At 41.0% G+C, this 72,089-nt stretch overlaps 3 long non-coding RNA genes across 5 annotated transcripts; 2 read left to right on the top strand and 1 right to left on the bottom strand.

Moving 5' to 3' along the window:
- Positions 1 to 38,337: 38,337 nt before the first annotated feature.
- LOC120737615 lies at positions 38,338 to 41,863 on the bottom strand. Of its 2 annotated transcripts, XR_005696781.1 has the most exons (4): positions 41,005 to 41,863; positions 39,501 to 39,659; positions 39,060 to 39,145; positions 38,338 to 38,677 (listed from the first exon to the last, which is right to left on the bottom strand). It is a non-coding gene; the product is annotated as an uncharacterized LOC120737615 (long non-coding RNA). The 2 variants fall into 2 exon arrangements; XR_005696780.1 differs by lacking the exon at positions 41,005 to 41,863 and having other exon boundaries at positions 38,340 to 38,677; positions 39,501 to 40,248.
- A 15,236-nt stretch (positions 41,864 to 57,099) lies between these two features.
- Positions 57,100 to 60,792, top strand: LOC120737637. 2 transcript variants are annotated; one of them, XR_005696789.1, is made up of 5 exons: positions 57,100 to 57,147; positions 57,600 to 57,678; positions 58,520 to 58,556; positions 59,178 to 59,273; positions 60,046 to 60,792. It is a non-coding gene; the product is annotated as an uncharacterized LOC120737637 (long non-coding RNA). The 2 variants fall into 2 exon arrangements; XR_005696788.1 differs by lacking the exon at positions 57,100 to 57,147 and having other exon boundaries at positions 57,451 to 57,678.
- A 7,486-nt stretch (positions 60,793 to 68,278) lies between these two features.
- On the top strand, positions 68,279 to 69,649 carry LOC120737627. The gene is made up of 2 exons (XR_005696785.1): positions 68,279 to 68,683; positions 68,760 to 69,649. It is a non-coding gene; the product is annotated as an uncharacterized LOC120737627 (long non-coding RNA).
- Positions 69,650 to 72,089: the final 2,440 nt, after the last annotated feature.

Here is a 72,089-nt window from a genome sequence, read left to right as displayed (position 1 = left end):
CTGTTCTAGGGGCCAGGTTTATGGCATGGATGAGGCACTTGCTCCCCCCAAGACCCAAGCAGCCACAGGAAACAATCACTGGTCATTAAGTGGCATTTATTTACAAGGTAGTGAGGAAAACACCAGAACAGGAGTGCCAACACTTCAGGGTGAGCCGAGGCCAAAATAATAAACAAAACAAAGCCCACACGCATAACCTCATGGGGAAAAAGAACCAAAACAAAGAGTCTGGCCTCCTTGTTCTATCCAAAAACAGGAGAAAACAATGGGTTAAAAGTAATGGCAGCTCACCCCTACCCACTCGCCTTCCTCAACTATTGCAGAGAACCTCAGCCAGCCACCGGACATACCTGTCCCTGTCCCACCCGTTTCCCCAAGTATTTGACTGTAGCTTTGCCAAATTCACATTTAGCAAGATTTAAAGTAAGCGATACTTCCTGAAACGGCTGAAAACAAGGGAGAGTGTTTCTAAATGTTCAGATTAGGTGGATGAATATATCGCATGCCATTGTTGCCAAGTCCTTGCTCAAAAAGGTCTGTTTTAATTGTTGGGGTTTGTCTGTGTTATTGTAAGGTCTTTGCCTTATTATATAAAGTGGCTTGAGGTGACTGTTATAGTATCAGTACCAAAGAAAAGCAAAAACAAAACGTTACAAATCAGACTAAGTATTTATAAGTTGAAATATATGAACTTTAAAGCCATTCAAGGATTCCAGCTTTTAACCTTACACCATGTTTGCATTTGTGTCACATTCAGCAAATAAGAATAGATAAATCTTGGTTATCGTAGCAAAAACTGTGTATCGCAAGAGACAACTGAGGCTGCACAGCAGAACGCCATCTGCTTTTTCTAAGACCACAAAGATGCACAGTGTTAAAACATTTGTTTTGACAAACACATGCAAGTGCATCTCATGTATTTTCCACATTTGTTCAGCCGTGTTAAGGGGGGACTGGGGCCCGGGTGCATCCAAAAGGTGTTACTATCACAGTTTCAGACGAGGGTTACATATTAATGCCAAATGTACTGAGAGAAATGTTTGAATATCTAAAATATGCTGATCTAGAGTTCTCGGATTCAGCCGAGGGAAGAACCTCATGCATAATTCAAAAGAACCGCCGCTACACTGACAATGAACGTTTATGTAAACCCAAAGTGAGATAATATGGCAAAAAAGCAGATGCTAATTCACCTCACTAACAATATGAAGATGATGATTTGCATACTGAACCGCTGTATCAAAGGTTAGAGCGGGAAAGAAGTGGAATTAAATGGAAATGCTCTCTTGATAGGAAGATAAACTTTGTGGAGAGAGCTGAGCTGTGTGTCATTACCCCTGTGAGTAAAGGTCACCAAAGAAAGAGTTTTGAATAGATGTAATTAACTCTGGAAGGATTTTCTCTCATTGTAGTTTTATGTCTTTTGTATAATTACTTGAACGTAAGCCGCCTCCGACAGCTGTCATGTTTACCAGCATGTTGAGCTGAAACAAATTGTTCTTTGTGCTGCTGAGGTCAGAGTTGTTGTCTAGCTGTTATAGAGAGGTTTCACTTGACATTTATACATAGCTGAACTTGAGTCCCTTTCTCCAGTTCAGTGCTGCAGTGTGCCCAAGTGGCAAGTTCTCTATGTTGGGCTACATTACTGGTCTATCCATCCATTCGCTTCCGCTTATCCTTTTCAGGGTCGCGGGGGGCGCTAGAGCCTATCCAGGGTACACCCTGGACAGGTCGCCAGTCTGTTGCAGGGCCAACACACAGGGACAGACAACCATTCGCACTCACATTCATTCGCACATTCACACCTAGTGACAATTTGGATTATCCAATTAACCTATCCCCACAAGCTGCATGTCTTTGGACGGTGGGAGGAAGCTACTGGTCTACTTTACTTAAATTTATTTAACCATTATAACTATCAGTTACTTTTAAACTTGGATTTAACTTAACATAAAACCATAAAAAAGATCCATGTGCTTCCAGTATCACTGCTCCTTATACAGTCACTCCTGTGGCAGAATGTTTGTACTGTAAATCCATTTCTATTGGACGTTTCTAGAACATAGAGAAGGTCTGGGCTAGCCTCAAACACCTGTGTAAAGTCCTGTAGTCATAGGACTTATCGAGCAACTGAAAATGTTGGATATCTAGAGGGCAGGTGGAAGAAGTCACACAAGATCTGTCAGAATACCCACACTTTGAGCACTTAAGTGTGTGTTCAAAGTCCAAGTAAGTTGGCAGACATCAAACACACTGTACACTTACACTATGTGAGAGCAGAGGTAAGCGTATCAAACAATTTAATACACTCTATAACAGTTTGGTGGTTAACAGTAACACCATAAAATCTTATACAAAAATAAATTCCATTGTGCTCATAATGTTCAGAAAATTCATTCAGTTATTAACAGTATTGAGAAATGCACTTCATCAATTCAAAATGTAAGTACAATCAAACATTAAAGCACACACTACAGACAGTAAGTTTGAAATAACTATTAAAAAGAATATTTTGATCATTGTAAAAGAGAAGTATTGAATAATAGAAAACAAACAAAGATAATAATCTGTGTAGTGTGTGAATTCACCCATTGAAGGTCAGCATCAAGGTCAACTTCATGGCTGTGGGAACATGCCTTAGTTGAGGGTCCTGAGGGAATGATGTAATGTGTGAAGATTTTGTGTAGCACTCATGTAAAGTAGATTTGTATAAATACTATATCCTGTAAAAATGACTTTTGTTGCAATTGTTTTATTATATAATTAGTTGTTAAAGTTGAATGTATTCATAAAAAATTCCTCATTAGACTCTAAAAGAATAATTAGCATAGAAAATACACACAGAATCATGCAGAATATTCTTTAGGCTACACACACACACACATGCAGAAATCTAGTTTGATTTATACAAGAAATTAAAATAAAGCATCATACCAAAGACAATTGTTTACAACATCATCAAACAAATTTTAACATTACACAAAGATAATCCAAGTAAATACAAAACATGTTTTTTTAATGATGATTTCATTTATTTAGAACCAGAAAGGTTTGAATAACTTTCACTATGTGTTAAAGTAATTGGCCTCATTCCCAATAACTAGTTGTATCACCCTCTGTAGTAAGAACTGCAATCAAGCACTGGCAATGAGGCTTTCACATTACTGTGGAGGAATTTTGGTCCACTCTTAAAGAAATGCTGTTATTCAACCATGTTGTTTTTTGAGCATGGATAGCCTGTTTAAAGTCATGTCAAAGCATTTTAACCCTTTAAGACCTACCATAGAACCAAGTCCGCCAGAGCTTACTTTATATTTTTACATGCTGTAGTGCCATTTTTGGGAGCATTTCAAGTTGCTATACATCAATACAACTGTTATAGCCCACATTTTAATAATATGTATGCATTAAGTGCATAGTAACTACATTAATTGCAAAAAAGTGCAATAAACTACAAAAAAATTGAAAATGTTTTTTTGTTTTTTTTTACATATTGTGGCGAGCTCAGACAAGGAGGAGACAGAGGTATCGTTTGGTCTTGCTTCCCGTGAGCTAGCCAGGGAGCACAGCCATTTATTAACATTTGCAGAAGAACACACTGCTGCTAGCTAACTGCTCAGCGCAGCAACAACAACAACAACACACAGGGCGCCCTCTGACCCTGGAAGGACACACCGTCGCAGCGAGAGGGCGTCACCCGTCACCATGGCAACATACACAAAACATAACTGTACAAACAGAACCCAGAACAGCCCTGACCCGCTACATAGCCCCCACCTAAGGGGTCAGTCGTCCCCGACGACCCCATTACCCCACACAAAGTCCTGCAAATGTCCAGGTGCCTTCTTTTGGCGCACCGGCCGGTCACGACCGGCAGGGGAAAAGTCACTCGGTTCAGAACATGGGGTGCCACCATCATCCCCTGCCCCGGCGTCTGCCGGAGCGAGCGGTCGGTACGGTGAGGGCCTGTCCCCTCCCTCAGCCTCCTGTAGTAGTCCATCTCTGGCCCACCATCAATCTCCGGCTCGGGGGGGGACCCGAACACCAGATCCACAGGCGTCCAGAGCTCCAGTCCAAACATCAGAGTGGCAGGTGTGCACTGGCTGGACTCCTGCACCGCAGTCCGATATGACCAAAGGACCAGGGGCAGATGTCGGTCCCAATCCCGCCGGTGGCGGCTGGTGAGAATGGCGAGCTGGGTGGCCAGCGTGCGGTTGAAGCGCTCAACCAAGCCATCGCTTTGTGGGTGGAGCGGTGTGGTTCTCGTCTTCTCCACCCCCAGTCGCCGGCAGATCTCCCCGAAGACCTTCGATTCGAAGTTACGCTCCTGGTCACTGTGGAGCTCAGCCGGAACCCCAAAACGGGTGAACATGTCCTCCACCAGCTTCTCGGCCGTCGTCGTTGCGCTCTGGTCCGGCACCGCGTAGGCCTCTGGCCACTTCGTGAAATAGTCCATAGCCACCAACACATACCGGTTCCCTGACTCTGTGACGGGGAAAGGCCCTAGGACGTCCACTCCCACTCTTTCCATTGGGGCCCCCACCAGGTACTGCTGAAGGGGGGCAGTGGAGCGTTGAGTTGGGCCCTTCTGTGCAGTGCAGGTGTCACAGCAGTGAACATGAAGTTCCACATCCCGTCGACAGCCAGGCCAGTAGAACCGTCCCCTGAGGCAGCGGAGAGTTTTGGCGTTCCCATAGTGTCCTGCCCCCACCGAGCCGTGGACCAGCTCAAGCACCTGCGACCGCAGCGACCGAGGCACCAACAGCTGCAGGAGATCTCTGCCCTGACCGGGGGCCCGCCATCTCCGGTACAGGAGGCCGTCGTGGGTCTCCAGATTGTTGTGCTGGGAGTAGTAGGCCTTCACCTCAGGCTCCTGTCCCAACACCCCCGTCCAGGCGGGGCGTTGCGCTGCCTCCAGCCAGGCCCCCACCTGAACCAACGTCGCGTCGGCCTCCTGCTCCCGCTTCAGCTGCTCCGCCGCTGTGGCCTGAGCAGTAGCCACCCCCAGCACCTCCTGGGCCTGCTCCTCCTGTCGCAGGCAGTAGCGGCACTCGACGGCTACGCAGGGCCATCTGGAGAGGGCATCAGCGTTGCCATGCTGTCAACCTGCCCAATGCTGGATCTCTAAGTCATAGGACCTCCAGCCAGCGGGCCACCTGCCCTTCTGGGTGTTTGAAGTTCAGGAGCCAAGTCAGAGATGCATGGTCAGTGCACAGGAGGAACCGGCAGCCGTGCAGATATGGCTGGAAGTGCCGCACCGCTAGCACTACGGCAAGCAGCTCCCGCCAGGTCACGCAGTAGTTCCTCTCGGCTCGCCCCAAGGCACGACTGAAGTACGCCACCACCCGTTCTCCAGCCTCGTCCTGCTGGGAAAGGACCGCCCCGACTCCTACATTGCTAGCATCAGTGTCCACAATGAAAGGTTGCCGGGCGTCGGGGTAGGCCAGGACTGGGGCTCTGGTGAGGGCCTCCTTCAGCTGTGCAAAAGCCGCAGCACAGGCATCCCCCCAGCCAAACAGCTGTCCCTTGTCAGTCAGGCGGTGGAGGGGGCTGGCCATTGTCGCGAACCCTTTGATGAACCGACGGTAGTAGGAGGCTAGGCCCAGGAAGCTCCGAAGTTCTTGGACGTTCGAGGGAGTCGGCCAGTCCCGGACCGCAGCCACTTTTGCGGGGTCAGTGGCGACACCTCGAGCGCTGATCACATGGCCCAAGAACGTGGTCTCTCTCGCCAACAGCCAGCATTTCGCGGGGTTGAGCCGCAGCCCAGCTCGTCGGATGGCACTCAAGACCTCGCTCAGGTGAGACAGTGCACTGTCGAAGTCGCCACCGTGCACCAACAGGTCATCCAGGTACACAACGCAGCGGCTACGAGGGATATCCACGAGCACCCTCTCCATCAGCCTCTCAAACGTCGCTGGCGCATTGCAGAGTCCAAATGGCATGACCCTGAACTGCCACAGCCCCTGTCCAATGGTGAATGCAGTCTTAGGCCTTGCGTCGGGGGCTAGCTCCACCTGCCAGTAACCGCTGCGTAGGTCGAGGGAGCTGAACCAACTGGAGCCGGTAACGTAATCTAGGGCCTCGTTGATCCGCGGCAGCGGGTACAAGTCCTTCTTGGTGACTGCATTGAGACGGCGAAAGTCCACGCAGAACCTTGGGCTGCCATCCTTCTTCCCCACCAGAACCACGGGTGCCGCCTATGGGCTATTGGACGGCTCGATCACCCCAGCCGCAGCAATCTCACGGATCTTCTCTTCCGCTACCTGCCGTTTCGAGAGGGGCAGCCGGTGTGGGCGCAGACGGATGGGCTGAGCAGAGCCCATCTTAGTGTCGATGGTGTGCTGGACCAGACTCGTCTGCCTACAGTCTTTGTCACTGGCGGCAAAGATGTCCACATTCTCGTCCAGGAGGCACCTCAACCGCTGGCGCTGGTCGACGTTGAGGCCTACGTTGCTGTGCTGCCAAAGGTCATCAACAACCTCGATGGTCTCGGTCGAAGGAGGTTTGTCAGACTGAGGCGAGTGGAGATGACCCGGAGCCACCGGCATCCGAAATCTGCTGAGCGGCAGCTGCCCGACGCCTGTCTCGTCTGGTCCCCGTTCCCTGCTTTTGGCCGCGCTGTAGAGCAAAAGTCTCTGCGCCAAGTGTGATAGCCAGTGTCGACGCAGGCCCCCCAGCGGCTCAGCAGATCCAGGCCAATGATGCACTGGTCTTGAATGTCGGCAAGCCAGAAGTCGTGCACCAGCTCTAGATCCTTCACTTGGATCCGCAACGGTTTCTTCCCCCGCATAACAGTTTTCTCCCCCGTCACTGTCATCAGCTGGGTGTCTGTGGGCAATCAACCCTTCACCAGTGGCCCTGATGTTTCAGGGAGCACGCCAGGTCGTATCAGGGAAATGGTAGACCCCGTGTCCACCAGGGCCTGGCATGGCTGGTCCTCAACACAGCAGCTCAGGTAGACTCCCTTGAGGTGCCCAACTCGGCCCACCACTGTGCATCGTCCTTGGAGGGGGGCAGGAAGCTGGAGCGGTGGTCCCCTCACTACACCGCTCCCTCCTCGTTTCCCTGAGGCTGCGTAGTTCTGGTCTTCGGGGATGGTGCTGGGCAGTCACGCGCCACGTGGCCAGGCTCATCGCACCGGTAGCAGCGGTCAGTCGGTCGACGAGGACGCCTCCGGGGCACCGAGGGTTGCAGCTGGGACATCTCGGCGACCTCCCCCTCCCCGTCGCAGTCTGCGGCTCTGATTTGGGGATAGTTTGGGGGGGGGCATCTGCTGGTTAGGTCGCGAGGTGAGCACCGGCTCGGCCCTTTCAGCCTCAAGGAGCGCCTCATGGAGGGTCCGAGGCATGGCCAGGCAGACGTGTTGGCGTAGTCGGTCTGGGAAAAGTCCTCGCAGACCATTATGGCAAGGCTGGGATGGTCAATTTGGTAAAGTAAATCCGTTGGGCATCTTTCTTTGCCTTTAGACAATAATTCTGATGGCAAAAGAGCCAAACGGGACAGGCAAAAAAAAAAAGAAAAGTCCTCGCAGAAAAGCATGCAGGCTAAGCTCCTCACCGGCTGCTGCTGGAAACTCCGGGTAGCCACGACGAGCATACAGCAACATGTCTGCTGCAAAGGTGCCCAGGCTCTCCCCCGGTCGACGGCTCCGGTTGGTTAGCTGCTCTCTGCTCTGATCAGTGGAGTGCCGCTGCCCGAATCGCCTCTCGAGTGCCGCGGTGAACGCCTGGAGCTCATGCATACATTGACACACACTAACTTGAGATGTAACGCAATGATCCCACGTTGGTGGGAGCTCCAACACTCTCCTAAATAGCTCCTCCGACGAGCCCTGATCAGCAGCAGGTGTGTGGCAGGGACTTCAGGTGTGGCCAGTCCTCCAGCAAGGGCCACACCCATCAGGCCTGCAGGTGCCTGATGGGTGTGGCCCTACACCCGTGGACACACACATATATACACACACACACACCATGCCTACACATAAAATAAGTGGAACACAGACATGACAGCAATGTGCAGAAGACACACACATCACAAAATAATACTAATAATTATAATAATTATAGTACACACTGCTCACGGACCCCGAGTCCCCGGAACCAGGTCCGTGACAAGTGTTAACATTGAATTATACAGGGGACCTATTAGTTCTCATTTCTGGGTCCATATTTATGTAACTGGACTTAATAGAATAGCTTTTTGGTACAACCCTTCACATCATCCACTGTTTGAAACAAGCCAACCTAGCAAACTGTCTTCTGATTGGCTGCCCCTTCAGTAGCCGCAATAAAGCCACAGAAACCCAGGTTTTGTTATTCCTTTTTTTAAATAGTTCTGAAAAACGCATTTAATCAAGAAACCAGTTGAAATAATGATGGAAGTCAGCCTCTTCTTTATTGGACTGCTTCATATAGATCACATGCATCTCCCCCAGCCTCTTCACTGCTCTTATATGGTTAATTTATAGAGCTCTGTTTGGCTGTTACTTTTTATGGAACATGAAAATGCCATGTGTTAAAAGCATCTGGATTTGAGCAAGTAAGAACCGTGTACAGTATTTGCACATGTGACAGTACGACCCCATTAACCGTGTTCCAGTTTCTTAAAAAAGGAAAGAAAATCACGCACACTCTTGCAGTCTTAACAGGCACTTGGACAGTGCTGCCAATTACCGGATCTACATCACACAAGCAGGCATCTGTCTTGCTGCAAATACCACAAGTGAGGTAATAGAAGAGGCCCAGAGAGTTGGAAGCAGAATAGGAGGGAGCAGATGTCACCAAGACTGCATGAGTTTCGCTTTCAATTACACCTAAGGAGGAAAAGCGGATTCGAAATACTAACATTCATTTGCTACAAGTGCTAAGATCTCTTACCTTATTATTTATGAGGCTATTAACTGTTAAGAACCAGCCAAGTAGCAACAGATCATCTGATACAAAATGCAAGCTGTGTGTGTTTCCTTCCAACTGTGCTTTTATGCTAACATATGACACGAGCATATCGCTGATACATTTCATTTCAAATGAATATGCAAATGTACGCCTCACAGTCCAAAAGCATGCACGTTTACGCCACCTCACATATACATCTGTCAAACAACTCTCATTTACCGCCTTTCAACTAATGCATTATCAGTCTACTTCTCAACTGTGTGATTTGCTGTTTCGTAAATTTCATAAATTCCCACACATGTGGCTTTTGTGAGTATATCCTTGTCTTTGGTTTGTTACTCTGCATTGTCTCATCTTACTAAATCATCATATAGTCTCTTATTTCTTCTGCTGGAGAAACCCCCAATCAATCCAACACCCTGCGTAGGAGCTCTGGCTAGCATGTGGCATAAAAAAAACATTGGGGATGAAAGTGTGCAGACTAAGCAAAGAAATGGGAAACCTGTGGGGTGGACGACCTGTGTTTGATATTGAAGGAATGCTGCTGAGACAGAGCTGTGTGTGAGAGAGGGTGAAGAAAGGGAAAGAAAGAGCACATAGGGCTGACATCTTCTCATGTGTCTCAATTAAGAACATACACCACTGCTAGGTAAAAGGCTAGGAGGCTTATTTCACATATATAAAAACACACCCACTGGAGCTATAGCATGAGTTCATTGCCCCGTATTGTGAATGTCAGTCAATGTCACCGCACGATCTGATATCGTCGTGTTGGTGTTGTTCCAGGATCATCATACTAAATGTTGTTCCAGAATCAACATTGCAAGTGACCAATCAGAATGTTGTGACGTCATACTTTTGCGACTTCGGGAAAAAACGCTGTAAAACAAAAAACTGTACTTAAGCTGCGAGAAACCGCCTCTGTCTGCCGATCAACGGACCCTGACCCTGACCCTAACCCTTTAATAAACAGTAAGCAGAATTGATATTGTCCTTGCAACATTGGAATTTCATAAATGCACGAATGGCTTGGCGCGCAAAAGAATAACATCACAACAATGTGATTGGTCACTTGCAATGTTGAACCTGGAACAACATTTTCATGATGATCTGGGAACAACACCAACACGACGATATCAGATCATCCCAATGTCACCGTGCTGGAGACATGAAGTAAGGCTTTACTTGGAGCTATAGTTTTCTGAGCTCATCAATGGAGAATGAGTTCCATTTTATCGACTTGAACTCGGCCATACAGTTTTGGCTGCAAATTGGGAGATACAAGCAAATGCACTGTAAGCCCTTTTGGAGAATACAGCAAAACAAATATTGGTGGGATGATTGAACCTGCTGGAGTTAATAGTAAAACAAGAGGTAGACTCATTTTTTAGGCTAATTTTTCTAATCAATTTTGGTACGATTACTGTTTAACTTGTTGTCACCATATCACCTTGGACCCATAGGCCTAGAGACTGAACAGTGACCATCTGTCAATCATCGGTTGCTAAGAAAAAAACAAGCATTACCCAGCAGTTTGGTGATTGGTAGCTGGAGGTTACTGACAGTCTCCTTATGATTATACTAGTCGCTAGCATCAGGTCACCTGTACTAACATGATACTTGCCAACTACTTAGCAGTGAAACAATTAAATGTGCAACATAAACCAGCAAAGGAAGAACATCCACTTTTAAAGTAAAAGCTGCCACCAATTTATTTTAAAAGGCACAGTTTTAGCATTGTAAGTGAACACTCCTTGAGTCCAGTTGCAGGCATCTTTGATGTAAACAGTTGGGGTAGATGACTGCCCCTCCCTGAGACTGGTTCTGCTAGGTTTCTTTCTGTTCCTCTTGCTTTCTTTCTTCCCACTGTTGCCAAAGTGCTTGCTCATGGGCAAGTGTGTGATTGTTGGGGTATTCTCTGTATTGTATATATTGCTGTACTATATCATTTTGTGTTGTATTATTATGAGGTCTTTACCTTACAATATATTATATATAAATTAACTGAACTGAATTGAAATTAATTAAAATCTGGTTTGTAAGCAATCATGAGCCAAGAGCTCAGGGATCAGACTGCTGTAAATGTTCTGTTTGTGCCTCTGTATGATGTCAGAGAGCCTAATGTTGTACCCACACAGCTTTGGCTGCGAGTACATGAGTACTACTCACCTGCTGTTGAAATCTTTTACTTACAAGGTGCAGCGAAGCAGAAGAAAGGGTACCTAACAATAAGAGAAATGGAGCCAAAACAGCTGGAACTGCACCAAGACCCAGAATAAGATAAATAAAGATTCTTTTAAACTCAGATAGATGGAAAGCTACTAGCTTTCACCTTTTTGACTCAACTTTTCACTCAACCGCTTGCACTTTTTCATGGGTTGTCTTCCACATTAAGTGGAATGGACTGGTATTTATATAGGCCTTTTTTAACTCTTGCTAGCTACTCAAAACACTTGCACAATGCAGATTTAACGTTTTCACACATATTTACGCAAATAATCTTACATGCATGTCTTTGACCTGTGGGAGAAAGGAGTTCTTCAAGTGAACTCACAAAGGGGAATGTGCAGATCTGTCAGCACTAACGTGCTATTCCACACCAAATAACTTAAAACAGAAGAACATTAATTACGTGTAAATTTCCCATCTTATTTTGTTACATAAATACGATGTAAAATGTTATATTTAATGGAATTTGGTCAAATGAAATTTAGCCGATTACTATCCAGTTAGCTTATTTCAAGCACATTTTCTTTAATGATTAATTATTTGAATGAACAAACATTGGATTTTTACATGTCAGCTGCATTTTACTCATAATCATTGGTTGAAGAAGTGGGTTACAAATCCCTCCAACACAATGTCTGGACTATTGCAGGCTTACTAACCACCCTCCATTGTGTATAATGCAGATGAAATTTCACACACTAAAAAAAAATAAGTGTGGTTACTTCATTATTGGCACAGAAAAGAACAAAATAGAACTGGTTTTTAAAGAACAGTTTATCCTTTTTATCTTTTAAATTTTTTTAGCTTCTACAAATGCCAATGTTAGAAACAGAAAATATTGATGAATTAGAGCGTTTTAAAATTGTTAAAAATATCAGAATGAAACTGAAACAAAAAAGGCAGGTTTTTCATAAAGTAACGGATGTGATTTTAAAATATCCATCTGATAGTGATGTAAAACCCTTAAAATGCTGATTATCAGTTCCAAATCTTGCCACTGGATTTCTACCATTTTATTAAGAAATCCTTCTGCCGTTGCAACTGTGATGCCACATGGAGTTACACTTGTCAGGGTGTGAGGGTGGAGGTGCTGGATTGGAATTGGGCTTCTCGTTCCAGTTCCTGGCCTCCAACAAATGAGGCCTAACAGACACATCTCTGGAGGTGCCTGCATACACAGCCCTACATCCATGCATGCACATGCAAAGGACAAACTTGCAAGCACACTGTCTATTTCTCACAAACGCATACCCCACACACACATATGTAGTCTGCCTCTCTCCATTGCCAACAGGAGGTAATCAAACCCTTGATATGCACTAACCAGATCCATTAAGGAGCTAATAAAGGCTCTGGATGAGTTAATTAATGACCCCCAAGAACATCATCTGCCTCCAGTGCTACTGCTCAGACTGCTGTCTCTGACTCTCACTGAGCACATCCCAAATCAAAACAAAAACAGCCACAGCAAGTGTGATTTAGGTGAAAATCCACTTGTGGTGTTAAGAGGACAGAAGAACAGGACAAATGACAGAAGCGCCATTGATTGGACGATGAGGCATGTGCACGTTGCCTTATTTGCAGGCACTTTATGATGTATTTGATATGCAGAAAAAGGCCATTTCTGCAGAATGCCTCACAGACACAAAAAAGTAATTCATGCTAATGTGGAAAAAAGGGACGAGGGGGGAGATTGAGCAAATCAATTTCATTCATTTGGTGAAGCCTTGTGGAAACTTCTTCATAAGACAAGCACTCTCCATTCTCTGCCTCAGTAGATAGTGCTGTCAGTCTGTTCCGATAGAAACATTTTAAATGTTGTTTCACACATGGCTAATTGTATTTTTTTGTTTTAACTCACTGATGGCTCTATAGTCTTTAACTTCTGTAATTAAAATAAAGATGGAAAAGAATGCATAATTTTAATGGTGATTTTGAAGGGGAATGTCAAGCTGTCTGGCTGAGGAAGTCTAATATGGACAGCAACATGAGGTGATTGAAATGGAATTCAGTAAATGGAAAGACTTAATCATCCCTTCCTATAAAGATGGAAATAAAATATGCATTCTGTGGGCTTACTTGCCACAGCTAAATGACTTTCAAATCCATTTTTATTGTTTTAAGATGAGCGCACACATTAAATATCTGGTAAGAAAAAACAACAACAACAACTTCTTTTGAATTATAAACAGTATTTTTGTACTTTGCATTAACCCTTTAAGACCTACCATAGAACCAAGTCCGCCAGAGCTTACTTTATATTTTTACATGCTGTAGTGCCATTTTTGGGAGCATTTCAAGTTGCTATACATCAATACAACTGTTATAGACCATATTTTAATAATATGTATGCATTAAGTCCATAGTAACTACATTAATTGCAAAAAAGTGCAATAAACTACAAACAAATTGAAAATGTTTTTTTTTTTTTTAACATATATTTCTACTTGGAGAAATTTAAGAGGCTTATCCCTCAAAACTTTAAATACAAAAAAGTTGCAAAAAATAGTTTACAACAACAGGAAATTTATTTTGAGTGTCTTCATAGTTTTATTTTTGAGATACACCAATTTTTATATACTGCAGGAAAAACGAAAAACAATCCTATGATCCAAATTTGCAAAGAAAACAGCATGTGCATCAAAATAAACTATTTCCAGCAGTGCAATTCGAGTTCTAAGTATCCCAGCAACTATTCAGAAAAGCATAAAGTCAAACATGACTTATAAAAACACCAGTATAGGCTCTTAAGGCCTAAAAGTAAAAAACTACATTTTCCGCGAAAATGACGTCAATTCCGGTTTCGGGCAGGAAATGGTGGACATGCGATCATTCGCGCTGACGTCTGTGGGAAGTGTTACGAACAGCTGATCAGATCGGCAAAGCGTGTTTCTGGAATATTATGTTTTTGTTCCTGCAAGGGCTTTTCATGCAATTTTTGCAAAGCTTTATGTGGAAGGAAACCGTGACTTAGGACAAGCTGGTGGCATAAGATGTAAGTACAACTCCTCCGGTTTCATATGCAAAAAAAATTATTGCGCTAGCTTATGCGGTTGCAGTGCTACCGGGATTTAAAAATAGTTACGCAAAAAAGAGCGTGCCCTCTCCCACCGGCTCTAAAGGGTTAAAATACAAAAAAATCAATAAAAATTTTTGTGTCATGTGTAATACATTGACACATATGGCAAAAAAGTTTTTATTGTTGAAATAAAAATATTATTCCTTTTCTTTTGCTACTTTTCCACAATTACGTATGTAAAGCTTCTTCAAAATAAGACTTCCCCTTTCACAGGAAGGAACCAAACATTTAGAATAAGAAATGAACACATTACAAAACCTATGAATCTTTACAGCATAGTGCACTGGGGGTCATCTATACAGACTTTCATGCCATTTTTAAAAGTGGTCTTGAGCAACAGTGCTCCAGTGTTTCTGAAGGTTTTTCAAAGTTCTCTTTACCTGAACAAAATGCTTTTTGTTGTTGGTTCCTTCAGCTATTTAACACTGACCCAGCTTAACACCAACCTCTGAATAATTCAAGCACAAAAAAGGTACAAAACAGAAAACTTCTCCATGTCATCTTTTGTTACTAATCTGGTGCTTCTGTGTCATATGATTACTAACCTGGCTGTTGAAGTTAAGAAGGAGTTGGAGAGCTTTGGGCTCCACCAGTAGGTGGACTCTCCGGTCTGGGCTTCAGCTGTTCTCACCTGTTCCCCATTGCTCATAATCTGCCTGTATTTCAGAACCAGCTCCTACCTCCACTTCTCGCCAAATTGCCATCAGCTAGTCAGTGGTAATCAAGCTCTTCATGGCTCTTTTGTTCCCCATGTATTACAGAACTCCTCCTGAATACTGTCCAGAAGCTTTGCTGAAGGTGGTCACACTAAATATTGACTTTCAAGCTTGTTGGAATAGTGTAAAACTCAATTTGTGATTCATATGCTGTTTTTTATGTATGCAAATTTCAATAAATTGCTGCACATACATTACATCCCATCTTCCCAGATAAAAATTTAAAGAGTGGCTCATGATTTTTGCATGGTACTGTATTTTTCAGACTATGCTGAGGAGATGAATCAAACACAAAACACATAGGCAGGTTGAAAAAGTGAAGCCAAGTCTATATGTATGAGGCAATAAAGCAAGTTACACACTGTCCAAAAGGAAACAAAAACACAACAAAAAATGTACCATGAAGATCAAAGGGCAGAAATAAGAGGAATCAAACCAACCGAAACAGACAAAGGAGATGACAGGACTACATACATATGCCCAGCCCTCATTAGCTCCACCCGCCTATCCTTCTCATCTGTGCTGAAAGATGGAAATAAAAGCAGAACAAGACACAAAAGAAAACTAACCTTCAAAGTACATCAAGAAGTACCCAAAGGACTTAACAAACACTGAGACGAGAAGACTAACTCAGGCAGCAACAGGCAAGCAAATAAGGCAGGAGAACTAGAACCAACACTGTGCGTTTGTGGTTCGAACCAGCTAGAGTGATTCCAGTTGGCTGTAGGTGCGAATGTCTGTCACACCTGTCCAAGGTGTGCCCTGCCTTTTGCCTGTTCGAACAGCTTGAACAGGCTCCTCCTACCACCCTGAACTTGACGAACGGTTGAGGAAATGGATAGATGGATGGACATATAGGATGTATTAAATTTATTAAATTAGAAACACAACGTAACCTTTTTTTGTTTTGTTTTGTTTTGTTTAAACCATATAAGTCATATATGAAAAAATAAGAAAAGGAAAAAAAGTGCAAAATAAAGAAAAATACACTGCAATAATGCTCTACCTGTTTCAGTTCACATATCTGAAAAAGAGTGGGAAGAAGTGCAAACTTATTGAATCCCACTCCTTCTTCATAAGTCATCAGTTATTATTTATCTAGTTTCCTTATTGTTACGAACATCAATAACAGCAATAAACATATTTTAATTACACAGAATATATACACTATGTAAAATACATAAATATTATCTTGTTTTTACAACTCCATAGCTTTACATCCACACATCAAAGCTAAGTGCGTCCAATTTTGGAATGTTAATTGCAAAATCTGAATATGGATGAAGTAACAACAAGAATAAACAGAGACATTCACAGAAATTCAACATCTTCCTCTTCTTCTAACAAATATATATCACATTGGAAAAAATACAGTAAATATTACAAAAAACTTGGAAGCCATGAAAAAAACTGAGGAATATTTTTGAATATTTTAATTAATTTAATATCCATGACTTTTTTTAAAGATGATGTTTTGAGCATCACATTTAAGTCAAACATTTTTACATCAAAGTTTTACGTCAAAGATTTGATTGAAAGCAGACATTTTTGGACAAGGCATTTAAAAGCTTTTTAAAGCTTGTTAAATTCCAGAGATATTCCACCAATGGACAGTCCAGTCTTTGAACCATGACAAGATGTTGCCCCGTTTTTAAGGTTGAAAAATGCTTCCTTGAAATCAATTAGCAGTAAAAACTTGCCTTATTAAAAGGTAGGTCACACAATAAAAAAATCCATAGGCGGAATACTGGCGCAGCACAACAGGGTTTCCATCACACTATTGTTCCCATTTAGTATAAGAAAAGCTCATAAATCACAGGGTTAATTCTTTTTTTTTTTTTTACATCTCTGTTGTATGACCCCTGTCCATTAATCTCTGTGCAGAGATGAAGAACAATTAACCCTGACCTTAACCCTCACCCTAACCTGCATGCTGTCATTATAATCAATTGACCTTAATGCTTTCCAGGATTAATCGTGCAACATTTCCACTTCATTGAATGTCGCACAAAAAACTTGTGTTTGAGTAGAAACAACACAATGGAATGACGTGCTGTTTGCTTTGTACAATCCCATGATATCACGTTGACAAATAAGTATGTGACAGTGATATTTTTGTTGTTGAATCGATATTGACAGTGATTCCAGTAACCACTCCCAATTAACTTACCCACAACGAGCTCCCTTATTGATTCTCCGAGTGCTGTTTTCAAACCTAAACGGCACATCAGTCAGAAGATAACCCCTTTGTTACAGGTTCTTCTGGTTGTTAATTGCGTAATTCACTGCAAATTGATTTACCTGTTTATGCACCGTGGGTCTCACAGTGTGGCTTTTGTTTGCAGATAACTCTGTGAATTAGGGCTCTCCAGTTCTTTGTGTTTTTTGGGCCTTTTAAAATATTTTTCTTGTATACCTGTCCTGCACACAATGAGAAATTATGTTCACACGTGTCCAGATGAGATAAAAGAGATGTTTTTTAATGAATTTTAATCTAAATAAATTGAACTTTTGATGCTCGGCCGATCAAATTTCTCCATGTCTGCTTACACCCTTTATTTGTTTAACCTCAACAGTAAGACACGGCAAATGAAGGGTTCAAAGCTGCTGACAGACACTGTCAAGCCTAATTACACGGCGAGAATATTTACATTTCCATCCTGATTCCTTTAATCAAATGCAAATAAAACGTCGCCTCCTTTTAAATGCATGAGTGCAGGTTGAATTATTTTATTGCTTTCATTTTATTGGCTAGTTTACTGAAGACCTTGGGGGCAGAACTAAATTGATTTAGTTATCAATGCATATTTCTGTGTACGCATAATTGACCCTTGACCCGCCCCTCCCCAGCTAAGTTATGGATTTGAATGGACCTCTCTCAACAACCCGACATCCCACCAAAATAAGAAAAAAAAAACCAACATCCTACCTTAATGCTAGCCCAGAGCTCTCTTTAACTATTTGCTTTTGCTTTGCTTCTCTCTCTCTCTTGACATTTAGCAATGTGCTAGCTATACAGGCACCTCTCACTTGTTTGCAAGGTCATTAACTGTTTCTCAGAGTCTCTACGTCCAGCAAATGTGATGATTATGGTCCACAGAGAGGCTCTGCTATGAGAGAGGCTATAAGAAGCCACCATCATCACAAAACACTGGTGGCATTATAAAACTAACTGGCTATCTTATTTCCTTATTCATTGCCCTTTTGTATGCAGACTCAGCCCTTACTCAAGGGTTCTAAGTCCCTATGAAAAAATAATGTTAATTAATTAAACTGGCATTGATGTGACGGGGTTAGGGAAACGATTTGCATTCATACGTACAGCTTTTGGGTTGGTCCTATTCAGCCATCTTTGACAAGGATTGCTGAAGTGTTAAAAGGTTCTACACTTGCATACAAGCACACAATGCACACACACAACCACAATGCACCATGGGGGAGATTTAAACAGGGATTTAGAGGAATAAATTATGAAGTGCAATCTTCACTGTTTGGAACGAAGGCCCTGTCTGCTGCGTTAAAGGACAAGCAAGGCTGGGCAATGTGTAAAATAATAGAGCTTTTCAGCTGTCTATCTTGCAGTTTAAAGCCGGCTGTCTACAAAAACAGTATCTAAATGAAAAGAATTGCCAGTAAGTAGTAAACAGTATTTTATGATAGTGCTTTCTAGAAGCCTTATGGTTTCATCAATACTCCACGGGCCGGTAAATTTGAAGGTCACTGACAAATTAAAACCCTCATCATTGCAGAATCTGTATTTACTGGTGTGGAATTTTTAAAAGCTCCCATTCATTTTTGTTGCATGGAACTGAAAAGTTACAAGAGCAAAATTAAATATATAGTCTGTAGTTAAAAATCCCTGGCAATAAGCCAGAGTACAGAGCTGTGAAATGCTGCTGCGACTGATTGAACGGTTTGTTTTGCCAAACGTCTTTATTATTTTCTCAATGAAAAAGTGGACAGATGGCATTTACTTTCTTCCCACTACGTTACTGCTTCATCCACCCCAGTGTTTGCTTGTTTTTAACATTTGCGTGTAAACATACCTCAGCCCGACAAGTTTTCAAGGTAAAGCACCATATGAAGAGGTATCATCTTAAATTCTGTGACTCACGCAAGACGGTAAAGGCAATGGTGGTAGAACTAAATGCAGGCGGACATCGAATTAATCAACTGCTCGAAGGTGAATGCTACCAGTTCAGATATTGTTGTCTTATGTCCCCACAAACTTTTGGGTCTTCGTGACTCTCTTCATCCTGTGATGCTTGACCTACTCAGAGGGACAGAGTTTATATCCAGATGTCTTTTTGTCCAGCACCACTGCATTTTACTGTTTCATTAACATTCAGGTCCCGTCTGAAAAGCATCAGTGCCGGGGCTATCATGATCATTGGGACTAAGGAAATGGAGCATAAACATAAATACAACCACAGGGGGTGAAGCCTAGCATGCAAGACCAACTTTTAGTGGCCTGTAATGTGACTCCCTCCAAGTAATCTTGAGCAGTCATAAGGTTTACATACAACCAGCAAACATTCGGAGGCTGAATGACCTTTTCCTAGGACACTTAGCCCAATGTCATAACAGAGCTGAAGAATTTTTCCAAAGGTGGAATGTCATTTTCAAAGGAGTATCACGATAACCATCACGTTTAAAAAACTTGAACATGCATTGTATGTTTTATAGTTTTAGACATTTGAGTTTAATGCATTTGTTTAGCATTTGCAGTCTTCGTTTAGATGAGTCTGACTAATAGCATTGTTGCGGTAGGAATAATAATATAACACTGTTAACCATTATTATTAAGGTATTAGCAAGTGCTTAATGCATTATTCAAATAGCATTACTCTTCCTTAGTATGCCATTTATGAATATACATATATTATAATCATTATGATTCTTACTAGCGGTGATGTAGTAGCAGTGATAGCTGTACATGGTGTTTAGACATGTCACAATGCTATCATGAAGGTTTTTTTTAATTTTACCATAAATATTGTGATTTGAAAATCTGAGATTATCTGAGAGTGTTCACAAGGCCCCAGAAGCCACAGAAAGTCACTGTGAAAAGCCATTCTTTTCAGCAGATTGCTGTATTGAAGCATATTAACCTCTTAAGCCCCGAGGGGGTTTCTGAGCTTCCTGCTCGAAAATGTAATGCCCAAATTTAATTGATTATTTCTCTGCAATTACAAACTCTGTCCTTACAATCTTGGTATCAAAATAAAGCTAACACTTGGGAAATTTCATCAGAGGTGTAAATGTTGAAGCAGATATTACTGTGTCAAAGTTACTGAGACTGGAACACAGAAAAAGTAAGTAGATATTATCCTCGCCTAATTTTTTTTTACTTTTTAGCATATAACCCTTTTAAAAATATACCTCAGATCACATTTCATTCCAGAAATTCAGTAACCAACATATAAACATTATCTGTGCAAAGATTTATGTTTCTAAAGTGAAACAGTGAAAAATTACAGCCCTGTCAATACATGAATATCCAGACGTTGTACAAAAATGTCCAATTTTGGCACACAATTGGACACCATGCCAGTTGATTTTTTTCAGAAATTAAAAGAGCAGACATTAATAAATTTTATTAACAGGCCTAAAAATGCTTTTTTTTTAAAAATATATTGTTGAAGAATTAACCATACATTTACATGATAATGGCCCTTTTCTGCAGTGTGCATAGAGCGTTTAATTGGTCTGGCCCTTTAAACTCCGAGGGGCTGTAACTTTGGTTTCTTTTGGTCAATTTGCGTGATTGACACCTCTTTTTGATCATTTGAGCCAATAGATTCACAGTAATGATGCCACGTTCACGTCACTTCAAACAATCAGACGTTGTAAGGCCAAAACCAACGTGGGCCCAGATTTACTGCATGTGGCGTCTGTCCAGTCACGTGTCTGTAGGTGGGTCTAAAATGGAGGTTGTTGACGGAAAAAGGCTCTGATGCGGCTAGGTAGGCATGGTAACTACTGATAATCACATGGCTACCGGCAAAAATAACAGAGGAAATCGGGATGGTAAGCCAATTTCTGTCTTAGCGCAATTATATTTCTCAACCGATTAAACGTGATCTCCTCCTTTTTGCCCCGGGGGGGCTTAAGTGGTTAAGGGGGGAAGTTGACTGGAAGAAAACAAAGTGTGGAGGGAAAAGACCCACAGGATGATTACAGTCTTGAGAGGATTGACAGGATAAGTTGTGAAGAACCCAGGAGAGCTTCTCAAAGTGTGGACTGAGCCTGGTGTCAGTGCATGCAGAGCCACCATGCACAAAAAAGTGGCTAAAACTGTCAGATCCCTAATATCAAGCTACTCCTGAACAGGAGACATCAGAGGTGTCCTATGCAGAGGTAAGATGCAAAACAAACTGGACTGAAAAACTGGAGATTTTGCATGTCTTTTAGGTCCTAGAATCTGCAGGGCACAGAATCCAAGGTGAACCTGAACGTGAAGCCCTTACAGAACCTTTGGGGTATTATTAGAGTAAGATGAATGTCCATACCCAAAATAGAGATGAACTGAAGTGCGGCTATCAAAGCAACCCAGGCTTCAGAAACACCTCAGCTGTGCCACAAGCTGATCGCCACTATCCCATTTCACACTGATGTAGTAATTCAGGGTGAAAGTTCTGCAAAACAAGCATCGATGAAATGAACTCATTTCTTTTAGAAGTTCTACATTTTGGCTTTGTAAACCCTTATTGGTCAATATAAGTATCTGATTTTAATGAGCTAAAAACAATGATCATTACAATTAAAACAAAAACAGGTTTAAAATATATGAAAAAAGACAATCATTTTGTTATGATATTCTAATTTTTTGACACATACTAGCACTAGTACTAGTACTGTACTTCTGATACATTGAATTTATTTCAATGCTTATGTGTTCAGGTTTAATGATACAATATTTTGGTAAAAAAGAAAAATTCTTTGTCACAAAGTATAATAAAGTCGGAGATGACTCACAAAAACAGTGGGCACTCAGAATTGCAAAAATATATCACTTCCAAAGGATGCACTTCTCTCTGCGTGAGTTAATACACTGATCATGGTGATTCAAGTCAAGTGAATTGTTTTTGCCTCAAAATATTACCTTTTGAAAATGGGAAATATACCTCATTTAGAGTAATGACAGTCAGATTTGTGGATTATCTGTCAAAATTCAAACATTTCCTGTGGGAACAATGTCACTGCTAAACATTTAACCCATTTTCTTCTTTAAATTTTTAGATTTTGTTCCACCTTCACTCTGCTTGGTGGTGTCAGATACCTTGAGATAGACGTCTGAGATTCTACAAAACATTAAGTAAGAAAAATGTATATTTTTAGGCATTATTGAGGCTCAAAAACACAATAATTTAGTGTGCGCAAGTATTCTAATGTGACAATTCCTGAATAGAATTGGAGACATTGAATTATTAATAATGACACTGATAATCCTTCACATATTGCAGTTATGGTATTGCCTGTATACCTCCCACAGTCTGCTATTTGCAGTGTGGCTCTCTCATAAATATTCAGCAGCTACTGTATCTGGTTAAACATCATTATTATCTTTGAATAAAGAGTATAATTTCAAAACAGGAAATTGAAAGAGGAAAAAAAAAGTCCAAACTACTGACAGCATTCTCATATTGATAAGCTTCACGCATCCTTTCTTCAACTTATGATGAGAACTGAGCATGTCGATACAAAGGCTCTTGTTACAGATGAGAGGACTCTGTGCAGCCTCTTCCACACATAACGCATGCAGGATTTCGTAGTCTTCCTCACACACATATACAGTGGGCATAGACTTGTTAACACACTACAAACCCTATATTTCATTGACCACTAGATATATCTTTCAGCCCCGTTTGCAAATTATTCTCGCGGTCCTCTGAGGAAGAAACAATGGGGCTGAATCTTTAATCTACATTAAATGCAGATTAAAGAGCCAGAACTTCCTACACTGTGCATGACTAAAAGTAAATTCAGCTGAGTATGTGCATAATAATATACAGGGAGTGCATAATTATTAGGCAAATGAGTATTTTGTCCACATCATCCTCTTCATGCATGTTGTCTTACTCCAAGCTGTATAGGCTCGAAAGCCTACTACCAATTAAGCATATTAGGTGATGTGCATCTCTGTAATGAGAAGGGGTGTGGTCTAATGACATCAACACCCTATATCAGGTGTGCATAATTATTAGGCAACATCCTTTCCTTTGGCAAAATGGGTCAAAAGAAGGACTTGACAGGCTCAGAAAAGTCAAAAATAGTGAGATATCTTGCAGAGGGATGCAGCAGTCTCAAAATTGCAAAGCTTCTGAAGCGTGATCATCGAACAATCAAGCGTTTCATTCAAAATAGTCAACAGGGTCGCAAGAAGCGTGTGGAAAAACCAAGGCGCAAAATAACTGCCCATGAACTGAGAAAAGTCAAGCGTGCAGCTGCCAAGATGCCACTTGCCACCAGTTTGGCCATATTTCAGAGCTGCAACATCACTGGAGTGCCCAAAAGCACAAGGTGTGCAATACTCAGAGACATGGCCAAGGTAAGAAAGGCTGAAAGACGACCACCACTGAACAAGACACACAAGCTGAAACGTCAAGGCTGGGCCAAGAAATATCTCAAGACTGGTTTTTCTAAGGTTTTATGGACTGATGAAATGAGAGTGAGTCTTGATGGGCCAGATGGATGGGCCCGTGGCTGGATTGGTAAAGGGCAGAGAGCTCCAGTCCGACTCAGACGCCAGCAAGGTGGAGGTGGAGTACTGGTTTGGGCTGGTATCATCAAAGATGAGCTTGTGGGGCCTTTTCGGGTTGAGGATGGAGTCAAGCTCAACTCCCAGTCCTACTGCCAGTTTCTGGAAGACACCTTCTTCAAGCAGTGGTACAGGAAGAAGTCTGCATCTTTCAAGAAAAACATGATTTTCATGCAGGACAATGCTCCATCACACGCGTCCAAGTACTCCACAGCGTGGCTGGCAAGAAAGGGTATAAAAGAAGAAGAACTAATGACATGGCCACCTTGTTCACCTGATCTGAACCCCATTGAGAACCTGTGGTCCATCATCAAATGTGAGATTTACAAGGAGGGAAAACAGTACACCTCTCTGAACAGTGTCTGGGAGGCTGTGGTTGCTGCTGCACGCAATGTTGATGGTGAACAGATCAAAACACTGACAGAATCCATGGATGGCAGGCTTTTGAGTGTCCTTGCAAAGAAAGGTGGCTATATTGGTCGCTGATTTGTTTTTGTTTTGTTTTTGAATGTCAGAAATGTATATTTGTGAATGTGGAGATGTTATATTGGTTTCACTGGTAAAAATAAATAATTGAAATGGGTATATATTTGTTTTTTGAAAGTTGCCTAATAATTATGCACAGTAATAGTCACCTGCACACACAGATAACCCCCTAAAATAGCTAAAACTAAAAACAAACTAAAAACTACTTCCAAAAACATTCAGCTTTGATATTAATGAGTTTTTTGGGTTCATTGAGAACATGGTTGTTGTTCAATAATAAAATTATTCCTCAAAAATACAATTTGCCTAATAATTCTGCACTCCCTGTAGTAAGGAAGAAGGATGTCATCCTTCAATGGTTATGTCTTGTATTTTGCATACATATAGCTGTGTGGTAGCCTGTAGGGACCACACCCACAACTTGTCAAACCAGCTATGGGACGGTTTTGGATGAAATTCTGAGCTCAGTAGGTTATTTGGAGGCATATTTTACAAGTGAGATGCTAACCAAATGAGTGCAAAGTGTTAACTTCTTCTCAACAGTTGACTTCAGAAATTTTGGAAGGAGAAAGTTCAAATTGGAGGGGTTGCACTTGGGTATGACATCATATAGTAGCAAATCTGTAAACACTAGAATGTGGTAGAGTTGGATGTCTCAAGACCGGTCTTGGTCTCGAGACCGGTCTCGAGACCACTTTTACGTGGTCTTGGTCTCGTCTTGGTCTCGACGGACTTTTGTCTTGGTCTTGTCTTGGTCTCGGTCTTGGTCTCGCTGTTTCGGTCTTGCGTTCTCAAATCGACATAGTGTTCGGGAGATTTGGAGTCAACCATCAGCGGAGTGGGAGGGGGGGTGGCTTACTGGGTTTAAGCCCAAAAACAACACACGAAGCACAGAGCGCACCGTCGTAAATTCCCCCTAATTTTGGTATGATCCGAGCTCAGGCACTAGGCGACTGAGCGCAGCACCCATGTGAGCGAGGGGGGAGAAGCTGCTGCCTGCGAATTTGCTGCAGACAGAGGAGAGCTTAAGTTTGACCAGGTACCAAAGCAAATCATTCGTACTGAACTAATAATGTAAATATGACGGTGTATCACAAAAGATTGATATCAAACTGATCACTTGGTTGCGTTACTTGCTCTTCGAGTGAATCAACAAATGGATAAATAAAAAGCCGAACAGCAATGCTGATTTTTTAGTCTTAGCTTACATTTCATATTTTCAGTTGTTACCCTCCACGGCTAAACAAACTCTCTAACTCGGTTTCAGTTGTGTACTGATGAACACAACAATGGACATAAGGAGCTTCTTTCAAAGAAAAAACTCAGGTAGATGTTATTTTATATATTATGCTTTGGATGTTGTTCAGTATATCTATGCAAAACAAGAGGAATTTCAATACACAGCAGTATATTCACAGTTGAAACCAGATATTTACATACACTTTATGGAGAAAACATAAAAACTTTTTTTTACTGTTAAACATCAATTTAGAGTAAACTTTTGTTTTAGATAAGTAAATGTTGAAATATCTTTTGAATTAGTTAAATGTCAGAATAAAAAGAGGGAGCTGTCTATTTTAATCACTTTCATCAAATTTAGGAGTACATATACACTAAGTTTATTGTTAATTAATAAGAAAACTCCAGACGATTCCATTCTCAGCTAAAGAAGCTTCTGATAGGTTAGTAGAGTCCATGTGATTTGATGTTACAATTAAAAAAGTGTTTGTGTTTTTATCTGAAGAGTACATAAATATCTGGTTTCAACTGTATATTTGATGATGTTGGTGTTTGGCTTGATTGTCAGCACAAAGAGGGAGAGAGAGGAGCAGAGAGGGAGAGAGAGAATGACGACAGAACAGAGATGGAACAAGAGCAGGTGAGACACACATGTTAGTCAAATGGTTGTTTGCCAAAACTCATCAGAACATGTATCTAGTACCTAGTGTTTCTTTTTAGATACCATTTGTTACTTTTCAAATTCTATATTTATTAAGTTATGCAGGCTTGTTTGCACAACGAGGCTAAATAATTATATAAACTTTTCTCAATCTAAATATTGTACTTTGGTAGAATTAAAAAACAAGTGTAGTGCAGGTCTATGATGATTTTTAGTGCTACTATCATCTAATTCTGATTCTGGTTCTGTCTTGGTTACTGTTGTAGTCCTGTTTTAATTCCAGATCAGTTTTGGGTCTGGTTGAATTGGGGTTTAGTCCCTGTGTCTTGATACAGGCCCGACTTTGTTCTGCCTTGCTGCTTAATTAAAAAACTAGTTTAAGGTGTCCTGAATATGTATATAGAATAGCATCTGGCTGCAGTTTAAAGACTTTTTTTGTCTCGGTCTCGGTCTTGGTCTTGGTCTCGTCTCGACTCGGTCTCGGTCTTGGTCTCGTCTCAACTTGGTCTTGGTCTTGTCTTGGTCTCGATACCCTCTGGTCTTGGTCTTGGTCTCGATACCCTCTGGTCTTGGTCTCGGATTAGGCGGTCTTGACTACAAGTCTAGAATGTAGCGCAGTGAAATCTGTAGCCTAAAGAAGCAAGATGGTTGAATGCTAGGAGTGTGTTAGTGTTAAGTCAATCTAAATTAAAACTATGAAACAATTACATTAAAACAAGGACAGAGGAACACAATGAAAAAGCTATGTTAGCTTGATGCTTTTCCCCAAAAAGGCTAACATTTATGTTGAAACCAATTCAGTATAAATATCCATTTAATATTTTAAACGTTATGCTGGCCAATATGTGAATTTATGAATTTGCTTGTTGCTTCTCTTCTTCTTTCAGCTGCTCCCTTTAGGGCAGGGGTAGTGGAAGGGGAACTCCAAACTTCAAGGGGTGGTGTCCTGCAGGTTTTTGATATCACCCTGGGTCAAAACACCTGAATCAAATAATTAGTTACCAGTTGAAATTCAAGAAATGTTGAGGATGTAATTTAGTCATTTAAATCAGCTGTGTTGGATCAAGGACACATGTAAAATATGCAGGACACCATTTCTTCCTTTGTTTCATACTGTCTGATAACTTTCATACAGTTAAGCACTACGTGATTGAAACACAAACTTCATCTCTCTTAATAATTTTTTTAGAATTATATGCAGAGCTGCTTATTGAACAACAACATCTCAGATCTTAGAATCATTTTGCTTTTTATTCTACCAGACTTACAGTAGGCAGCTGGTGTTTTGAGTTGAGTAAGTATTAAAAACATAATCTGAGTCTTTAGGATCTTCATGTACAGCATCAACATGCTGGTTCAGATGTTTCTGCTCTTTGTGATAGGTCTTGCACGTTCCTCCTGGATTAAAATATTTTTAATGTTAGTTTTAATCCAGAATAAACTGTATAAGAATAACACATTGGGAAATAAAGCGAAAGATTAATTTCTAAAGATAATTACAGATCTCCAATGAGACATTGAAGTTAAATAAGACTATCTTGTTAATATTTGAACTCAGGCGAAGCGATTTCCTCAGTAACAAATAAAACACTGAAATAAACAAAATATTGTATGCCAAAAATCATCTAAGTGAATTATATCTCGTGTTTCACTTTCACACAGTGGCAAAAGCCAAAGGGTGAGCTGAGACAAGGTGAGCTATCTGTTAGACGTGCAGGAACGAGCATCTCCAAAAACGTCGGAGTACTTTTGCAACAAGGCAATATCTTGATAAATTGGGCAGGTATTTGAAGTTTACAGATTCAGATTCTCCCCTAAAAACACAGTAACTATAATATTTCTCATCCACCATTCTCACTTTTGAGTTTCAGATGAAATGCATTCTGGGATACTTGGCTTCACCAAGTACACACAAGTCAACACCGATGCATCCTGTCACGGACCCGGCTCTGGGGACTCGGGTCCGTGGGGACTATGACTGTTATTGTTGTTGTTATTATTATTATTATTATTATTATTATTTGGTGTGTTGTCTGCACTGCCCCTTGGCACATCTGTATGTAGGCAGGTATGTGTGTGTGTGTATTGCCTTTCTGCTGTGGCCAAGTTACAGGTACCTTCAGCCCTGGGGGCGTGGCCTAACTTGAGGGCTGGCCACACCCGAAGTCCTGGCCGCACACCTGCTCCTCATCTGGGCTTGTCGGGGGAGCTATTTAGATGAGCGATGGAGCTTCCACTGACGCTGGATTATTGCGTTTGACTACACGTCAGTCTTCAAGCAAGTCAAGTGTGAGTGTATGCCTGCTGGGATAAGTTGTAACGGCTGCCTCTATTGTTTTCTCCTCAGGAGGAGTGTGGGACGAGAAGGAGCAGTGAGCATGGGGAGTGCAGGGACACTGGGGCAGAGAGCACTACACGGGGACTTTTGGGAAGAAGACACTACACGGGAGTCTGGGAAACTGGGGATTTATTGTTGTTTACTTCACCACCTTGTAAATAAACACTGTTGCACTGAAGAGTCCGGCGTTTGGGTCCTATTTCCCCATCTCCCCACGGTCTGCCAGCCAGACCGTGACACATCCTCTATAGAGCAAGAACTCATTTGGGCATTTTAACCATACTTGACATGATGTGTACTTCAAATTGGAACATTAAATGAGTTATGACTGATGGCATTTCACAAATATACAAGAACACAAGTACACACAAGGACAGTGAGAAAACACCAGGTTGTGAGGCTAACTGAGTCTATCTCACAAGATACTTTTATCAGTAGGTATAAGTGTAACACCGTAAGTTACTTTTACAGCATTATCCAACACTGAATCTACTAAGGCTGTGTGCGTATACTCTTTCAGATTAACATGCAGTACATAACAACCTCAACATTTCTTGTGATTTGCCTGCTGTTTAAAATATCCTGGAAAAAAAAAAGATTTAATTGAAATTGTTTGAATTGTTTCTGTCTGATTAGAACAGTAAAACAAGCTGGCTAAAGGTTACTCATAAGAAATCAGAAGTAAGTGTAGCCCAGCTAGGAAAAAAGAGCAGTGGAAAGTAGGTTTTTTTTGGTGTATGATGAAAAAAAATTTAGTAATTTCTTTCTTTCTTTCTTTATTTTTTTGTTTAAAGGAAGATTTGGACGAATAAGAATATCTGTTGTCGTTTAACTTGGCCAATCAGCAATGAGCTCCCAGCGACCCTTGCTGTTGACCTTGATCACATGACTTTCTGTAGTTGCCATTTCGTTCCTGTTCATACAATGCCATGTGTCAGAGAAACTAATGTTCCCGAAACGAATTTGCTGCAGTTTTTTTTGGTCGGTCAGAATTTCACCCTGTCATCAGTGAGTAAGAAAAGTGGGGAAAACCTAATTTGTTAAGGAGAAAAGGGCAGACTTAACGGGACAGAAAGTCCGCTAGCCACTAAGCTAACAGCTAGAGATCACGCTAGCAGAATTGAATGTGTTTCTGTGTGTGAAATGTGAGACTGCGACCGTATTACATTTAAGAAAAAAAAAAAAAAAAGAAACAAAAACAAAAGAAATGGTCCTAATCAGTTTTATGTGTAACAATTTAATTCAATTGTAAGCCGATTCTTGTATTTTCAGTTGTGTTCTTTGAGTTGTTTATAATGTACAAGTCTGGTGAGCTACTGTGAGTTGCCGTCTGCAGCTACAGAGTTAACTCTAGAAGCAGTGTTTTTGTGAACATTGTCAACCCTTCAGGTTGATAAAATTATAGCTCACCTAAGAGGATATGATGCTGCAGTGATATAATTTTGTTGTACAACAGAGCTAGCTGAATTAAGACAGAGTTACACTGATACTTATTGTTCATTCTGAATGTTCTAAGTAAGTGTGGCTGTTTCACAACGGTGTATGTGACTATATGGAGCTGTGACCTGTTTATAGGTCAGGTTTTTTTGTTATCTGGTAAAAGGATGACTTGACAGACAGACCCAGTCTGAAGCAAGCCCTCATTGAGGAGCAGTGATTCCACAGTTCCAGTTAACTGGATGGCGAGCCAACCCAAAAGTGAACAGGATTTGCTGAGGTTTTATTGAAGCCAAAGTTTCGTTCCCATTGAAGCTTCAGATACCTGTAGGACTACGAACTTTCTTCCTTCATCAGAGTGTGGTAGGACAAACGTTAAACAAACTGAACGGGCCCCAACGATCCATCAGTTACCAGACATTATTCACTCATACAATTGACTCAGAGAAAGCTGTATGCATGCACTTTTATTTAGTTTGTTATTTTGGGGGGAAATATTTTGTATTTTATTTTATTGCTTTCATTACATTTGTTGCAGCTGCTGTGTGTCAAATATAACAAATTTGTGAACAGTCTACTGTGGTGTGGTCTCTCCTTATTGGTGTTTATACCTTGGGCTCCTGCCGATCCTAGATTTTCTGATACTGGCTAGTGGGAGTTCGGTCATTCTTAATAATAATTTGTAAGTTGGGTTACATAAGCTTGGGTGAAAGTGGAGAATATATTTATTCACAAAGCAGTGCCAGACAACTGTTGATTGATTTTTTTGAACCTTTGTATATTTATATATATCTGTACACACACACACATGCCCACAAAAACATACAGTATATACATGCCTGGACAAAAAACACTTCCCTTGTTCTCAGGGTGATATGGCTAGCACTGACTGACAAATGGCGAGAGTGCTTGCTTTGGGATTTTCACCTCAGTCCTGGATGGTGATGATTGAAAAGACACTCAGACACCAAGAAACCCCTGAAAGCGTTGTTGTTTTCTTCCTGATTCATTATACGCGTATTCCCACAATGGGCTTGACGTGCTCTGCGCACAGCCATTCAATTGTAAAAAACCAAAGTTGAGTCCTAAACATGGAGCAAGTCGGCCCCAAGAGAGAACATAAATCTTGTAAATGTACTTGAACCCTGCTACAGGCATTGTTGAGCATTAAAAAACAGAGTGTGCTAGTGAGATTATGTGTGTTTGGGAATTCAGTGGTACATAAATGAACAGGACGAAGAGGGTTATACAGCAGAGAATCATTCTGAGATGATTTTAACTGTAAACATGAAATATTCTAAAAGTCCCCCGAGACCCTAGAATTGTTTATCTGCAGTTAAATCGCTTTCATTTATTCAACATTCAACTATGTGCGATATCATCGAGAATGCTATTTCTGCATCTAATCCTGATCTGGCTCGGGGAAGTGAATGAGTAATGCTTAACAACTGTGTTGGCGCCTGTCAGCAAAACACTGGAGCACCCCCTCATGCTCCATTAAAGATGAACAGTGGCCAGCAATGGAAAACTCTGGATTTACAGGGCAGTGCTGAGTCGTGTGTGCGCAAATAGAGGCCAAGCAGCAGGGTCAAAATGAATATGAATGATTTTGGAAATGGTTGTGAATGATCAAAAATATCTAGTCTGAATAATCTCTTCACTTCCCAATGACGTAGTAAAATGATTTAGAATTTGCAGTCAGTATGTGCCTTCAAGTCTGAGGCCTACCAGCTTTCGCTTATACTGTTTTTAAATTATAGCCCATGTATGCAAGATTTAAAAACAGCAATCAGGTCTGAAAAATGAGGCTTGTGCTTTAACAACAGAACTGCCAATTCAGTTCAATTTATTTAGATTTTATTTTTATAGTGCCAAATTCCAACAGCAGTCGGCTCAAAGGGTTTGCTGCCAGAATTTTAAACTTTCCTCGAATCGTTAACTGTCAACTTTGACCCCCATCTTGCAACAACAGCAATAATGGCAATGAGTTATTTCTTGAAGAAGTTATTTTTCAACTTTGCAAGTAAGATTCTTTATTATTGATCAATCACGTCACAGTTGCTGATTTAACAACAACCTTAATATCTAAATGGTTTTTTTTGTTTTACATTCACCTCTATGGGGGTCAAAATAAAGTCCTAGGATGTTCTACATATACGTTGTTGTATTTTTGTTTCTGTTTGTCCCACACACACCAAAGTTCACTATATGATGATTAATCTAATTTTAGGAGAAGACCTGAAATATGAGCTGGTTTAATTTAATTGTGTTGGGAGTTCTAGAGTTACAACTCTGTAGTTTCTAATGGTCAGCAGTGGGTGACTCCTCTGGCTGCAAAAAGTCCAGTTGTCTGGGAAAATTGCTGAATGCATCTATGGCCTGATGAGTTTACAGATTAAGTTGTTTCTCATCACCTCTTATTATAACATTTCCTTCCTTTCCGAAAGAATGGTTACCATTCTCACCCTTGCAAGTGTTGGAATCCTGAGCTTTGATGCCTTTGGCCCTGTGATTTTTGGAACCTGCTTCACTCAGCTGTTGTGGCCAGGTGGAGACACACATGTCCAAGTGGGGCAGTCATTTCATCTGATTAGGATGTCTCCTAAGTGAGGTGCTTTGGGCATGTCCTACACAGGAGTAGGCCCCCCGAGTAGATCCAGGACAAACCAGAGAGATCAGCTGGCTTAGAAACACTTAAGTTGTCCCCTTAGATAAGTTGAAAGACGTGGCAGAGAAGAGAGACAAAAGATGAGACCTTTAGGAGAAAACTCCCAAAAAGTCCCCTGTTACTACCCAAAAAGTTGATTCTGTTCTGGACGTAGCGTTTTCAGTGGGAGAAAAGTTTCGTCCCTCATCCAAGTGACTTTTTCAGTCTCAGCTGACTGCAGGTTTACCCAACCTTATAAACAGTACATTTGCACAATGACTGACCTCACAGCCAGTTGTTCATCAGTGGTTCTAGTTTCAGTTTCTTGATCATTAATACGCAAATTATATTCACCATTGATCAATGATGTGCAGTCGGCTGAGACTTAAGAAGTCAGTTGGATGAGTGACAAAAGGTTTCTCCCACTGAAAACGTTACGTCCAGATGAACAGAATCAACTTTTGGGGATTTACTTGCCTAGATGATTGAGCATGCATCAAGACCCCTGTTATTACTTTGTTTCCTGTACCTGTTATGACATGGTTAGTATGTCTTAACTGCAAAAGCTATTGTTTAGAGGAAAACTACAGCGAGTCCAGTGGTTGAAATGGTAATGAAGTCGTGGTGAGATCAGAGTTCATGGAAGCAGTTACCAAATTGCGACAATAAAGTCCCTCACAGTTTGTGTTTATGATGTCTGGTTTCTGAAACCTGAGTTGCCAATTGTTCCAAATGCTCAGTCAAACTGAAGCATGAAACATAGTTGTTATATTAAGGACACCAGACTCTGTGGTGTCTCATTGGTTTGCTGCTATGTCTGGAGAAACCATGGGTAGAAACAACATTCCAGACAGTCAGACGGTGAGTTATTTTCTGCAAATGTACTAACCATTAGGTCTGCGTAAGGATGGTCTCTGTACTGTCTGAGCTGCACTAAAAATTAATTACTGAGACAGTTTTGTCTCCACATGCACCCGCCTATTCCTGGCTGACAGCACAAAGTGAGCATGTCACTTCCTCATCCCATGTAGCAGCTGGCGACTTGCGACAAGTTAAACTACATTGGTTATCCATGTTGGTTATCAGAAAGAAGTGCAACATTTACATGACTGTTACATGACTTGGCAGAGTGTGTACAAGTTTTTTTTCTTTTTTTTTGAAGATCAGTGTGGGAGATGAGACTTTGTGTTCCCAAGAAATTCAATAATTCAGCTTTTTACAGTTGGAGCTGTTACACGGCCCAGCTCCAGACAAGCTGAGATCAGAGACGTTTATTACCTTGATTTGATCGCGTTCATCAAGCCATTCTTTGCCACTTGTACCTTCAGTCAGTGGGGTCATTGTTGTAGCGAGTGAAGCCGTCAGCATACCGATGATTAATGACCGAAGGTCTATTACAGCGAGTGGCTTTTTATTCGTCAGCTAGAAACCTGCTGTCTTATAACTTGAGTGAATTTAAAGCATATGAACAGCCTGGTAACCGTGTCAACAAAATTATGACACTCAGCTGCTTGGCGTGTAAAAAATGACAGGTTCTGGGCTCAATTCCCACTGGAACAACTTATGCTAAATACGCCTGCGTTCATGATACAGTACTTTGAGCGAAATTGTAACACAGACTTGCGTGCTTTTCTATTAAACCCAACTTACATTTTCCTCTAGAGCACGCATTGACAAAAATGTCATTTACCACATGTTGGGGCTTGAGGCGCTGAAACTGAAATCGCTTCTACTCATTTATAGGTTGGTTTGAATTAAAGAGAAATGCAGATGGGTTTCTTAAGATTGTAGCATTCAGAAATGTGTTTTCTAACACTTATAAGCAGCAGAAGCAGCATCCGCTGACTTACTTAAGAGGCTTTCCCCCCTACAAAGCCTAGAATTACCATATTTGCCTTAATATATTTCCTGTCATATTCCAGTGTCATTAGTTGAAGCCTCGGTAATAAGCCATCTGATATATCCCCCTTAGTTGCAGACCTTGGCATGCAAATGAGAAGTGGCACTGAGGGTGGGGGTATTGTGCCTCTGAATTTATCTGAACTGATCAGAAACACAATTATGCCTTGCTCGCTCATAATAAACCACAGTTAAGTGGGTTGGAGAATTCATTTATTTACATTAACTCTGTCGCTGTTTGACAGTAATAGATGCCTTTCATTAATGAATGAAGGATTTTCCTTGGCCCCGGCTCACTTGTTCTGAGGCCTTTTGAAGAAGAACGAGGGGTGGTAGACCAAAACAAAAAAAAAAGAGAAAACAATTGATAAATGAAAACTTTTAGAGAGATTGTATTGAGCGATTCGGAGAATACTGCCAAGAAAGAAATTGCCAGAAGAAATCTAAAGCCTTTTACCTTTCTTTTTCTTTTGCTCTTTCTCTTTCTTTCTCTCTCTCTATCTTTCTAACACACACACACAAACACGCAAAGCTATTCGTGTTCTAACCCTTTTGTAGTTCGTCTAATTGAGGAAAATAAAAAGGTTTTCCAATTGATTTTTTTTTTTCTTTGCTGATTTTACGACATAAAAAATGGATCTCTCCCAGATGAATATAAAACGAATTTCTTCGGTAATGGGCAGCCATTTATAAAAGCATGTATGTTTGTGCCAAAATGTGTGTATATGTGCGCACACGTACATACAGATCTCTTTGTTTCTGTGCATTGTGGCCAGTCAGCCATCACTCTCTCTTTTGGCTTGGTGTTACAGACAGATGTTGCCTTATCTTTGTGCCTGCCAACCACTCGCCCACACCACAGCCACCACACTCACTGCCCCTTGCTAGACACTAATCTCTGATTTAAATGAAAACATAATTGGGATTCATGAATCATTATTATTATGGTTCCCCCCCTGCATAGACAGCACAGGCAATACCCTGTTACTGTGATGCTCTGCCTCCCTTGTAGCACATCTCAAAACTGGATGCAGACTGCGATGTACATATGGTTCAGACAGAGTGGGTGGGCCTGGACGCCGCGTGCAAAGTGTTAGTTAATGGTGAGTCACATGCCACAGGCTAGAAGCCACCTCATAAAAAAAATGCATGGCTGTCTGAGCTCATGTCTCAAACATGTATTATATATGGATAATCCAGGGTGAATGCCTATTACATGCTTGCTGTAATGCTCTTAGTTAACTGATGAAAGTTGGTAGTAAAACAGGCCACGACTTTGAATTGGTTTAATTCTAGCTCAGCTGTTTTTTGAGTGCGGTAAAAGTAAAGTTGCCATCAATATCAATATTATTCTATAATATATATGAGAAATCGATGGACATCAATTACAAGGACCAGGATTGGGTTTCGCTCCAGATGATGTAAGAGCGGGTGACTCTTTGAAATCAATTCCTTGTAAATGGCTGCAGATGAAAGCGTTTGTCTGCACTGAACGTCTTCCAAAATCCCCACACCCCACCCGAACATAAAATATTACAACCTCCAGCAGTATGGATTTCGTGATTTCAAGGTTCACAAATTATTTTTAACAGCAAGTTTTCTGTGTGTCGTCAGGAGACTTTAAAGTGAAAATTAATGATGTGGTAAATGAGTGGAAAGGCACACCAGTGTCACACACTGAACTTTAATGTCAAGTTGTATCATTTCCTTAATGTTACAGATACAGTACACTGCCATGGTCCTCTAACCACTGATCTGTGTCACTGATGAAGTTGGTCTTTCATGTCTCTAAGTTGACTGACACAATTGTGCAGTTCTAGGAGAATGTCATGGCTGCACTTTTAAGATGTTTTCAGGCATAAAAAATGATATATTTCATTCTATTATGCAGACTTTCATGTGCAAGACATCATTTGGAATTTGCCTTTATAGACGGGTATATCTGGCAAAAGGTCAACGTCCTGACTGATAAACTGATAAAAACTAAAAGTAGTACACCATTTTTTTCTTGAGTTAAAACCAACCATGTTCTGTATTGGGACATACAGTACACAAAAAATGTTAGCTTAATATGTAGGGGTAGGGTTAGGGTTGCATTTTAGCCAAATACTAAGTAAACAGGTACAGAAACTAGGAAATGTTACCTACAGATTAAATGCCTTACATGTATTTGACTGTACTGTACATAAGTCTTGAGCTACACCTCATTTCTTTAGATTTTCCTTTCAAAGAACCAGACTTGAAGCGGTCTTAAATAATAGTCTTCCAGACCAATGTTCTTTACTTTCTGACATTGGCTACTTTTCCCACACATTTTTAGTCCAGTTGTACCAGAGGAATACATTTTTTATTTCATTTTATTTTATTTTATTTATTTATTTATTTATTTTTTTTGGGGGGGGGGCTGTTTGTTAAGACACTTTACACTGATCTATGAATCATTCAAACATAAGAGACGCCTAACTCGAAGGATGAACCAGTGTTGTGTATACATAAGAACATTTTTCTTTTGTATCTTTAGGCAATTTGTTACTAACAGCCTGTTTATATTTTTCCCCATTTCTTTAGTTTCCATCCATGCTTTGTCTTTCTACCCTGTATAAAATTGCCAGAGAGAACACATTTTGCCAAGCATTTAGTCGAAAACTTGGCATGCCTCAGCATGATGTGCAGTCTGTCATTAAAAGATTTGAGGGCACTAGAAAAATGGAAGACAAAAGAAGTGTCATAGAAACAATTTGGTGTCTTAAAGAGTATGAAGATGATGTCAAAGTTATGATGATTTAAATTAATGGTGCTCTTTACAAAGCTTCGTTGTGGCTTCTATCTGCCTACGATCTAGAATCATTTTCCTGATTCCTGCTGCTCATGACCATCAAAATAATAGTTACAACAACATCAGTCTTATGTTGGTAGTGCGACGAATCATCTGTAAGCAGAATGCCTCGCCTGGGAGCCATGCATGTCTTTAATTTATTTTCACATACCAAGTTACCAAATTTGACAGCATTGTTTTCAATATTTTAAATGCAACTTCTTTCTTATATTTCAATAAACTCCTTAACTTCATGTTGAATATATATACATATGGGGTACACTGTAAAAAAGAAAAAGTTGAGAAAACGTAAAATTTCAAGGCAACATGATGCAAGAGATTTTTGAGTTTTCTCAACTTTTGCAACCGTTGTTGACTTAACTAAGATTTACAAGTTCTGCCAACTTGGTTCTTCTTGTTCACCTAATTAGGATAATCCTGGAAGTCTAACGAAGAAATTCTGGTTTCAATGCCATGTTTTTCTGCCTTCACCAAACAAGGATATTCTTCTTGAGTAATCATACAATTCTTACTCCAATGAGTTGAAAATGTACCTATATAAACAAAGGATGAAATGGTATGCTGTGATTATACTTGAAAGAACACTCAATAAATAGATACAGAATAAAACAAAGCACAATTCAATGTTATCTAAAAGCTTATTTATTTTGTTCAACGGTGCTTTCAGTACATTTCAGAATGTCATGGGCAGTAGGGTGAATTTCTGTTAAAAAAAAAGAAAAAGAAAGAAAGAACGAAAAAGAAATAACAAACAAAAACGTGTTGCCAGTTTCTTTTGGGTGCTTTGAGCACCCCAGCAGAGACGTTAAAATTCCAGAGTCCAAAACCAAAAAAGAAAAGTGTCCAGCAACTTAATAATTCACGCACACACCCTGACCATCTTGTAAAAGCTGAACATAACTATTGCACCTTAAATAGGGTAATTCCACAAACGATTGCCTATGTACCCAGACACTTACATTTTACATGGGCTTACTATGATGAACTATGGAAGTTAAAAGTTATTAGAAATGGTACCATCAATGAAACTAACAGGTAAAACACCAGTTCTATGCTTCATGTGAAGTGGAAAACACTATAATAAATCTTTTAAAATAGTACAAGACAAATTTTCACCATACATTCTCAACAATACAGATTCATCTGACTAAAATTTACATTTCGAATAATGATTTATCCACTTCACCTTCATATTGTCCGACCAGGTCAAAATAAGATGGCCTCAATTGCTTCAAAGGTGTAACTCATCTGCTTTGGATAATCAATGTTGAGGGCATACAGAAGGCCAAAGAGGTATGCCAAGGCAGTAGAGAGATCTGGAATGTTATGTAGCACGATGTCCCCTTCCAACACAACTGCATGTTCTCGCACAGACGTATTGGCATCGTCATCTTGTAGGATGGTGAGGATGGCAACTGATACACCGTTCAACACTGGTTCCAAAATGTCAGTGTCCTGAAGAAAAGTAAAATATGAATTATTGAAAGCTAAGAAAAACTAAAGACAAAATACATTTCTAAAGATTTTAACTTTAACCTCTATACCATGATGGTCATTTGACTCATGGAGGTTTTAAGAAGAAAAAGCTTATTTTCCTTTAATTAATGCCACCTTGTGAGTTTTGTACAAAAATATTTTCTACTATGGAACACCCACTAACAATGCCCAGCTGCTCCTCAGCAGAAAAAAAAGGAGTGAGAGTTATGACAACTGCAATCCTCACCATAAAATTATCTGGACTGCACTGAGGAGGTGTACATTTCCATTTTGGGTTAACTCATCCTTTAAAAACATCTCATAGCAATTAGTTTTACTTGCATTACTTTTTTGTACTTACTAAGCACTTCAGGAAAACCTGTGTTGCATCCTCTCTGAGGAAAATGGGCAGGCCTCTCAGTGCCGGTGGGACACAATGTCAGATGTCTAAAGAGTATTCAGTGGAAAACAAGAATTTCAATTAGTGTAGTAACATGGTGTACTATACACAATGCAAAATCAGAACTCTCATAGTAATGAAAATAAAGCACAGGTCAGACCCAGCAACACGCAAAACTTACAAAAAAAACCAACAATAACATCATGCTAACAATTTTACTTTCTATTTACAAATTAAATACAAAATACTGCCAAATAAGAACAAAGCAATGACTGATGACATTAATTTTTACTGACATGTCCACTGATGTGTTTTGTTTGAAGCCAACATCTTTTTCAGTTTCTGTTATGACAAAGGTATACTCTCTTCTAAAAATGTCAGGTAAAGGAGCACTTCACTCACCTGTTCATCAAGTTTATCCAAGAGGTCTTCCATGTCCTCACCAAGAGCTCCCTTCTTAGACCAGTACAGTTTCAGCAGGCCAGGCACAAATTTGTCAAGGGATGCATTGAACGTCCCCAGGAGGTCTTTGCTTGTGATCCGATGAAATTCTTCAGATATCTAAACAAGACAATAACCAAAATATTGTCATTTATTCAGCACAGAAAATTTCTGGGTAGCTGCCTTGTACAGTCTGCACCATGTTATATGCCTGACTGTGTTATCAACCGCAAAACCTACTTCAAAAATCTCTCATGAATACACATTTTGCACAGGAATAGAAACACCCTCCACAAAAAACAGTATCAATATGCAAATACATATTATGTTCTAAGTTGCACCAAAATCTGTGACCAATCAGATTCTGTGACGTGCCTTAGTATTATTTCCCTAACCATCTCAGTCTATAGAAGTCCTATTTCTAGCACTAAAAGAAAAAAAAAAAAAAAAAACATGCTAAGTCAAAATTATGAGATTGCCTTTCTGTTTCACAATTTTGATTTAGCATGGGGACTCTTTTCTTGAAAGAAATTTCAGGGTAAGGATTCCAATGTAACACTGGCAAGGGTCTTGACTGGAATAGTAGCACAATATAATAAAGTTGGCCAATGCATTACCCCAGCAAATACTGTACTACTTCAATATAGTCAATCTAGTATAAATCATGCCCAATTTGAATAATAATTAAATTATAAATAAATTAGGACAGTCTTACCTCAGAGTAAAACAGCGCAGGTCATCTCTACTGGACACACACACTGGACACCATAGGCTGACACTCCACGACTTCTCTCCGCCTGAGAGAAAATGTTTGCAATAATGAAACATTTCAATATAATGTAGAAAAAAAACGAGTTACGGATCGGACTCCCTGATCCTTACTGCGCATGTGCAAAGTCGGTCAGTACAGATCGCGTCTACCCGTGGAATTGTACATAAAATCAATACTCCACCAACAAAAAGGCTCTCAAAACAAAACAATACTTTCCACAGCTTTGAAGGATGGGTCAGGTGTATCCTTCGTGGCCCACCCTATGCCAGAATTCATAGCGCGGCCCAGCCGATTCTAGTTTCCAACAATGGCGGCAGCCACTCAGTTTTAATATTACTCTTATTACCCTTTTCGGGTCACAAAGTAAACTTTTAAGATATTTTCAGGCAAGAATGTAGCTGTATAAATTTCCAATATCTGCTCAGTTTATTAAGACAACACATATTTGCAAACATGCTTCTACGTTTTCGGACACGTCTGTCACCACCGGCTTCGATAGCTAGCTGGCATATCATTTTCAACCCCCCCCCCCCCCCGCACGGTCCTTCGCTAGCTTAAACATGATATATAAGTCACTTAGGTAACTTAAATATGTTATTGTTTGGCTTTTTTTCAGTGTTTTACTCATTTCACCCTCCTGGGTCCTGAGGAGGCGCTTGTAGAAAATCCTAATAATAGATCTCGTTAGCTTACCTGCTAGGGCAAATAGTCGGCAGCTTCTCCTGTCCAAAAAATGGTCAAAAAATACACTCCAACTTCAGACCAGGTAAAATCCGTAATGGTCCAAAAATTATAATTTTCATCCAACTTTGGCCACGTTTCTTCAAATTTTCTTAGCAGGTTTTCAGTCCAGAACACATTGACAAACCACTATCTATCACACAGCTCAGGTCTGCTCAGGCTCGTTTGGTCTAGTTCAAACTTGGCACAGACCACGTGTGCCAGTCATCTACGGGGTTTCCCACTGGTTCCCAACTTGACTCAAAAAATCTACTCAAAAGTTGATAATCTTTGTTATGCTCTCTAGAAAATCTTAGTTAGGACAACAATGGAAGAAATTTGTTGGGCAGCCAAGCTTTTTTAGGTTGTAAATGGAAAGTTTTATTTCTAAGTCAGTTTAATTTAAAAACTTTAATCAAATCAACAATTACTAGTTATCGTTTTTACAGTGTATAGGGAAAAACTCAACAAAAAATCAACAAATCTTACTAAAAGGCTGCTAAAGCTACTGTTGTTAAATGCTACATTTAATTAATGCAACCAGTTAACCCTTGTCTACATTCATGATAAGCTACTAAAGTGGTCACGGTCTTCCCCTGAATATTACAGCAGCTAATAGTGATTCACTTACCCTCAAGTAAATGTTACTCTTTGTCCTGTGAAGTAGGCCACAGCTGCCTTACTTAATTTGTGGGAAACAAGGTAAAATGCTTGTGTATTCTGAAAGCTGTCAAATGATACTTCCCTAGTGACAGCAAAATAAGAAAATTCATTGATTTCTCCATCACCACTTTCACATTTATGTTGCCATTTTTAATGCTTTTTGAAGGACTGTCCAGAGGTCTAGAACACTGCCAGCTGTCAGCTTTAATATACCTGTATCTTTCAAATTAATATAAAAGTGAAAATCTAATAATGTTTTTTACAATGTTAGACAGCACGGGTGTGATTATTGGCTTACAGAGTGTAGGTGGGCCGAAAAGAATACCATATCTTAGTCAGTACTGACTCACTTGCCCTGAAGTGGAAGCGGCCCTGACTTTACTTTAAGTAGGGCACAGTCGTCTTGATTCGTGCAAAGCAAATGATGTATTGGATATGCAATGACAACATGTGCTGTGCAGATAACAGGGTTCCTTCAAGGTGGCTGTGTCTGTGCGAGAGAGGGACAGAGAAGGTGAGTGTGTGTCTGTGTGTGTCTCTTTCTGATGTATTGGAGATGCAAATTAACACATGGTCGGTTCAGGTAAGCAGATGTTAACGAAAAAAGGGAAAGAACTGGCAAAAACAATATCTCAGTAATCAAAGAATGTTTTGTTCAAATGTTTTCTACCATTTATCTTCATAGTTCTCTGTCAGCATCAGTGTCTAATAATTATATTTCAAACTATATATGTGTATATATATACACACACGTACATATAACATAGTTGAGGAACACTGTAGAAGAGACTGAAAGCAAAGACTCAGAACATGACATCACTGCCTGTATTATTTGAGAAAAGTCTTTGGTTTAGAAAAGAACAAAACTCTGTTTAGATTCTGAATCCAGTGGCCCAAACATACTGTTTTCTGTCTGATCTCCCTAATCTCTGGATTATCATAAACTAAATGGCATATCCAATGAAAGGAACAGCAGTATCTTCGGGCTGGCAGGCTGCTCGCGTCACTGTGTCAGATTTCCTATTCAAAATTTTAAAATGAACTTTAATGAGCCAATCATTTCGTTTTCAGATTCGATTATTTTCTCTACCAAGGGGTCACTTTTTACAACAGTTCTTTCAGTCATACATCACAGATCCCACCTGGCCATTTCAGGGGCCATTTTGTCAAAAGAAAGTATCTGGCTTAATTGGTTCAGGGAGGTATAGCTGGTGTATGTTCAACTGAAAATCCCCCCACAGTGCAATTCATGTGGGGGGAAGCTCTTTCCTGTATTTCGCCCATTATCCATATCAAGGGTAGCTGTATAAGCAGGGCCACCCAGACCTCCGTCATAAAGGCTTTACTTTCCTTGTATATATACCAATATTTCTGTTGAGTGTATTGTAAATAGAGTTAAGCATTCCCTAGACTTTGCTTGAACTTGTTCCAAAGGTTTCATGTCTAAAAAGTTGTCATACTTCAGTAATCAAAGTCTAAAATCAGGTCCAAATCTGTTCATTTTTCTCAAAGGTTATGCTGTAAATTTAGAGTAATTTGTTTGATCTGTTGGGGATCAGGTGAGTTTATGAAAGTTTATAACTTTTTTCTGACATTTTATGACACTAATAATTAAAAAAGAAATTTTCTCTGCATTATTGTTTCTCATATCTACAGTTATGCAATTGAGAAACATGAAAAAGTGATGGCCTGTGATTCAATCTTTAGGAGAAACTTGTCAAATCATGACACAAGATATCTACAGATCATATTTACTGGACTTTCTATGAGGGCTTCCATGAGGCGGACTTATCAATTTACCCTGCATTAAAAGCCTAAACACCACCCAAGAACACATGACTCTGCACATTAGTGATGGGATTTCCAGCTCTCTTTAGAGAACTGGCTCTTTCGGCTCCCAACCGGCTCTTCAGATTGTTTTGTTGCTTTAATGAATTATCAACAACAATATAAAATTATGCACAAAAGGAATTAGTAATGTAAAAAAACGTGGTTTTCTTTATGTATGTTTATATATAAATATTTATGGGCGCCCCTAGAGACGAAACACGTAGAAACTCCAAAGCACTAGAAATTCCAAAGCATGTACAAACTCCAAAACACATTTCTAGCGTTAACTGAACTTCCAAAACAGAGCTACCTAGATCACTTAAATTACACAATCGAATGCATATGTCTATTGTTTTTGTGTTAATACACAAACACTCTATATATAGATATATCTATATCTATATATATTCAAATAACTTTAAAACACTTCATTTACCTGTTACTACCACACACCCAATCCGATTGTTGGTACTTCCTGGCTTGTGTAGCCACTAGGTAACAAAAGCTCAATACTGCCCCTAGCATCCTGGAGCACTTCCGTTGTGTTCTGGAGTTTGTACATGCTTTGTCTCTAGGGGTCACTGTAAATATACTTTTATTTATTCACTCCACATAAAATGTAATAAAAAAATTATAAAATACAAAAACCAACTATTTACATTTCAACTTTTAACTACTTAAATTTTTAGCTTTTTCCTTTTAAACAAATTTAAAGCGAAACAACACAAAACACTGCAAACAAGGCTGGACTGGGACAAAAAAATCAGCCTGGGCATTTTGACTAGAGACCGGCCCACCAGGATAAAGATTGAAAATGTGACGTCATTCAGGGGTAAAACCGCAAAGGATTCTGGGAACTTGTGGCAAGCAGGCTTTCAATTGAACTCAGTTACACAGCGATAAAAAGAAACCCAAAAAATGTCAAGAAGCTGTTGTATTATTAACTGCAATAGCCGGTCGCATGACAGCCACGGGAAGCCGACGGGTAAAGAGATCGTTGTTTTTTTTTTATCGGATTACGTCGTTGAAGAGAAAATTTTTAAGCCATGTTTCCGAAGTAAGAGCCGACGGATGGTCTGGATATACCAAATATAACGTCTCAGAACACTCCAGCTCACATGTTAGTCTGCTCCAAGCATTCCCACAAAGGTCAGAGTTTTGTAGTAGTTAATACGTCATTTTTCTTAACATAATTGGTGAAATAGGTTACAAGCAAGTCTGGCGCTGAACAGAAATTGTCGCGCTATGCTCCTTTATTTATTGTGCATAAATAGTGAATTGTCCTGACACAATATTGCGTTTCGCTTCTGTTATTACCATGGTACATTGACAAAAACATATACTTTTATTCACAGGATAAAACAGTTGTTTTGTATCACTAATTGTCCATTGCGATTACAACATACAATATTATTGTCACTGTTACATTTCTGTAATGCTACCAGAAATTATTTCCACTACTAATTAATTACCGTTGAGCTCAAAGGTTATATTAATAAACGGTTAACGAATGTGTATTTATGAAGACGATTTGTGAGACTGGTAAACTTACCTCTGTTCGTACAATGGTCTTTCGTTCTACACGGTGCATTTCAAGGTCCTGTACCCATCCGTCGGTAAACTGTACCTGGGCTTGTTGCAGTGACCTGAAGTTACTAAAAACTTCATGAGTGCATGCACTCACTCCAAGAACCGTATAATTATAAATCTGAGTGTGGTGAAAGTTGGGCAGCACGCTAACATCTTTTGTCCACTCTGTGTGCTCGTAAGGGTCTGACCCTTTCACTCCTTTGATTTTTTCCTCGTATCTTTTCTTTGTCTTTTCGTCGAGTCTGTCTTTGTACGGACCGGCATTGTTCTCCTTTTGTTTTGTACATTCCTTTTTTGTGCGGCAAAGAAAAAACAAGAAAATATTGGAACCGGAGAATGAACGTTTTGCGGTGCTGCAAATGCTTGCATTTGATGCGGTACTTGGATTGTTTTGCCACGAGTTCCCGGCATGCAATGCGCGAAAATCACGTGATTGCTAAACAAGGGGGCGGGTGCATCCGGCCTCCTCGGCTATAATTGGTCCAGCCCAGAGTCGATCATGACCAACTGGCCAATCCAACACCTTTCATTATATATACCCTTCCAAAAAAAAAAAAAAAAAAAAAAAATCCATCGGCCCATAAAAACAAAAAAATCACCAGCGGCCCACCGGGCAAATGCCCGGTATGCCCGATGGCCAGTCCAGCTATGACTGCAAACCACAACACTATAAAATATAAATTAAAATATAGGCAAAAAAAGAACGCCCAGATCTTTAATTAACCCTTTAAAATCGGTCAGAGCGGGCACCCTCTGTTTTGCGCAACTACTTTTAAATCCCAGTAGCACTGCAACCACGTGATTTAGCGCAAACATTTTTTTTTGCATATGAAACCGGAGGAGTTGTACTTACATCTTATGCCATCAGCTTGTCCTAGGTCACGGTTTCCTTCCACATATAGCTTTGCAAAAATTGCATAAAAAGCACTTGCAGCAACAAAAACATAATATTCCAGAAACACGCTTTGCCGATCCAATCACCTGTTCATAACACTTCCTACGTTGGATTAGACGTCAGCGCGAACTATCGCATGTCCGCAATGACGTGCCCGAAACGGTAAGTGATGTCATTTTCACGGAAATGTAGTTTTTTACCATCCAGGCCTCATGAGCCTATACTGGTGTTTTTAAAAGTTATGTTTGACTTTATGACTTTCTGTGTCGTTTCTGAGATGCTTAGGACTCATATTGCACTGCTGGAAATAGTTTATTTTGATGCATATGCTGCTCTTTTGCAAATTTGCACTATAATATTTATTTTTTGTTTTTCCGGCAGTATATAAAAATTGGTGTATTTCAAAAATAAAACTATGAAGGCACTCAAAATAAATTTCCTGTGGTGGGAAACTATTTTGTGCGACTTTTTTGTATTTACAGTTTTGAGGGATAAGCCTCTTAAATTTCTCTAACTAGAAATATATGTTAAAAAAACAAAAACGATTTTCAATTTTTTTGTAGTTTATGCAATTACTATGCACTTAATGCATACATATTATTAAAATTTAGGCTGTAATGGTTGTATTGATGTATAGCAACTTGAAATGCTCCCAAAAATGGGTCTACAACATGTAAAAATATAATATAAGCTCTGGCGGACTTGGTTCTATGGTAGGTCTTAAAGGGTTAAGGGAAAGGTTGGCATTTAGAAATATTAATATCACACTCAACTGACTGCATTTTCTCTTCCCATTGCACTGATGGGTGGACAGTGCTTAGGTGCCTGTGCATGTTGTTTGTGGAACCGGCTCTATATTTCCTTTTCTTGTAGACTCTACACTCTGCCTTTGTTTTGTCAATAAGATTGAAATGGTTCCAGACTTTTCTTCTTTTCTTGGTGTCACTCATTTTCTTTACTGTACCTTTCCAATGTGAAGGTGTTGTCTCTTGTTGTTGCTCCCGGCTCTCTTTCTTTCCCTCTCCCTCCTGCTCTTGTTGTGTGCTACTGCTGTTGCGAGTGTAACTACCGTCCCGGGAGGGGCAAATGCAACGCAAGGCTCTGTTTCCCGTCTCTAATGATGGTAAATTTGATTCTTTTTACTGAATCGAGTTTTAATGAGTCACTCACCAAAGTGAATCAAAATTTTTGAGTCATTTGATTCACTGAGTCAGTTGACCAGAGAGTGCAAAAAATGTACATTTTTACTCAAACTTAATTTGTTTCTGTTTTCATGTAAATCCTACTGCTAAGATGAATGATTCTAAAAAAAACCCAACTATTTTATAGAGCAAAAAAGAGCAAAAACATTTCTAAAATTAAGCAATATCCAATCAAAATTGCTTAATAAACATGTATTTTGTTTATTTTTATTTTATTAGTATTTTCCTTAAATGTGTTAAATATATATTTTCTCATCTAAATGTCCACTGAAATGTGAGCCAGGGGGCGGTAATGCGCCTTAACATTGGTTGCCAACCAAGAAGAAGAAGAAGCTGTGAGCCAGGAGGGAGGGGGTGAGCGAGTGAGTGATTCGTTCGCTCTATGATTCAGCACAGGAGGGAGGGGGTGAGCAAGTCCTGAGTGATTCGCTTACGAATAACTCATTAGGGAGGGGGTGAGTAGCTCAAATGTGCTGTTAGCATGTTAGCAGAGCGATACTACTGTGAACCGAGGAGCTATTTTCTTGATGTGAGCTTCTACTCAGGGTTTTTTCTTCCAGTTCAGAGCAGAAATCTTTTTATTAAGATACTGGATTTTGTGTTTTTTTCCACAATTTTAATTATAAGCTAGATACATTGCAACAGGGATGAGTCAGTGAGTCAGTTGGGCTTGTGAATCATGATTCATGAGCCAGTAAAGTGATTCTCGAGTATTGAACGATTCGTTCATGATTCGCGCATCACTACCCGTCTCTGCTCAGCGCAAACACAAGGGTGACTTGCAGCGTGAAGCGAAAAAAAGTGAAAGAGAGGGCAGGAGGAAGAAAAACAAAACCCCATGGCTCGCATCGTTCACTTCAAAGATCCGGCTCTAAGAGCCATTTCGTTCACAACCGTTCACTACTGCACATACAGTTTCTTAAAACATGCACGTTGTTTAATTTTACTAATCGGCACCCTATTATCTTAATCCCCTTTCCCAGATTTAGTTGCATTTGAACCAATGAGATAAGTAAGGATGGAGACTGCATTACAGCAATCATAATGAAAAAGTTCAATAAAAAGAGTAGCACATTCCCCACTCCCACCACCCAAAAATCAATCTGTTTTTTTTTTTCTTGTCTTTCTTTTTTTACTGTAATGGGAGAGGAAGGATAGAGTTGAGGGCTAGGTCATCTTTTATTGTTTGTTTGTTAGTGGGATACTGTCCTGTGAAATCAATAAATTCAGCCACAGGATACATGGACAAAGGGAAGAAAATATCTAACTTGGAGGTTGGTAAGAGTAGCAGTTCTTTCCTGAGCCACCGGCTTTTAAAAGGTTTACTGCTGGTTTGCTACTTTCTTTTTATTTCTGTATGCCTGTAGTTCATTTGTTAAAGCTTTACAGTTTTTATTTTTCTACACCTTTCCATCTTGTTGCACTTGTTGCTTCCTAATTACATGTGAAAAAAATGCTTTCCCAAAGCCATGCCCATAGCCAGATGGATTAAAGTAATATGGCTAATGCTACACCTTATTTTTCACACTTTTGTTATTCTGCTGTTTGCTTGTAATCTCTGAAAAGGCTCCATTGAAGTCTGAGATACACATCATATATTTAATCTATCCATCCATTCTCTTCCACTTATCCCTATCAGGATCTCGCTGGATGCTGGATCTATAGAAGGTACAAAATGGTAAGAGGCAGGGTACACCCTGAACAGGTCACCAGTCTGTCGCAGGGCTAACACATAGAGACAGAAAACCATGTACAGTCACAGTCTCACCTATGGACAATTTACAATCACCAGTTAACCTAATCACATTCAGTGCATGCCACTGCAGTTTCCACAGTTGAAAAATCACTGATTGTTTACATAACTCAGGTAGCATAAGCGCCTCTTAGTTTTGGTGTTTGTTCCTAGCACAAGTTAAACACACGACTCCGTTTTCTAGTTTTGTTCGCTTACACTTGTTGTCAAAAAATAAATGTTGCCACTTATAAGTTTTCTGTGCTGTTCTGCGTCCTGCTTTTGAGTCCTTTTTCCTTCGAGTCAACCTCGGCCGTGACAGAGAGAACATACAAACTCCACAAAACAAAGGCCCTGCGCAGACAGTGGAGTCGACCTCAGGACCTTCTCGCTGTGAGGCAACGGTGCTACCCACTAGTAGTATTTAAATGTACTTTGCAAAAAAAACAAAACAAAACAAAAAGACAAAGAGATCCATTAACAGTAAGCCGGGCTACAATCAAAGAGATGTTGTCTTCAGAGAGAAACAAACAAAAAAACCTCAACTTTTATGCAAAATCTTTTAACATTGTAATGAGTACACAGGCCGCTTCATTGTGAAATCAAGAGCATAAAAGCTGTTGCTCATGCTAATGCGTATGTTTGTTTGTTTTTTTCAACTCTATGCTGGCTGACGTATTTGTACTACTGTCTGTGTATAAAAGTGCTCTAGACAATATTATATTTGTTATATAGAATACGTTATATTTTAACATATTTTATTCATATCAATACTTAGCAAATAACCAGGAATAAAACTGGATATGTGGAAATCAAATATGTTTCGATATTTTACTTTTTTTATCTGCAAGTCACCTAGAACACTCATCATCATTGATGTAGTGAGTGTAGGTTCACAGATCACAGTTTACATCAAAATGCTGGGTAAGAAGCATCCATACCTATTTACTCTGGAGGAGGTTGCGAAAGCAGTCCAATATGAGTCAATGAGTGAGTGAAGGTCACTTCTGTCCAATGAGAGATGATACTAAGGTGAGCTGTTGAGGATATCTGAACTTTTCTGTTGGTAAGCACTAGGGATGGGTATTGATAAGATTTTCACGATTCCGATTCCATTTTCGATTCTGTTTAACGATTCGATTCTTTATCGATTCTCTTATCGATTCTTTTTAAAAAGGAGAACACTAAGGTCGATTAGCTTAGAACTTTGTTTTATATCTTCTCTTTGAACAAGATAGAAATTTAGGAGTAACATGGCCTTACAAACCCAACAGTGAGATATTAAGAGATCCAGCCTATGGGTCACAGGGTCCCCAGGAAAAAAAAAAAAATTGTAAATGTAAAATAATAAAATAAATATTCTTCTGTAGGAATAACAGTAAGTATAACATAAATTATTCTGTAGCAATTACAGAATATCCAGTAATGTCCCTGCCTACAATTAAACACATTCACTTACCGAAAATTGGGGGCATCTGCTGTGGCAAATGGGTGCAAGCCTTTTACCACAAACTTAGTCACTGCTCGGTGACATTCGTCTATCCTGGCCTGAAAGGAGATGCTACAGGTAGACTGCAGTGAGAACTGCCAGCATCTGAGGCAGCCATACTCTGTCTGTCTCTCTCATCATGGTCACCTAAATGCAACGCACAGTAATGGCAGGTTTTGTAATAAGGCAGATCGCGCTAACATAATATGCACTGTTAGTTGATTATTTACCTGCCGCATTAACGGGAGGGGACGTGCAAACGTTACCGCTGCTGCTGGGTTGAGATTCACGAGTCTGGAGTGGAGTTAAAAACACGACATTCATTTAAGGTTATCGCGTGTTTTGTGAGCAAATGCTTTTGCATATTCGTAGTGTTTCCTTCCTTAAACAAAATATCTACTTTGCAAGTATTGCAAGTTGCCCTGTTGTCATCCGTTCTCATAAAGTATAACCAAACTTTTGAGCGTTTGAGCCGCCATGTTTCCTGCCAGGTAAATGACGCTCCGCAACGTGGTGACGTCATTCGGGGCGACTGGAATCGATAAGGGATTCGTTTGCAAAAATGGCAAACAATTCCAAGGAATTGAAAAAGTGGTTCTCAACAAGAACCGGTTTTCGATACCCATCCCTAGTAAGCACCAGCATTTTTGCTGCTTTTAGCCGTTTTAGCTAACAGCAGCAAAAAAAAATTCTTCAACGTGGCTCTAACATTGTCAGACTCCGTTTGATTACATGCTCACATCATCTGAGAGTTTATTAAGTAAGTGAGTATTTATCAGAGGGAAAGTGTGATATTTAGCACCCTCAAGCCTAACATTAGCTGGCAAGATGTTAGCTTCTTACCAGCTAATGTTGTTTATGAGCTAATAATTATTAGACAACAGCCATTTAGCTGGCTATTGTTTGTTAGATGGAAGGATCATCTAACAAATCTGCAGACAGGAACTGCGACAATACTTCAAAAATAAGCACATTTATACACATTTTCACATGTTAGAACCTCGCTTCAGTTCACCAGTTGAGGTTTGTGATGAGGTGAAAGAGGGAAAAGAGAGTAGTGGTGGAGGAGGCAGATAAGGAAGAGGAGTAAGAGATAATGAGAATGAGATAACAAGGAAGGGATGACGAGAGAGAGAGATGATGAAATGTATAAATCTTAAATGGTCTTCTATAGCTTGAAAGAGCTACTTCTGTGCTTTAAATTAAAGCTAACTTACAGTTGACAGGTAACAGCAATTTTCAGCTATATTTAGGTGTGAAATATATGAAGATCAGATCTCCCGTTTCCTTCAGGATTTATCAGAATCTGGAAAATAATAAGAGAATCTGATTGAGGCATAGTGGGTTAAAATCTGCAGCAGTAAAAGATGAAGAATAGTTAAGTGCTTCTGCACTGCTGTGACAGTAAAGCATATTATACATAAGTGTCTTGATCTTCCTTTTTTATGTCCCCCCCCCTTCCTCAGTGTACAAAAGAAAAATGCAACAGGGCTGAGGTTAGTAATGTTTTTTTCCTCCCAATCTTTCTCCCACGCTGAAATGCCAGCATGGAGGATTGGTCAATAAGATATGACATCCGTGTTGTCACAGACGCTGCCTTGCCAACACAGACAAAGTCACGTGACTCCCCGAAGCGACAGGGTCAGAAGGGTATGGCGTTAAGATCTTCTTGTGTGTTTGTCTCTGAATATTGCTCATTTCACATCTACTCATGTGAACAAGTTTACAGTCAGCAGAGTAAAAAATAAGCTAAAAAAAAAAAAAAGACTGCAGTGAAAGGAGTAAAGATCATTTCTTTCTTTTATTTTTCAATACCAAACTGTCATAAAACACATAGGTACATATAGAGGTAGGGATGGGTATCGTTTAGGTTTTATCCGATACCGGTGCCAAACCGGTACTTTTGAAACAATGCCAGTGCTCAAACGATGCTCAAACCGGTGCTTAAAGAATGGAGAACACAAAATTGGTCCAAAAACCTCTCATGTTCAGCTGTTTTTTGTAAAAAGATAACAATGTTAGCCTTTTCTGCAGCTATGGGGCATATATGATATCACTCTTGGCTGGAAGCAGTGCTTAAACAATGGAAAAAACACAAACTTTATCCAAAAACCTCTCATGTTTAACTGTTTCCCTCTTTTTCTTTGGTCATTTTAGCCTTTTTGGCCAGGGTGAAGGGAGTATCTGCCATCAAACAAGAAGACAGCCGCATGTAGCTATGATGATGTTTGCTAGTTCACCTTACATGCATTTATGTAATAACGTGGTTAGCCTACTCAACATAAATTACACACGAACAACACTAAGTGACTCACCCAGAGAAGAACGGCTGCTGCCATCATCATCCGTCATCATTTCTGCTACACTGGCAGGGCTAGGGGCCAGGACTCTACTCTTTGGGTTTTTGGGTATGTTGCTAACTCCGGGTCTGATAACAGGAGACCCACCCGCAGTAGATGCGCTCGCTGTGAGGTCTCGCAGCAAGCTATCAAATACGGCGCATTTCTCGGCTTTTAAAAAAAAGAAAAAACGCTATGCGTCGCCAGGTGTTTCATCAGATTTGAGGTGTTACCTCCTTTGACAGTATCACAGTATCAGCTTAAAGCACTTGTTGCAGGCTGCTGAGTTTGCATCTTTTGCTGTGAAGTACAGCCAGACTTTTGACTGCTTCGCCTTGGTCATTTTTAATCTGTAGCTCTGCTCTAAAAGAACGTACGTACCTGGACCCGCCTACTATCCTCGGAAACGTAAAAGGATTGGCTAGAAGTGTATCACAGCTCAGGAAAAAAAAAGCACCGAAATAAAGCACCGAAATGTGCGCTGCTTTTCGGTCTGGTTACTACCGTTTATGTCAGAACCGGTGCCATCATGGCACTGGACACCGGTACCCATCCCTATATAGAGGTAATAATCTTTTCCTTTTTTATAACATGCAAATATATATATATATATATATATATATATATAAATGGGATGAGTACCTGAATACCCTCCACTCCCTCCCAATAATGTAAAAATGAGTATGTTATAGAGAAAATGAACTGACCCATACAAAAAAAATGCAAAACCCATACAAAATAAATAAATGTAAAAAAATAAAAATAAAACAACAATAACATAGTGGTATGTATCCTTATAGTTTAATACTAAAATCAACATCTGCTAGCCTCAAAAAACAAGGTCTTAACATTAATCAGTATTGATGCAAATCTTAACCAATATTAACAATAGTAACAATATTAATATTAATATTAATGATTACTTGCTCCTCGGTCGAAACAAACTAATAATGCTGGAATATCTTTAGATAAAGTATCCTTATAAGCAATGTTCCCTCTAAGCTGCGCACGTGCGTAATTGCGCACTGCTGGCACGGTCTCTGCGCACAGAAAATCTGTGTTGCGCACAAAAAAAAAAAAAAATCTAACCTGAATTTAAATTAAAATGAATACTTTAACAATTCTCTTTTGCAGTGTTAGTAAGTGACTGGCTGCTCCCGTATGGGATTAGAACGATCCCACCTTATCCCATAGTCCAGACAATAATGCGATTCACATTTGTATGCACAGGCAATCAACGTCGTTGACAGGCTATGACAGCGTCCTTATGTGCCGACACCGGAATTTTAGCTAGCAAAGCGGCGTGGCTGATGTGGAGTGAAGCCACGTTAATGACAACGTGTACAACCATTGGAGATATGAGCAGGACAGACGGAACAATTGACGGAAAAAGTGTGGACTTCATACCAGTTTTTAAATTGTGTTTATAGGCCACGTAAAACCAGAGTTGTGAGTTAAAAAAATATGCAATGTTTGTTTTCCTTCCTGAATACTATCGTTGTTTATATTTACTGCGGGAAGAAACGGTAAAAACAGGGTTTTATAAGAAAAAAGGCTCGAAAGCACTCTCCACCTGTGAGCAAAAACAAAACCCCCACCCCCCTCTCTGTTTCCTATTCGTCCAAAAAAGTACTACAGGGAGTGCAGAATTATTAGGCAAATGAGTATTTTGTCCACATCATCCTCTTCATGCATGTTGTCTTACTCCAAGCTGTATAGGCTCGAAAGCGTACTACCAATTAAGCATATTAGGTGATGTGCAACTCTGTAATGAGAAGGGGTGTGGTCTAATGACATCAACACCCTATATCAGGTGTGCATAATTATTAGGCAACTTCCTTTCCTTTGGCAAAATGGGTCAAAAGAAGGACTTGACAGGCTCAGAAAAGTCAAAAATAGTGAGATATCTTGCAGAGGGATGCAGCAGTCTCAAAATTGCAAAGCTTCTTAAGCGTGATCATCGAACAATCAAGCGTCTCATTCAAAATAGTCAACAGGGTCGCAAGAAGCGTGTGGAAACACCAAGGCGCAAAATAACTGCCCATGAACTGAGAAAAGTCAAGCGTGCAGCTGCCAAGATGCCACTTGCCACCAGTTTGGCCATATTTCAGAGCTGCAACATCACTGGAGTGCCCAAAAGCACAAGGTGTGCAATACTCAGAGACATGGCCAAGGTAAGAAAGGCTGAAAGACGACCACCACTGAACAAGACACACAAGCTGAAACGTCAAGACTGGGCCAAGAAATATCTCAAGACTGATTTTTCTAAGGTTTTATGGACTGATGAAACGAGAGTGAGTCTTGATGGGCCAGATGGATGGGCCCGTGGCTGGATTGGTAAAGGGCAGAGAGGTGGAGGTGGAGTACTGGTTTGGGCTGGTATCATCAAAGATAAGCTTGTGGGGCCTTTTCGGGTTGAGGATGGAGTCAAGCTCAACTCCCAGTCCTACTACCAGTTTCTGGAAGACACCTTCTTCAAGCAGTGGTACAGGAAGAAGTTTGCATCCTTCAAGAAAAACATGATTTTCATGCAGGACAATGCTCCATCACACGCGTCCAAGTACTCCACAGCGTGGCTGGCAAGAAAGGGTATCAAAGAAGAAAAACTAATGACATGGCCACCTTGTTCACCTGATCTGAACCCCATTGAGAACCTGTGGTCCATCATCAAATGTGAGATTTACAAGGAGGGAAAACAGTACACCTCTCTGAACAGTGTCTGGGAGGCTGTGGTTGCTGCTGCACGCAATGTTGATGGTGAACAGATCAAAACACTGACAGAATCCATGGATGGCAGGCTTTTGAGTGTCCTTGCAAAGAAAGGTGGCTATATTGGTCGCTGATTTGTTTTTGTTTTGTTTTTGAATGTCAGAAATGTATATTTGTGAATGTGGAGATGTTATATTGGTGTCACTGGTAAAAATAAATAATTGAAATGGGTATATATTTGTTTTTGTTAAGTTGCCTAATAATTATGCACAGTAATAGTCACCTGCACACACAGATAACCCCCTAAAATAGCTAAAACTAAAAACAAACTAAAAACTACTTCCAAAAACATTCAGCTTTGATATTAATGAGTTTTTTGGGTTCATTGAGAACATGGTTGTTGTTCAATAATAAAATTATTCCTCAAAAATACAACTTGCCTAATAATTCTGCACTCCCTGTATGTCGACCAATCAAAAAATGGTATGGCAACGTGGCATCTAGTTGTTAAGAAATGGGGGGAAATTTTAGGAGTGACGGCGGTGTTTTGAGATGTGAGAGATTTGAGACGTTTAGCGAAAATCTTGTGTAGTTAGTGTGTAGTGTAGTCAATAGTTTTGTTGTGTGTGCCAGAACAATGAGGCGACTGCTGAATGTTACAGGTGTTACAGGAGTGATACATCTCCTGTTGTCAGGCCTGCAGGTATCAGGCTGTTGTTCTCCTTTATTAGAGGGAACATTGCTTACAAGGTAGAACAGCCACTGCCGGGAATAGCAGAAAAATTTGTACACTGTCATATGGTGGACTACAGAGAGATTTCTCGTGCTGGTAACTTTTCTAAGTATTTAAGTAATGGTTTCAGTGAGTAAAAAAATCTATCCGATGAGCCTCTGATGGAGAATTTTATCTTCTCCAGTTTCAAGAGTCCTAAGATATCCTGTAGCCAGACTTTAATTAATGGTGGCTGAGATGATTTCCACAACAACAAAATTCTTTTTCTAGCGATGAGAATAGCAAAGGCAATAAGGTTATTTTGAATAGCTGTTGTATGAAGGTTATTTGGTGGTTTGCCAAATATAGCGATATGTGGAGTCGGAGTCAATTTTATACCCAATATATCCGAAATTATTTTAAAGAATTGATGCCAAAATTCAGACAACCTAGGGCACGCCCAGAACATATGAGTAAGATTGCAAGGTATCTGTGAGCATATGTTACATTTATGATCAAATTTATCTGGGTATAATTTTGAGAGTTTTTCTTTACTGTAGTGTAATCTGTGGAAAACGTTAAATTGTATTAATGAAAGTCTGGCACAACTAAAAGACGAATTAATGGCCCTTACCGCTCCCTCCCACACTGTAAACCCCAACAGTCTACCTGACTTATAAAGTTTGTGGATATAACAATTGAAATTCCTCACAAAGTTAAAACAACTTAAAACTTTTCTGTTCGGTTAACGATTCAAACAGTTATAATTGTACATGGCTTAGAAGTTAAGAGTAAATACTGCTTTCTTAATTATGATTTTTGAGTAAATGTTTTTTTTCCGAGCTCCGCATGTGTACGCCATGACGTTTTCTCTAACCTGAACGACGTTGACAGAAAATTCTGTTCAATATGGCTGCCCTTCTCGAGCAACTGGAGAACACATTTGGAGAAACTTGTAAGTAAAACGGAACCTTCGTTATGTGTAGTTTTTCCTTAAAAAAGCAAGTATATTAATATGTTGCAGCCAAGAACTTGTTTTCGAATGCGCTGTTGTGTTAAAAAGCACAGACCCAGGTGGTGAATAGTTGTTCGCTGTTGTTCGCGCTCTTTTTCAAACATAGATTATTTCGTCAGTTTTAACCGATTAAAACAGTTTTACGAAGAATCACACAAAGAAAGGGTCTTAGTGATATTTTAACGACCCCTTGCCAACGCAAGAAAGTTGGCGTTTTTACAACAGCAGCCTCATTGTTCGGCCGGTTTTTTTTTTTTTCCTTCTCATTAGCATCATTCAAAAGTGACTTAGCTAGCAGTGGCAACTTCTATCTAAAACAATTGAAATATAGCAAGGTGTTGTATATTTAGTGTGCTAATAAGGTTTTCAATATTTTTATTTTTTCTTCCAAGACTGAAGACCGAAGACAAAAAGACAGAAGAAAAAAAAATTCAGACTGCAATTAATTTCAGGTGGAGACAGTAAACACAGGTGAGTTGAAAGATCTATTGAAGAGACCTTTCTTCATGGCCATTAAAACATTTTTAGGTTAAAAGACCTGTGTCATGAATCGCTGTGCGGCAGGCAGGAGTTGGACCCAAAATGCAGGACTCGGGGGATGAACTCAAAATCACAGCTTTAATTGCTGGTCACAGAAAACGAGCATACAAAACTAAACTGGGAAAATTTTAACTCAGACCTTACAGAGAGGCACACGAGGAAACACACAGCTTGAGGGACGACACAGCACTGACTCAGAGAAACACAGGGTTTAAATACAATGGGAAGTAACGAGGGGAATGAGACACAGAAGGAGAGGACAGCTGGGAGAAATCAGAACTGACAAGACAAGGGAGCAAAGTAGGATACACTCACATGAGACACAGACCTTCAAAGTAAAACAGGAATTAGCACAGATGCAAACTAGACTAGGGGAGACAGAGCAACTAAGAAACACAGAGGGCAGCTACCAAATACTCAGAACTAAACAGAATACAAGAACACCAAACTAAGACACTACACTAAAGAACAAGCTGGGACAACAAAGAGAACTAAGAACATAATACAAAAAACTCAGAGGCACAAGAAACTCAAAACACTGGGTCACTGACCCAGGACCGTGACAACCTGTTTTTTTTTTAAATCATGCCCTGGCTTTGTCACACTGAATCATGTTGAAAAGATCTATTTTCATGGCTCCCCCCATTACCATTTCCTTGTACTTCTTTCTACCAGTCTATTTTATTTTGTGACATTAACATCTTAAATGTACCCCTAATTATTAATAGCTGTGTTAGTATTTATAATGCATTTTTTTTTTTATCATGTGCAGCTCTACCAAGGGTCAGTGGCACAGTTCACCTTTTGTGGTAAGTTATAACACTTCATATGTGGTCACATAAGTAAGTTGTTTCATCAGTTGTTCAGTTCTTATAAAATGTTGTATAATTGTACCAAATCACTGAGGATACATCCAATGTGTAAATCACAATCAACAATTTTACTGTGATATTCGCTCGTGTTTAGAGAATCTCCATTATCTTTGTTACTGAGTTTCCATTTTTGTAGGGCCAAATTTGTATTAAAAATTAATATTTTCATATGATGTGAAATGACTCAATCATTTCTAATTTTTAGAAGAAACCATTCATTAAGTCCCTTAAGGTGAAGATTTCATATATTGATAATGATAAAATTAACACAAATTAAAAGTTTCACTGATAAACACACAATTTTTCCTTTCTTTGAACCCCATGTTCTATATAGATTACAGCTCTGATCTGGAGAACACTATTTTAAAATACTGTGTAGGGTTTTTGTCAAATGATTAAGAAACAGACTCTCTGTCACAAGAGACAGAAAGGTTGTATCTTAAAAGAAAAGTCTCCAAAATTTAGTAGAGTCTGATGCAGTTTCATAAACATGTATTCTCCCCAAAGAATGACACCTGAAAACTTTGCGTTAAATGAACTTTTCTTTTCCCTTTTTAGGAGGCGCCTGATATCAACGTGAAACGCACTGCAGTACTTCGTGCCCTTCCTGTATACCTGCGGGAGGAGGACCCAGAATTCTTTTAGACATGTAATGTAAGTGTATTTTTGCATTACTTAAATTCTGCCAGTAAGATAAAATGCTATGGATTTTTTTAAATACAATTTAATACCCTAGCAGCTACCAAATTGTACAAACAAAATACCCTCTCTTTAGAAAACCCTCACACACAAACACACACAGGTCAGGAGCAGGGCACAGGCGTATCACAGCACTATGGCTATGCTGCAGGTGGCCCAAAAACCAGGCTGAAGTCAAGATTTAGTTTCTTTTTGAGATAAAGTCATGAAATAAAAAATTACTTTTTTTTTAGAAAAATAACAAAAATACAAATTATGTAATGCAAGAAGCTAACACGTTAATGTACATTTTTCAAAAAAAAAAGTAGAGTACCCTAACTCGTTACAAAGTAACCCACTACACTGCTGAATGTTTTGCTAGATTACAGGTCATGCTTGTCACATTCTCTCAAACCAACCTTACTTATTCAATTGGGGCAATCGTGGCTCAAGAGCTGGCAGTTTGTCTTGTAATCAGAAGGTTGCCGGTTCGAGCCCTGGCTCCGACAGTCTCGGTCATTGTGTCCTTGGGCAAGACACTTCACCCGTTGCCTACTGGTGGTGGTCAGAGGGCCCGCTGGTGCCAGTGTCCGGCAGCCTCGCCTCTGTCAGTGCGCCCCAGGGTGGCTGTGGCTACAATGTAGCTGCCATCACCAGTGTGTGAATGGGTGTGAATGTCTGGATGACTGAATGTGTAAAGCGCTATACAAATACAGGCCATTTACCATTGATACTGTGTCCATTCCAGGCGGACGCATTGGATGAGTCGACCCTCATTGACACTCCAGTTGCCCTTCTCACTGTGGTTACCGACAGCGCTTCCCAGTCCAGTCCATTTTACTTCCTCAAGCATGGCTGTTGTGGTGAAAGGCGACTAGGTGATGCGTGATATTCCCAGATTTGCAGATGCATTTGCTTTATTGTTTGGCTTGATCTATGCTCTGCAATTAGACTACCCCAGGAAGCTGGTTCACACATTTGCCTTTGTCCAAAATATCTTCATGGGGCTTGATGACGGCAAACCCCTGAAAACCCCTGCCTACATGCTCTTAAGGAATATAAGGCAATGTTTGTTAGGACACGCACTCTGTTACTGAGCACTTTGTTTGAAGCACTTTAAGCACTTTAAGTTTACTACAGGCTTTGGGTGGATTTAACTCCATCAGTTTACCTAATTTTCCTATACTTGACTGCCTTATCTGGCTATTTGGAAGCTGATCGTCTTTGTACCCATTTTAAAAAATTGTTTTTCATTTCTATTTTAAAAAAAAGTGATTAGTATTTGACTTTTTGTTTTGCATTTTTGTGTATTTTGAGAAAGATGCAATTAGGACTGATGTCGTCCTTTGTGATTTTATAAAAAGATAAATGTTCTACACAGAATTTATAATGCTCACTTTATGGTGCCGATGTCCATGTTAGTTGTTTTATAAAAACATTTGTGATGTTTTTAAATTTTCATGAAAAAATGTTAAATAAACAAAATGTAAAGTAACTGAATTTCCGTACTTTTTTTGTTTTTAGTAGTCTACACTCAAACATTGAAACATAAATATCTTTTAATTAATAATCAGATAATTTGAGTTTAGGTTGTAATATAATTGCATTGTGTTGCATCAAAATAATAAACTACAAGAAACACAAAAATATTGAAATTAAAGTATACAGTCTTTGAGTAAAGCTCAATTAATAAAATATAATTTTAAATTTTTAGGTTAACAATAAATACAGAATTTGAGTACCCCCATACTTAGAAGATATGAGTTTGTGTACTTAAATCTTTTGAGGTAATCAGTTTCCACAAAAGTTTTAAGTTCAGTCAACTTGTTCGGGTTTACAGTGCAGAACAACTCAGAAAAACTCATATGGAGTTCTGACTCCCATTTCATCTTGGTCCTGTATAAAAGAGATTCACTAGGTGGAGAAGCTAGTTTATAAAGGTAAGAAATATGACCCTTTACCAAAGTTTTGGCTCTGAGAACCAAATCTATTCCACTGGAAGTTGGGATTTGTGGGAATAAAGTTGAACATTTCTTTCAATGGAAGTAAAGAAAAAAAATCAGATTTATTGAAATTAAAGCGAGTAACTAGTTCGTTAAAACTTGCAAAAACCTCATTAATGTATAGATCACCTAGAGTACCAAGTCATTTATGTTCTAAAACAGAGAATCTTAAGTCCGTCTTTGCTGGAACAAATAAGTGATTGTTACAGATCGGGGTTGCAAGAGGGAGGGTGAGCCAGCCAAAGTGGTGTTTTATTTGTTTCTAAATTTTTAATGTTTCAGTGACAACTGGATTGGAAGACCGGCTTAATAGGGATGATTGTGAGGTATCACATGCTAAAGCACGTAATGACGAGGAACAGGAACCTCTTCACTCTGGTACCAATTAGTATAGGGAGACGTACACCACAATAATATATTATACATATTAGATGCCCAATTATACCTAATTAAATTAGGCAGTCCTAATCCTCCAGCTGATCTATCCCTATAAAGAAGCCAGCGACTAGCCCTTGGACGTTTACCGGCCCAAATAAATGATGAGATAGCATCATTTATAGTTCTGAAAAATGATTTAAGCAGATAAATGGGCAAACTTTGAAATACATCTAGATATCTAGGTAATACATTCATTTTAATAATTTGAATCCTACCAGCTAAAGACAGCGGTAGGTAGTTCCATCTTTGAAGATCACACTGAACTTTCATTGTAAGTAAGTAATATTCTGTTCCCACATTAATCTCAGAGATCGTGAAATTGCAATTCCGAGATATTTAAACCCTGAATTAGCCAGTTTAAAGGGTATAGTTGATGTAGGTATGTCTGCAGCCATTTGATTAACTGGAAAGTATTCGCTTTTTGAGATGTTAAGCTTATATCCCGATAAATAGCTGAAAGAATTTAATACTGATAAAATGTGTGGGATATTTAGTAGAGGATCATTCACATAAAGAATCAAATCATCTGCATAGAGTGACACCTGATGTTTTATACCCCATCTATCAATCCCTCCTAATTCTTTCACCATTTTTAAAGCTACTGAGAGTGGTTCAATCACTAATGCAAATAATAACGGGGAGAGTGGGCACCCCCGTCTTGTCCCCTGAAAAAGTGGAAATGGAGTGAAGCATTGATTATTTGTACAGACAGAGGCGCAAGGTGCGGAGTAGAGTAATTTGACCCATGAAACAAAATTATTGCTAAAACCAAATTGTCTTAAAGAAAAGAAAAGATAGCCCCACTCCACTCTATCGAAGGCTTTCTCGGCGTCAAGAGATATTATGGCTTCTGGAACGTTAGGGGATGAGGGAGAAAGAATGACACCAAGAAGTCTTCTTATGTTAGAGTATGAACGTCTTCCTTTTATGAATCCCGTCTGGTCCTCTGAGATAATTGAGGGCATAATCGATTCTAGTCGCCGGGCTAGAATTTTTGCAAGAATTTTAATGTCTACCGGGAGGAGTGATATTGGCCAATAATCAAATCAAATCAAATCACTTTTATTGTCACATCACATGTGCAGGCACACTGGCACAGCACATGCGAGTGAAATTCTTGTGTGCGAGCCCCACAAGCAACAGAGATGTGCAAACACAACAACACAAACGAGCAAAATACAAGAATGGCCAACCTGAAACTAATAAATATATGTACAATATATAATAGTATATGCATTTCTGGATGTGTATACTAAATATTTTCCTACGTGTGTGTGTGTGTGTGTGTGTGTGTGTGTATACACATTTTTACAAATTAAATAGTAAAAAAAAAAAAATAGGATGTGCAGCTCAGTGGGTCTCTGCCACCTACACTCATGCAAGCCACTATTTCTTTAATTTTTAAAAACGGCAGAGTTCCTTGCTCAAACGAATAATTAAACATTTGCAGTAGAAGTGGAGCTAGCTGGTCTGAAAAAACATTATAAAACTCGACCGGGTAGCCATCTGGACCTGGTGATTTAGCGGAGAAGTTTTTCAGCTTCTGAAGTAAGAAGAATATCTAGTTCCGTTTGAAGTCTTATTCTTTCTTTATAAAGATCAGGAGTATTTGTAAGAGAGATAGAATTGTCTATCTCTTTTATGGCCTTCTCCAAATCTTTCTGCTGGGATCTACGTAGTTTATTAGAATAAGACGTAAAAGAGATAATTTTACCTCTAATATAGGCTTTTAGAGTGTCCCATTGGATAGAGAAGTTTCATTATTTTTATTAGTTTCACAAAAAAAAGTAATCGACTCAGAAATATATTTACAAAAGTTGGTCTCCGCCAGCAAGAGAGAATTTAGCTTCCAATATTTAAATCTCTTTGGCATCATTGTAAACTGAAGATCTAATACTACTGTGGCATGGTCTGATACCATTATCGGTAAATAATGAGAAGAAACAATCTCAGGAATAAACTTTTTATCTATCAGAAAATATTCTATTTGCGAAAATGTACGATGCACATGAGAAAAAAAAGAATATTGTTTCGTAATAGGATTGTCATGGTCCCTGTGCCTCCCCGGCCAGCCCAGTGTGGCCACAAGTGTTTGTTGTTTTTCTCTCGCTCCATCTCTCCTACCTGTCTGCCTGGGCGGAGCTCTGATTGGGCTCCTGCCCTTGGCCCACGCACCTGCAGCTGATCTCGAGCGAATTGCAGTTCTCTGGCTCTTAAGGCTGGGGCTCTGAGCTATTCGTCGCTGGAATATTGAGTAACTCTCGTTAGTATTGCCTGGCTTCCTTGCGATTCTACTGTTCCCGTGTTTGCCTTCGACTTACCCTCGTCTGTGTAAACAGGTTTACCTGGATCAGCCCTTTTTTGACCCCTGGACCCCGTGAGTAGGAGAGTGAGCTACTTGTGTGGAGACTGTTTGGACGAGGAGCAGAGCGAGTGCGAGAAGTGTGTCTCCCCAGCCTATTGATCCCCGGGACCCTGGTGTTTCCCCCCCTTCACGTGTATATAGTGCACCAGTGTGATTAATAAAGTGTCGTTGAACTGTGCTACCTCAGTCTGCGCCTGAGTCCGTTCCACTCCCGTGACAGAATATTCCAGCCACCATGGACTCAGCAGATTCAGCTTCCTCCCCGTCTCCCTCCACCCCGGTCACACTGGAAGCGATCTTACAACGCCACGAGCAAATGCTTGTTCACCTCAGCGAGAATGTCGCTGCCTTAACACTAGCAGCTGCTCAGCGCACTCCATTGCCGGAACCCTCACCTACCAGCAAACCCGCCCAGGCGTCATCAAGCTCCGCAGTAAGTGCTGCCTCACCGGTTCTAGTCCCGGCTGTGTGTGAGTTTCATCTCCCCACACCTGAGCTGTTTTCAGGGGATGTAGGGAAGTGTGCGGGTTTTCTTATGCAGTGCTCTCTCCAGTTTCGCCAGCGGCCTCATGCCTTCTCTAATGACGGGAGTAAGATCTCATATTTTGTTCAGTTGCTACGAGATCGTGCGCTGACCTGGGCACAAGCTGTGCTGAGCGCTAGTCCCGAAATTACTTATGATGATTTTTTGTCTCTGTTTCGGAGTGTTTTTGATAAGGGCTCCACTGCTGCGGCGGCTGGGCTCCGCCTCATGAATCTGAAGCAAGGTAAGCGGAGCCTGGCAGATTTTTCAGTTGACTTTTGGACACTAGCGACGCAAGCGGGGTGGGGGCAGGAAGCATTAAAGACGGCACTGCTAAATAATGTGAGTGAGGAGATTAAAGATGAACTGATGGTGCGTGAGTTACCCTCCTCTTTAGGTGCGATCATGTCCCTATGCATCCGAATAGACGATCGCCTGCGTGCACGGCGAAGCACGCAACGTCGCTTCGCTCAGCCTCGGCCACCGAGGGACGCCTCACCGGGGCCTGGAGCGGCACGCGAGCACGGCGAGGTTGAGGAGGAGCAGCCCATGCAACTTGGACGTTCGCAGCTCTCGCCCGCAGAACGTCAACGGCGTATGGCCGCCGGTGAGTGTCTATATTGCGGCCGTAAGGGCCATTTTGCCTCTTCATGCCGCGCACGGGCAAAAGGGCGCGCTCGCCAGTAGTTGAGAGAATACTGGTGGGCGATATAACGACTAAAAGTTCTCTCCCCCGGCTTATGTTACCTGCAAAACTCACCATTAAGAACGTTACCCACTCTCTTCAAGCTCTAGTGGATTCAGGTGCTGAGCAGAGTTTCATTGACGCAGCTCTGGCGAAAAAGCTAAACATCACACTACACGCCCTACCCGATCCACTTGCTGTCACAGCCCTATCTGGGCAACGCTTGTCGGACATAACCCAAATCACAGAACCCCTGTCTCTTACTCTCTCGGGTAACCACTCAGAGCGCATCGAGCTTTTCGTGTTTCAAGCACCGCGCACCCCCCTTGTATTGGGTTATCCATGGCTGCTCCAACACAATCCGCACATCGATTGGAAGAAAGAGAGAGTAACCGTATGACTGTGCGATTGATCTCCTGCCTGGGGCTCCGCTTCCATCTGGTCGTTTGTACAGCATTTCTCAGCCAGAGAGGGAGTCTATGGAGAATTACATTGCAGACTCTCTCGCTGCGGGCATCATTTGGCCGTCGTCCTCCCCAGTGGGAGCGGGGTTTTTCTTTGTTGCTAAGAAAGACAAGACCCTTCGCCCCTGTATCGACTATCGCGGGCTTAACAAAATCACCGTTCGTAACAAGTATCCTCTGCCCCTTCTTTCTTCTGCTTTTGAGTTACTTCAGGGTGCCACGATCTTCAGTAAGTTGGACTTGCGCAACACCTACCATCTGGTGAGAATCCGTGAAGGGGATGAGTGGAAAACGGCCTTCAATACTCACCTAGGCCATTTCGAGTACCTTGTGATGCCGTTCGGCCTGACCAACGCCCCGGCCGTGTTCCAGGCTCTTGTTAATGATGTTCTCAGAGACTTTATTAACCGATGTGCTTTTGTCTACTTAGATGACATTCTCATCTTCTCCAAATCTAAAGCGGAACATGAGGTCCATGTAAGGCAGATCCTGCAGCGCCTGCTGGAGAATAGGCTCTTTGTTAAAGGAGAGAAATGTGACTTCCACATGGATTCAGTGGCGTTTCTGGGCTACATCATCACCAGAGGGGATTTGAAACCTGACCCGGCAAAAGTTCAGGCAGTGTTGGACTGGCCCAAACCACCCGATCGCCGGCAGCTTCAGCGCTTTCTGGGGTTTGCTAACTTCTACAGACGTTTCATCAGGGATTTTAGTAAAGTTGCTCTGCCTCTCTCTAGGTTAACGTCACCCAAGGTGCCATTCCACTGGGACCGGCTGGCTCAGGAAGCCTTCTCTCACCTCAAGGAACGGTTCGCCACCGCCCCGATCCTTCGCCAGCCTGACCTCTCCCTGCAGTTCGTTGTGGAGGTGGATGCATCGGAGTCTGGAGTAGGGGCCGTGCTCTCCCAACAGTTCGAGGGTAAGCTCCACCCCTGTGCCTTTTTCTCTCATCGTCTTTCCCCAGCTGAGAGGAATTATGACATTGGAGACCGCGAACTTCTGGCCATAAAGCTGGCTCTGGAGCAGTGGAGGCACTGGCTGGAGGGGGCTGCACAGCCGTTCATTGTATGGACTGATCATAAAAACCTCGAATACATCCGCTCGGCGAAATGGCTCAACTCACGGCAGGCCAGGTGGGCTTTGTTTTTCACCCGGTTTAATTTCACCATCACTTACAGGCCAGGCTCCCGTAACGTTAAACCAGACGCTCTTTCCCGGCAATACGCCCCAGTCGGAGAGGAGTCCGACCCTGGATCTGTTCTGCCTACTTCCTGTGTTATTGGAGCAGTTACGTGGGAGATCGAAGAGCTCATCCGGGAGGCACAAGAAACCGACCCTGATCCTGGCACGGGCCCCCCTGATCGACTCTTTGTTCCGGCGGCTGTCCGGTCCCGGGTGCTCCAGTGGGCTCGTTTTTCCTGCCATCCAGGAGTTAACCGCACCACTGCATTCCTGCGCAGGTATTTCTGGTGGCCCGCCCTCATTAAAGACTCACGGGAGTACGTCACCGCCTGCACCACTTGTGCTCAAAATAAGCACTCCAATCAACATCCGTCTGGACGTCTGCAGCCACTCTCCACACCCAGCCGACCCTGGTCCCACATCTCTCTGGATTTCGTCACTGGTCTGCCACCATCTGCAGGTAACACTACAATATTGACCATCGTTGACCGTTTCTCCAAAGCTGCCCATTTCATTGCGCTTCCTAAGCTCCCCACAGCCTTGGAGACTGCCCGACTCCTCACCACACACGTTTTTCGGCTCCATGGCATCCCTGAGGACGTTGTCTCGGACCGGGGCTCTCAGTTCATGTCGCGGGTGTGGAGGGAGTTTTGCTCTACCATAGGACCCAAGGTCAGCCTCTCCTCCGGCTTCGACCCACAAAGCAACGGCCAAATGGAGCGCATCAACGAAGATTTGGAAGCCGCCCTCCGCTGTGTCACCTCTCATAATCAGGCCATCTGGAGCGAACACCTGCCATGGATAGAGTATGCTCACAACAGTCACACATCCTCTGCTACCGGCGTGTCACCCTTCGAGGCATCTCTGGGATACCAACCACCTCTGTTTCCCATGGTTGAAGGTGAGCATACTGTTCCGTCTGTCCAACATCACCTCCGCAGGTGTCGCAGGGCCTGGCGGGCCACTCGGGCGGCTTTACTCCGGACGAAGGAACGGAATAAGGCACTCGCGGATCGCCACCGGACGGGCGCCCCTGAGTATGTGGTGGGGCAGAAGGTATGGCTCTCCACTCGCTTCGTGCCCTTACGTGCCGAATCTAGGAAACTCACCCCCAACTTCATCGGCCCGTTTGAAATCAGTGCTGTGATCAACCCTGCATCCGTCCGCTTGGCTCTGCCACGCAATATGCGTATTCATGATGTATTCCATGTCTCTCAGGTCAAGCCAGTGGTCTCCAGCCCGTTGTGCCCTCCTTCCAGGCCCCCACCGCCCCCCTGGCTCGTGGATGGCCAGCTGGTTTACGCCGCCTCGCGCATCTTGGACTCCCGCCACCGGGGTCGGGGTTTTCAGTACCTGGTTGACTGGGAGGGCTACGGGCTAGAGGAACGTTCCTGGGTGCCCCGGTCGGCTATCGTGGGTAGGGGTCTGCTCCGGGACTTCCACCGCCTGCACCCGGGTAAGCCTGGTGGGTCGCCGGGAGGCTCCCGTTGAGGGGGGGGGGGGTACTGTCATGGTCCCTGTGCCTCCCCGGCCAGCCCAGTGTGGCCACAAGTGTTTGTTGTTTTTCTCTCGCTCTGTCTCTCCTAGCTGTCTGCCTGGGCGGAGCTCTGATTGGGCTCCTGCCCTTGGCCCACGCACCTGCAGCTGATCTCGAGCAAATTGCAGTTCTCTGGCTCTTAAGGCTGGGGCTCTGAGCTATTCGTCGCTGGAATATTGAGTAACTCTCGTTAGTATTGCCTGGCTTCCTTGCGATTCTACTGTTCCCGTGTTTGCCTTCGACTTACCCTCGTCTGTGTAAACAGGTTTACCTGGATCAGCCCTTTTGTGACCCCTGGACCCCGTGAGTAGGAGAGTGAGCTACTTGTGTGGAGACTGTTTGGACGAGGAGCAGAGCGAGTGCGAGAAGTGTGTCTCCCCAGCCTATTGATCCCCGGGACCCTGGTGTTTCCCCCCCTTCACGTGTATATAGTGCACCAGTGTGATTAATAAAGTGTCGTTGAACTGTGCTACCTCAGTCTGCGCCTGAGTCCGTTCCACTCCCGTGACAAGGATGAGCAAAACGCCAAGGGTCGATAAAGCCATATTGGTTCATAAATGTGACAAAAGCCTGGGACATTTTTGTAGGTGCAGATGAACGCGGACTAGATTTATTTAATGTTGGATCAATAATGCAGTTCATATCTCCTCCCATTATTAAAAGGTGAGAATCTAAATTTGGAATAGTTGCAAACAGTGAAGACACAAATTCATGGTCGCCCCAATTAGGAGCGTGAACTGAAATTAGGATAACCTGTCTTCCATATAGCTTGCCTGTGATAATGACGTATCGACCATTTGAGTCTCTAATTACTTTATTCGTGGTAAAATTTGTATTTTTTAAAATTTGATCAATCAATGATCTATTTAATTTCTTATGATCAGCATAAATGTGTTTCTTGAAGAAACATTATGTCAGCGTTTAAATCTTTAATATGCGTCATAACTTTCGTGCGTTTTATTGTGGCATTTAAATTATTCTCACAGCCTGTCCACCAGTGGTTCCCCCTTTGGTTACAGTGGCCACAGTTCGGCGTGGTTCCCCCTTTGGTTACAGTGGCCACAGTTCGGCATCCAGCAGTCATATTATCGTATCAGTCTCGACGAGCAAGCAACTGCAAGTAATTAAAGTCTTCTGAACAAAAATTACACGATAGAAAATAAGTACACACATGGCATCAAACTTAAAATAAACAAAATTATATAAAAAAAAAAATATTTCCTTAAACATCAAACCTAATCCCCAAATATCGTACTTCCCTTTCTGCATCTCCTCGCCTCTTCTTTACTCGTCTCAGCTCTGCAGCTTTTTAACAGAACAACTAAACCCACCCACATTAACAAATATAAACTGTAAGTAAACAGTCAAAAAATATATTCAGTTAATTAACTAGTCCAAGTAATTAAAAAAAAAAAAATTATATATATATATATATATATTATAATAATTTTCATATAATAGTGATGTAAAACTGAAAAAGTATAAGTTTAAAGTAAAAATACCCCACAGGGAATTAATCACCCAAAACTGAACTCTTATTGATCTCAAAGGTTAGCTTCTGTTACTTTATAACTTTTTATTTTAATTCTATAATACCTTTCCAAGCTTTAACCTTGAATATGAAGTATAATATAAAATAAATTACAGCATTTTATACAGTCATAAGTTAACTTTAAGTACAAATTACTTCTGAATCAACTGGGACAGCCCTTAACTAAAATAAGTGAAAATAACCCCACCTTTAGGCTGATGGGTTTACATCAGTCGAAAATTCCGGTACATTGGAATAGTCCTTAAGGACCTTTAAACTGAACCAAATAACAAACATCGCAGTTGTCCTTAAGATAACAATAGATGGTAAGACTTTTCAGGCTCCCGTCTCCATTTAAAGACTTACCGAAACAGAATCAGTTCCTCTTATTAGAAAACTTAATTGGCATTACTCGCATTAGCCTTAAGAGAAACAGCATTAAGGTTTTAAAGTTTGTTAAACAGGTCCCGGGGTTTGTTGGTATTTTCCCATGAAAGAAGTGGCTTCCTCAGGTGATGAAAATCTCTTCGTCTCGCAGCTCTCCAGAGTAATCTGTAAGCGAGCCGGGAAGAGAAGTGTTGGCTGTAGGGCTAAGTTGTAGAGGTCAGCCATCACCGATCGGTACTTTACCTCGTTCCTCAGCGACTTCAGGCGTATAGTCCTCAAAGATCTGAACTGGTGACCCGCGATAGTGGAGCTTGCCTCATTGCTTGCGAGCCTCTCGAATAATCAGCTCCTTGGTCTGATACCGATGAAGACAAATTATTACCGGTCTAGGTCGAGCACCAGGTTGTGGTTTAGCAATGAGTGTCCTATGGGCTCGATCCAGTTCAGGGGGGGACTGAAGAATTTGTTCACAGAGTACTTCAACCAGAAGGTCAGCAAAGAAGTTTGTAGGTCTAGGTCCTTCTATTGACTCTGGGAGACCAGTTATCCTGATATTGTTTCTGCGGCTACGGCTTTCTGGATCAATAGTCTTGGCTTTTAACTTAGTATTACTTTCTGCCAATGCTACACACCTCTCCTCCAGGGCTTGAAGTCGTTGCTCTTGTAGTTCAGCGTGGGATTCCAGCAAATTCATTCACTGACCATGTTCTATAATCGTTCTCTGTATCATATCAAGCCTTGCTTCTAGGGTCGCGAATGAAGTTTTAAAGTCGGCTGAGATGCTGGCTCTGTGCTCTTCTAGCATGTTGGCTATGCTAGTCAACGGCATGCTATCCACTGTCGGAGAGGTGGCCGCGTCATCTTCATTATCTGTCATAATAGTCGCCTTTTTCTTCCTTGGCATTCGTTAAATATGTTTGGGTTTCAAATGTAAGCTGTTCCAATCTTGGTTAGGTTAAATTTTCTGAAAAATATAAACTTTTAAAATTGTCGCTGTGAGGAGCTGAGACGGTACTGCCTTCACATGCTTCACCAAACCGGAAGTCTATCGAAAGGAGTAAAGATCAACACACACACCCCTTTGTAAGCTACTGATATAAACCCTAAAATGAAAATTATTCCACTAAAACTGGGTAAAACTTTTATGCAGTTTTAAAATTACACCATTAAAGCCGGTGGTGCCGGTATGAAAGACAGTGCAGAGACAATAGCGCTCGTCTTAACTGCTTCTTTTACTTCCACCTCTGTGCAGAGAGACCTAGTTCTGGGAATTAAGCCAAGCTGCTGCGGGCACTGAAAATGTGACAGTCGTCTCACATGAATGATGTACAGTACAGTAAGATTTTCCACCCTATCGTCATGGAAACACTGATGAATTCTGGCCAATGTTTGAATACAACTTGCATGTAGGTCAGAGGCCCTGGGATCTCTTTTTTTAAAACTGCATATCCACACAGTACAGATCAGGACTGGGGGAAATAAAATGCGACACCATGCAGCTTTTTCGTCTTCACACTCATTAGAAACCATCAGATCTGCATTGCACTTGATGGGGAGAAAAATCAGAAGTGGGCCAACTTGAGCTGCAGCCCTCGAGTAACTATGATGGAGGTGGCAGGTAACAGGAGGGTTGTTTTAGTCCAGACATACTAACAAACTGCTCTCTGAGTGGTCGCT

This window comes from Simochromis diagramma, unplaced genomic scaffold (genome assembly GCF_900408965.1).
Source record: "Simochromis diagramma unplaced genomic scaffold, fSimDia1.1 OVJJ01000413.1, whole genome shotgun sequence".
NCBI classification, from domain to species: domain Eukaryota; kingdom Metazoa; phylum Chordata; class Actinopteri; order Cichliformes; family Cichlidae; genus Simochromis; species Simochromis diagramma.
Note: the sequence above shows the minus strand (reverse complement) of the source record. Positions and strands in the feature narration are given on the sequence as shown.